This window comes from Camelus ferus, chromosome 5, assembly GCF_009834535.1.
Source record: "Camelus ferus isolate YT-003-E chromosome 5, BCGSAC_Cfer_1.0, whole genome shotgun sequence".
In the NCBI taxonomy this organism is placed as follows: Eukaryota; Metazoa; Chordata; class Mammalia; order Artiodactyla; family Camelidae; genus Camelus; species Camelus ferus.
Genome location: NC_045700.1, coordinates 79,296,877 through 79,368,965, shown reverse-complemented (window position 1 = coordinate 79,368,965; position 72,089 = coordinate 79,296,877). Strand labels below are relative to the sequence as shown.

Genomic DNA, 72,089 nt, shown 5'->3' with positions numbered 1-72,089 from the left:
ACCTGCAAGGGCACAGAATGGGTTTATGCCTCATCTGTTAAGCCATGGGCCCCTTTCAGTGGATGAAAGAACTTTAAGTGCCAAGAGGCCACTGTGTTCACTATTACAAAGTACCTATCACTGTAAGCACTGTGTTCCACTTGTGGTGAGGATTATCTCATTTAATCCTCAGACCAGCCTGATGAGGAGAGCTGCTTTTTATTCCCCAGCCCCTTCACAAGTGAGAAAATTGAGAATCCAGGTGGCTAAGAAATTCGCTGAAAGTGACAGAGCTAGAGTGATTGAAGTAGGATTTGGATCTAGATTAGGATTTGGATCTAGATTAGGATTTGGATCCAGGCAGTCCGACCCTCTTGACTGCTGCTCAGTGAGACCCATGATACTCCACAGCTCTCAGTAAGCACAGCTGGAAGTAGCTCCTCCCAGTTTGGAAAGGCAAAGCTGTGACTTGCACTTGCAATGTCTTTAAGAACAAGCTCCTCCAGGGAGACCGTGTCCTCCCAAGATCAGGCATCAAATCAGTTCAAGGGTCTGAGATATGGGGACCCATTTGCCACCTCACTTTCTAGGGTAGCACCATTAGGGAAGGGCTTTCTGCTGGGCAGCCAGCAGCTTTCTCCCCCAGCCCATGCTCTTCCCTTCAGGAGCCCCCAATTTTACTTGCCAGGCAGGGTGACAAGAGGGACAAAGGGTAAGGAGTTCCCCATTTGGAACTGGGAGTCCAGCCCCTCCATGTGTCCTCAGACTCTCTGCAAATCCAGTGCTTAGAGACTGTGATTTGAGAACCAGAAGGAAGGAGGAGGAACAGGCATCTGCAGACTTGGCTGTAAAGCTACATCTCTCAAATGGGACATCTGGATTGTACAATCTCTGAGGTGCCATTGGATGCACCCCTAGTGGCATCAGTGCAGAAGTTGTGAAGAGGGCAAACATGGAGAGTTGGACAAGGAGGCCCACTGAAATTAACTTACACATGCAGGTTTTTGAGCTGTCAGGAGCCTGAGGAATCACACAGTACAGCCCCTTCATGTTACACATGGGGGAAATGAATTCTAGAGAATTGCTTTTGAAACCGTCCATTGGGCTGACTCCAGTCCTGGTTAGCCTGCTCTGTGCGTGTCCACCAGGTCTCCTGCTACTTGCAGCCAGAAACTCCTCAGAACCTTCTGGAAAGCCTTGAGCTGGCAGTCCCAGTGGCAACTCCTTGATCTAGGAATATTTATATTTCAACAAGAGGCACTCTAGAAAGATGAAAAGATTCAAAGCAAAGAAACCATGTGATCTATTATCTAAACTGGTGGACTTTTCAAAGGGATAAGGATAAGGGAAAACCAGGAGAAATGGGGACATATGTCATATTAACCATAAAAGATCTTCGGGTCTTTCTTGGTGGAGAAGGAAGCATAGCCTTGGGTTGCAGACGGCCTGGGCTGGCTTATTCATTCAATCAATAGACACTTCCTGGACACCAAGACTGTGACAGATAAGGAACTTCACATACATAGCCTAGATTTTGGTAGTTCAGCTCCTACCACCAACTAGATGTGCCTTTCACAGGCCACTGCCTCTCTCTGGGCCTCACTTAAATCTTCAGAAAAGAAAGAGTTGAACCAGGTCACGTCTGAGACTCCTCCCTTCAAGCTGTAGTGTCTAGGAGTCTGTGGGACCTCTGGCTGAGAAAGGGGGTCCCAGCACAGCAACCTCCCCCCTTGCCAGCCCAATGCGCTAACCAGCAGAACACATGGTCTGGCCTCTCTCAGGACCCCAGGCTCCGCCTTTACCCAGCTTGCCCCAACCTCACCCCACATGTGTTGCTGCTCTTCCTGCCTAATGTGTAGGAATAAACTGGGAGACCTCGGGAAAAAACTGCAACACCACACACACACACACACACACACACACACACACACTTCAGAATCCTAACAAATGTTAAACGCCACGACATTCAAACAAGTGCAAGGGATATGCCAAGAATCCTCTGGCACTCCCTTCTGTGAAACACCTGGTCATGTTTAACCCAAGCCGAAAATATGATATCCGCGTGAGAGTCCTGGCAGCAATGGTCGGAGGCAGACTGGACACCCTCAGCAGGAGCTGGGCTAGCCTTAGTCACCCCCTCTTCTCCTAGGGGACAGGTTCCATCCCTGCTAGGCAGCAGGTGACAAAGAGGGAGAGCGCGAGGACTCCAGCTCTGGGCTATGTCCTTGCTTCAGATGCACTCTTAACCTAAGCCCTGTCACCACCTCCCTGGGAGCCAGCAGATGGGGAAACAGAAGGGAGATGGCTGGTAGGGCCCATTGGCTTCCCATGGAGGACCTCAGCCTAATAGAAGTTGTCATGTGTCAGCTTAGGGCATGAGCAGAGCCCGCCTGGGCAGCAGCTGCTCCCGCGGCCCTGGGCCAAAATGGTGCTCACGTGAGGAGGGGGTGTGCATGAGTTGGTTCCAGAGAGCATCCCCAGCTCAGAGGCTGGACAGAGGAAGGATCCCAGGACCCATAGCAGAAAACAATCAAGCAGCAGAGGAAGGCTGGGGACTCTAAATATAAATTCAACCTCTTCTTTAGCCAGTCCAGATCCTGGTTTTTAATGATGCTACCTCTCAGATGTGGCAAGTGAGAGAGAAGCAGGAAGGGCCAGGGGATACAGAACCCACTGCTAAGCTTGGTTCAACTCTTCTAAATACTCCCAGCTCTTGGAGTCTTTATGGATTGAAGGGACCTTGGTGTCTGACCCTCTCATTCTATGAATGAGTAACCTGACACCAGAGGTGTTTCAAGGACCTGTCCCATGGGGTTCAGCTGGTAGAGCCTCAGTCACCCAGCCCAGCACCTGACTTTGCATTCCATTCTCTTCTCTACTTCCTACCAACAAAATACATAATCGTCACAATAAAATCAACCATGAGCTTATTCATTTAATCTCTATTCAAAGTATCACACTTTTTTTTTTTTTTTTGGTTTGGAATCTTTACAAATCTCAAACATTATATTTTTGCAAATAATAATACTAAATTTTGTAATGTGGTGTATTACAACAAGTCTTCTTAAAATAGCTATAGAAGAGTAAAAGCCAATTTTTTAATGTTTAAATTATAAGGAAATTATAATATTTTACCAAATGCTGAATTTTCTTTATAACTGGCCAAACCATGTAAATATGTCTAAACCTCCAGTTCCCCTAATGAAGCATTTGAATATATGGTACATGGATCTTTTTACGATCTATGTGTTTCTCAGGCATGAGGTCTTAAGTTCCAGCAGTCATGAATTGTGAGTTTCTCCATCAGGGATAATCAGAAAAACTGTTTAGTTTTGTAAGAAATAAAGGAGGTGAAATTGTTACAGGTATGTTGAGGATTTTGCATTAAAATCTTACACCTACAGTCTGAGGGCAAATTTATTTTATTTTATTTTATTTTATTTATTTCAGTAAGAACGCAAAATAAGATACACCCTCTTAACAAATTTTTAAGCATAGAAGACAGCATTATTAAGTATAGGTATAATGGTGTACAGCAGACCTCTAGAAGGTATTCTCCTTGCTTAAGAGAAACTTTATGCCCATTGGTGACAAAGTTCTAAATCTCCTCCTAGAGCCCTCCTGAAGTGAATGTTAGAAGGAGGGGAGCTGATGGGTGAAGTGTGGATAGAGTTAAGCCTATGAAATCCCATGCATTGAGAAGACTTGGGAAAGACCTACCTAGCTCATCTGAGCAAATGCAATAAAAGTTAACTGAAGCACTCGAGCACTCCAACTAACCAGTCCTTCCCCAGCCCACTGTGCTTCCAAAGACTGCATTAGCCTCTCCAGTCATAAGAGCACATTGGCCATTTGTGTGGAGAGCAGATGCTGAAAACGTGCCTTTTAGCATGCTCATTACCGGCAGCAAACAACGTGATTGTCAAGCCTGTCATTAAAACAGCAGGGGAGCAAAATCCTGAAAAGTTCTAGCAAACAAGGGAGAGAAATGGAAATTAAATGGATATACTGTATCATGAAGATGCGTAAAAATGTCTTTGACAAAGACAGAGCACTACGAAAGGGCACCATGTTTTATTTCAGTGTGTTTATTTATTCATTACTGAGTCCTTTGTGGATTGTCTTGTAACCTCAGAGCCCCATATTTGATTTATTTTCATTCAAGTTCTTAAGTTCCTTAATAATGAATTAGTAAATTTTCTTACTCTGTTTTTCATATGTCTGTTTCTTTTATTTTTATTTTTGAGAAAACTTGTCTTCCTCTTAAGGGAAACAAGTACACACATACACACTCATTCAGATGCATGCACACACATATACATCCACAACATACACATAAGGAGTGTGACGGGTCAGTGACAAACTTTGATAATTCAAAAATGGCAAAGGCTTCATGCTGATGGCTCATGTGTTTCCACGATCTGAAGCAAGATGTGATCCAAGCAACACAGTGACCAGGTGGCCAGTTTAATGGGATAGTAAGAGTTTAAGCTACCTCTTTAGTTTGAAAGACATAGGAGTGTTATGCTGGTGTTAAGCCCCTCAGAGTCATGGACTCAAATGGGCTAGTTATCTCAGAGAGAAAAAAAAGGAAATTAGCTCATAAACTTAGAAAACCAGGCAGTGTGGTGGAATGGAAAACGCAGGACTCTGGAGTTACGGATCTGAAAACGATTTTCCTTTCTGCCCCTCCTTAGCTTTGGAACTTTGGATAAGTTATTTACACTCTCTGAGCTTTCATTCCTTCACTTACAAAGTTAAGAAAATAATGCTTATTTCACAGCTCTGTAATGAGGATTAAATGGAATGATGTTTATGGAAAGCAGCTTGTATGCTATAAATTGCTTGGCAGTTATTATTCGAAAGGCTAAAACTCCAAACCTCTGTCAGTTTGGACTCTGAAAAGTGATACCAACTTTCTACTTATATTAGAAAACAAACATAAATGAATGAGTTTCCACTGTAAGCAAAAGAGATTCACCCTGGACATCAAAAAGCTCATCCCAGTCCCTCCCAGTAAGGTCTGGTGAAAACTGTAACACTAGTTGGCAGAAAAACGTTTCCAAAACTCCTTCTCAGGAGAGCTGTCTTTGCATGAGATCACCCCACTTCCAAGGGAATAAAGAAGAGCTCTTCCTTCTCTTGGGAGAGAAGACGGGCAAAGTGAAAACGTACAGGTCAAAGGCACGTTCAGAAACACCACTGGTCTTACCCACTTTACACTGATAACTATGCTGACCGTAAGAGTAACTGAGAACTTACTACACTGAGCGTATCAGTAGCAAGCCTTCATGTATCTATCTGAATTCCTCACAATCCCTCTCCTACCAGTGCCGAGGCGTGAACTATTTGTTTCTGCTCTACCCATGAGAAAACTGAAGCTCGGTGACCCCACAGAATTCATCGGAAGGGACACAGCTAGTTTGCAGGGCTAGGATTTGGGCCCAAATGTGTCTAACTACAAAGTTTGTTCTCCATTATGCCAAACTACTTGTATTACCTTTCTATCCTTGTGTGATCAAATACCAAAAACTAGGCAGCTTAAAATCACACACATCTATTATCTCCCCATTTCTGTGAGTCAGGAGCCCTGACATAGTTTAGCTGGATCCTCTGTTCAGGGTCTTGACAAGTTGCAAACAAGGTATTAGATGGGCAGTGCTCTCACCCGTGAGGTTGACTAGGGAGCTCCATCCAAGCAGCAAGGAGCACCTCTCACTTTAGGCAGGGCCCAGTCCCTCTTTTAAGGGGTTTTGCCTAATTAAGCCATGCCCACCTAGTATAATCATCATTTTGATTAACTCAAAATCAACTGAATAGGACCTTAATAATGCCTGCTACATTCTCTTGGCTAGAAGCAACTCACAAGTCCACCTACACTAAGGAAGAAGATTATAATGGGCAGGAACACCAGGGGGCAAGGGTCCTGGGGCCATCTTAGAATTCTACCTACAACACTACCTCCCTTGATTTGTGGTTATAGGAGATGCAGTCACAAAAAGTGAAGCCTAGAGCAGAGAGAGAATCAGCTGGTTCTGCTCTGCCTTAACAGTTTCCTGTGGCATTGTAGGTAGCCCCATGCTAGAATACTAGGTAGCAGAAAGTTGACCTTGGTGAATAGTCTAGAATCTAGACATAGAAGAACAGAGGTTCTTATCCCTGGCTACATGTTAGAAGCATCTAGGGAGATTTTGAAAATGCTCTCCCAGAGATCCTGATTTAATTGGTCTGGGTGGGACCTGGGCATCTGTTTTTGTGTTTGCTTTTGCTTTTAATTTCTCAGGATGCCTTAGTGTGATGTCAAGTTAGAATACCTGATCATTAGCAGTCATCTACAAGGTATGCTGGGTTTACCCCAGAGCTGTGTGAAAGAATCTATTGGGATGTGAGAAGAGAATCTTCAAACATCTATTTAAAAATATATTTTTAAGTTTAAAATATAATAAAGAAAAGATGACTTGGACTTCTAGTTTCTGGTCTAACATGTAAAGAGCCTGGAAATTGTCATTACCATCCTCACAACAAGAAAAATCAGAACAAACAGAAAATCAACCACTTTTCTTAGATCTATCAGAGAATTGAGGTCACAGGGCAAACTATTGCCTCAATCTGGAAAGGCAGGTGGACACAGAGAATCACAGCTTAAGAGGAGCAGATGCTCAAGAACAGAAACCTACAGTTGGATCCATCAAGCAGGAAAAAAATCCAAATTATACACATAGGAACATCATATTCAAACTGTGGGAAATCAAAGACAAAGAGGAAATCTTGGAAAAAGTCAGAGAGAAAGACAAACTGAAAAAACAAAACAAAACACCTTGCCTACAGAGGAACAAGAATAAGACTCAGATTAGACTTCTCTTAAGAAACCAAGCAAGCAAGAAGAGAAAAGAGTGAAATACTTAAAATATTGAAAGAAAAAACACCAATCTCAAATTCTGTATGTAGCAAAATTATCTTTTAAAAGGAAGGAGAAATAAAGACTAGATTTTCTTAGACAAACAAAAATGGGGGAAATTTGTTGCCAATAGACCTGCCTCACAAGAAATGTTATAAGTTCTTCAGATAGAAAGAAAGCTATATAGACCATAAATTCAGATATATTTAAAGGAAGAGTGTTAGAGAAGAAATAAATGAAGACAAAATAAAATATTTTATTTTTCATATTATTAATTTATCTAACAAATAGCAATCTGTTCAAAATAATAATACCAACAGTATATTCAGTAATTGTAGCTATGGGTAAGTGAAATGAATGACAGCAGTGTTGTAAGTAGTGAGAGGAGGAATTAGAAGTATTCTGTAATTATAAGGACAAATTCTAGGACAACCACTTAAAAAAAATGTTTTAAAAGGTGTAATTGATATGCTGAGAGAAGAGAGAAAAATTGAATCACACAAAATGCTCAACTAAAACCAGAGAAGAAAGGAAAAAGTAGAAGACAAAAAATAAATAAATGAACAGAAAGCAAAGGTAGTGAATACAAAACAGTTGTAAACAAGGTAGATGTTAACCCAACTATATCAATAGTCACTTTAAATATAAGTAGTCTAAATACATCACTTAAAAGACTGAGACTGTCAGAGTGGATTAAAAAACAAGACCCAACAATACACTGTCTATAAGAAGCTTTACCTATGTTTACCATTGATAGAAAAGTATGTATACAATTCATACATACACATATTAAAGGTATATATACAAAATCTTTCTTTATAGGTGGGAGTGGACAATCCAAAATGTTTTGATGTTACTGATCTACAGTGCAAGCACTTTTGCAATTTTAATGTGCATAGGAATCACCTGTGGATTTATAACAATACAGATTCTGTAATTAGTGAGTCTAGGATGGGGATAATATTCTGCATAAAAAAAAAAAAGGCAAGGGTATCAATGCTGGCATTCCTCAGACCTCACTATGTTTAGCAAGGGTATAGAGGACATATCCTAAACCCCACTAATTGGTTGCATCTAGGAAAGGAACCAAATATCTGTATTATTGAGGGGTTACCCCTTCCCTGAAATGAAAATGTATTCATATATTACCAATGCATGTATTTTTAAAGCTCTTTTAGGGCAGAAAGACATATGAATGTATCTAAATGGTAAGACAGAAAGTAAAGGAGAGGCAGAAAGGAAAGACGTAAAAAGAAAAGGAAGGTGAGGAGCAAGGGAAGGAGAAGAGAACTAGAAATGAAGAGAGGCAGATAAAGGAGCTAAAACGTGAGAAAGCGCTTCATCTCTGGGATCATGCATCAAAGTTATGCAGAAATTGAAGAAATTCATGGAGATAAAAGATCAGGGTCTCACATTAGGACTTGTTCAGATGGCGTTGAAACTTATGATTACATGATGAGAAATATTTGAAATAAGAGTCTACAGGGCAGTCCTTAATTCTATACTCTCAGTTTTTATGGCTACTAAGGAAATCTTGTGATGGGACCTATACAAAGAAGCTGTGGTAGAGGACCAGGTCCTATCTAGCATCCTTAATTCTTGGTAGAGTGATTTGGAGAACAAAACTGAAAGGTCTAGTGATAACCTGAGCCCAGACCAGGTAGGTTGGTATAAGACCCACCTGTCAGGAGAGAAAGAAAGGGACACAGGTCATGATACTGCGACATCTTTTTGACAAAAGCAAATACTGAAGACTCTCAATAGGTAGGTTGAAAGGAGAAGTAAATTCTTGTGAGAACAGAGGATAAAGTTACAGATTTAGAAAAGACTGTAGTGTTTACTTAAACTACTTCCACCCTTCTTCTCATATATTTAATATGCACCCTGGCTTCTGCTCTCCCCAACCCATTCATCTCCTTTCTACTAGAAGTTCTAAGTTCACCTGTGACCTCCCAATTTCAAAAATCCAAAGAACATATCTCAGTACTTTCAACAGATTTTTTGGCAGTATGTGGCTCTGCTGTCACTAAAACAGTAAATCGATCAATAAAAATAAATAGACTTTGAGGAGGAAGGGGTGGTCTACAAACTCAGGGTCTCCTCCCACATCCCTGATAACATTTCGATCTCCTCCCCTTCGTCTGTTCTTTCAACCAACTTTTTGAATATCTAAATGCATCTCTGCCCAGGGCTCATTTATATATTCCATGTGAGGTCTGTCTAGCAGCAAGTACAATGGAAATACTGTTATCACTCTTGTTAACTTACTGAGAAAAGAGAAAATTCAAGTGCAAGGAAAACTAGAGAAAAGGGTGTTGTAGTTGCTGACCCCCTCTATACTGAAAATTCTTCATGAAACTTGATCTAAGCCCCCTTTCCACAAGCCAAGCCCATTTAAGTGCAGGATCTTAATAACATAATATGCCATAGAGATAAATGTATCTATTTTTTTAAACAAATAGTTCCCTTTTTTGAAAAGAAAACTAACTACATGGGAAAATAATATGTGAGTTATTGATTGTGAAAAATCTTATAATTTCTTGGCAACTTCTATTCATAAGTTACTGTACAAAAAAAGCAAAAACTAAAATTATTATAATTTACTCTATGTATCTTGTATGGTTTATTTAAGATGATTAAGCGGGTGGATTATGAACAAAGCTGGAGAGAGTCATGGGTGCAGGCAACAGTGAACAGTTGGCTCCTATGACATCCATCTCTGTATTGATTCAGATGTTTGGCCTTGAGCAAATCACATCCCTTCATGGTCTCCTCTCCTCTCCTCTCCTGTAAAATGATTCCGTGATCTCTAAGTTCTTTTTTACCTAGGTGGCCTGCCTGGCCGCATTCCAGCTTGTCTTCCCAAAACGCCCCATGGCCTTTATAACCACCTTTGTCTCGTCAGTCCTACCTTCTGAGATCCCATCACTCTCCTACCAGGACCCCCTCTCTTTGGATGTAGCTCTTTCATTTCACTTTCTTCCTGCCACCCATCCCGCAGCTTGCACATAACCCTTCTCACCTGCGATGCAGCAGTTTGCAAGGACAAAGAAAGCTCATTAACAAACTCTAACTGGGGTTTCTCACATAAAAGGATATGGAAAACACAGACCTGTAACTGGACATGAGACTAGTTCCTCTATTGCTGACTTCCATTGGATTCCTTGGTACAGTCATAAATGCAGTCTAGGAGAATGGTCTCTGAGGACGGTGACCTGTCATCAAGCCTCTCTTGGGGGCACAGGACCTATCGTGCTAACTTGGCTCCATCCCCATTTTAAACATAGACTCAGTCCCATTCGAGGGCTCCTTTCCTTCCAAGCTGCCTTGGCATCTTCAGCTTATCTTCCCCTTCCCTCCAGCTGCCTCAGAAAGTGGAAAAACTGGTTTTTCCTGAGGTTCTTTGGGGCCCCTTGACTTTGCCCTTCGTTCATTCCTGTCTCAGGACCCTTTCAGAAGAGAGGTCAGAATTATCTTGCTTCCCATGTAAGTGCTCTGTTTTCAGGTTTCTTCTCTATCGAGTGAAAGCCTGCAGGTCAGACATAAGGAGTGGTACGGAGAGAAACGCGGGCCTCCGCCCCTAAGGGCTGGCCCCTGTCCCATCCTGCTGAACCTCACAGAGAACCCCCAGACTGAACGATGCTTGCAGTTTATCCCATCCACCTGTCTCCGCTTCTATCAAGTCTAATCTTTTAAAAAAAACTCTCTGGAGAGGAGATTCTCACCACCTCCTTCGTCACCCACGTCTTGCCATCAACACAGGAAATTCGTATGCTTATTTGCCAGGATTTACCCAAGTATCCCTTTTCTGAGAACAAATAGAATTTAAATAGAACAATTTTATGGGGGGCAGATAAGAGGGGGGTACTTTTTATTCTCAAGCTGATAATAAAGAAAGCCAAAAGTAAAGGTCAGCTGTTTATCCAAAATTTTATCCCATTTATTCAAATCTTTCTGGCGTTTAGATTAGTATGAAAATCTGTCTTCTGAAAAGTTCAAGAACAATCTGCTTTAAGATAAACCCTTCCTGCTTTCTGAAAATGATTATGTTGTGGCTTTAAGAGGGCAGTCTCACCGTCCTTCCCACACCAAATTGCTCTCTTACATTCAGAGACCTTGAGCAGCTGAGCTGGTGCAGAAAAGCTGTGGGGGTTTGGTGCAGCAGGTACCCTCGGGAGTCCTGCCTGGCGAGGACAGCACTGCGCTCACAGGCTTTCCCACGCTCACATTAGCTGTTTGATGTGATGGCTGCACCCTTAGAGCAGGGGTTCTCAACTGAGGACAATTTTGGCCCCCAGGGGACATATGGCAACATCTGGAGACATTTTTGGTTCTCACAAGTGGTGTGGAGGGCGGTACTATTAGCATCTAGTGGATTGAGACTTGCTGATAAACAGCCTGCTATGCATGGGGCAGCCCACGCACAAAAATAATTGTCCAGCTCAAGATGTCAATTGTGCCAAGACTGAGAAATCCTGCCTTTAGTGACACCAGTTTGGGAAACGTGTCATTTTAGTGGTCATTTCAGATCACCCTCTCCCAAGCTCCAATTCTGAATTCATTCTTTCACTCATTTATTTATTTTATATACATATATATATATTATATATATATATATATATATATATATATTATATACTGAGCACATACTATAATATGCCAAATCCTGTGTAGATGTCAAATAAAATGGCAAGCAGAAGTAGCCTCAGTCCTTGTCCTAAAGGAGGATGCAATCTTGCAGAGAAGAATCAACACTGAGAGTATATACTGGAAGTATTTTACCATAAGGCAGCTCTAAGCACTTTGTGAATTCACTTAGTTCTCACAACAGTCCTATGACATAGATAACATTATTATTACTCTTTTATCAGTGAGATAACTAAGGCATTTATAGAGAGGTTAAATGACTTATACAAGGTCACACAGATAACAAGTGGAAGCAGGTTTCAAACCTAAGCTATTGGGCTCCAGGGTCCATCTGCGCTTTTAACCAGCACTCTGTGTTGCATCTCATATAAACACACACACATACTGGAATGGTACTAAATGATTAAAAAGAAGAGGAAGACAAAGCTTCGAGTGTCTATTATAAAAGAGGGCTGTCCTCATGCAACTCAATAACGAAAAAACAGACAACCCAATCAAAAAATGGGCAGAAGACCTAAGTAGACATTTCTCCAATGAAGACATACAGATGGGCAATAGGCAATGAAAAGCTGCTCAATGTCGCTAATTATCAGAGAAATGCAAATCAAAACTACAATGAGGAATCACCTCACACTGGTCAGAATGGCCATTATTAAAAAGCCCACAAGCAATAAATGCTGGAGAGGGTGTAGAGAAAAGGGAACCATCCTATACTGTTGGTAGGAATGTAATTTGGTGCAACCATTATAGAAAACAGTATGGAGATTCCTCAAAAAACTAAAAATAGACTTATCATATGATCCAGCAATCTCACTAATGGGCATATATCTAGAGAAAACAAAAACTCTTAATTGAAAAAGATACATACATCTCAATGTTCATAGCAGCACTATTCACGATAGCCAAGACATGGAAGCAATCTAAATGTCCATCAATAGATGACTGGATAAAGAAGTTGTGGTATGTATCTACAACAGAATACTACTCAGCCATTAAAAAAAAATGAGATAATGCCATTTGCAGCAGCATGGATATACCTAGAGATTTGCACACTAAATGAAGTAAGTCAGACAAAGACAAGTATCATATGATATCATCTTATACATGGAATCTAAAAAAAAAATGGCACAAATGAACTTATTTTACAAAATAGAAACAGACTCACACACACACAAAAAAACTTAAGGTTCCAGGAGGAAAGGGGGAGGGAATATATTAGGAGTTTTTGATGTGCAGATGCTAACTATATATATATAAAATAGATAAACAAGAAGGTCCTACTGTATAGCACAGGGGACTATATTCAATCTTGTAATAACTTATAATGATAAAGAATATGAAAAATAATATATATGTGTATAACTGAATCATTTTGCTGAACCACCAAAAACTAACACAATTATAAATCAACTATACTTCAGCTTTTTTTTAAAGAATAAATAGGTGCTGTCACCTAGTCAAGGGGATCTTGAGGAAACGGCACTTGGGCATTTCAGCCCATGAAGAAGAGTTCACTAGACAACAAAGGGAAAGAAATGCGTTTCAGGCAAAATGACAGCATGTGTGTTGCTTTCTTAGGACTACTGTAATAAATCATCACAACGTAGTGGCTTAAAACAGCACACATTTACTGTCATACACTTCTGTAAGTTAGAAGAGTAACATGGGTCTCACTGAGCTTAAATCAAAGTGTCGGTAGGGCTGTGTATCTTTCTGAAGGCTCTTTGAGTCTTCTAGCTTCTAGAAGATGCCTGCATTCTCTGGCTTCTGGCTCCCTTCATTCTTCAAAGTCTGTAAGGATGGGTTGAGTCCCTCTCCCAGCAAATCATTCCAATTTCCTTATCTCCCTCGTTCACCTTTAAGGATCCTTAAGATTATATTGGTCCCATGGAGATAATCCAGGATGATCTCCCTACAAGGTCATTAACAAACTCACCTCCATTACAGCCTTACTTCCCCTTTGCCATGGGGTGTGAAATAGTCACAGGTTCTGGGGATTAACACAGGGACGCCTTTGGGGAGTCATTAGTCTGCCTGTTACAGACAGCATGTGTAAAAGCCCTGCAGAAGAAGAAAGGCAGTGACAGGGCTGAAGAAAGTTCACGTGGTTGAAACAGAGAAAATGGAGAAGCATGGAGAAGTAAACAGGGGACGAGGCCAAGAATCAGACCCCATGTGTCTTGGAAGCTGTGTCAGACGTTTGTCCTCTTCCATCATCTTCCTGTAAGCAAAGAGAAACCACTGAAGCCTGTTACCCAGGCCACTGGTGAGACTGGATTGGCATTTTGAAAGGTCCCTCTGGCTGCTGTTTGATGGGGAGAGAAAGAGAGAAGGGGCCAGAGTGGGGGCAACAGACCAGTGAGAGGAGGGCCTGGAGCCAGATGGGAAGTGATGGAGGTCTAGACTGGGACTTAAAACAGAAAGAAGGAAGGTGAAGATTCAAGAGACATTTTGGAGATGAAATTGACCGCACTTGGGGTTGGGTGAGTGGAAAATGGAGGAGGGGGGACAGACAAGTCAAAGAGGCTCCCAGGCTTTGGGCTTGGTCCAAGGGCCGTGCTGTCCACAGAGAATGGAAGCATAGCGAAGGAACATGAGTGGGGGTGAAATCCGGCATTGGATGTGTTGAGTTCAAAATGTCCAAGAGGAAACATCAGCTGGGCAGTTGGATTTGTGTATCTAGAACCCAGAGGACAAGTCTTATTTATAGTTGGTAAAATGATGGCTGAAAACCTCCAATTCAATGTCCTTGTAGCCTCACAGGACCAATATATCTCAGTCCAAGCCCATTATCTTCCCCCAAATCAACTCCAATACCTGTGTCCTTTCCTGTTAAGCACCCCCATGCAGGGTCAGAAACCTTATCTGATTCATCTTGCCAGGCTTAGCAATGTGTCTGGCCCTTGTAAGAGGTTAATAAATGTGGTAGAATAAATAACTGAATGTATTAATCCATTACCTCAATGTCTGTCTGTCCATCTCTCTGTCTCTGTCTCTGTCTCTCTCTCTCTCAGTTCATCTCTCCTGCTCCCGCCACCACACTCCTTTGTCCTATTACTTTTGGACAAAAATGCAAGTCTGTTTAGCTTAGAAAGATCTGAAGTCAAATTCTGTGGTGACCCCAGCACCTGTAGACACAGGACCTTTGACCTCAAAGCTACAAAGGACTCTGCTTCCTCCAGCAGCTCAGCCAGGCACTCAGAGAGAGACTTGACAGAACTGACAACCATTGCTGGATTTTATTATGTGTTTGGGTGTCTAAAATCATAGTCATTTCCTGTAAGAGCTGTGCTTCACAACGCGCTGCCATAAATTGCCTTGTTTAAATACAAAGCTGTAGCTTTTTCAATCAGATAAATATATTCCCTTGTATATTTACTGTGTGAGCTCATGTTCTTTGTCCTTCAGGGCTTCCAGGAACTAAGCACTCATCTAGTACACAGGGTTGGTGTTTAGAACAATGCAGGGAGAGGGAGGAAGAACAACTCACAAAGGAATGTCCCAGTGTGTCAGAGCCTGTCTGCGCTTAAAACTTCAGTCAAGAAAGTATCTGTCAAGCCCTGCTGTATTTGTCACTGTAAAAAAAAGAATCACGCAGACATGGTCTTCACAAATCTCTCAGTCTGAGACCATTCCACCTTCTGTTTTTGCATAATGCTTGTTAGATTTTTAAATAAGAAACTGGACAAAACCACAGCAGACTGTTAAAAGGAGTTCTGGAATCCTCTTTAGGTCAAATGTTAGCTCACTGTATAGCAGCAAAAACCATGACCAAAGAATTTTCCTTTTCTTCATTCATTAAATAAACTTTATTAAATACCTGTTATTTGCCAGAAACTGGAAATACAACTGGGAACAGGAGGAGGAAACCTGCTAGAGACACTCACTGGGGCTTATATTCTAGAAGGGAAAGATATTCAGTGAGCAAATAAGGCAATAAATAGACAATAAAATACTAGATCTTGATGATGGCAAAAGGCCATGTGAAATGATGGAGGGGGTACACTAGGTTAGACTTGTAGGGAAGGTCTGTCATAGTAGCTGACACAAGCTGAAACTTGAATGACCAAAACAAAAAACAAAAACAAACAAACAAAAAACCTCTATGAAACTGTGAGTACAAAGATCTGGAGGAAGCATTCCAGTTGTTTCTTGACTAAAAGCTCCATAAAGCTGGGACTAAGCCCTATTTCACCTTAGAGTCCCCAGAGTTACTAGCACAGGGTGTGACCTCAGTTACTGTAGGCACTCACAGGTGTGGGCAACGCACATCTGCTGTGGTCCCACACCAGATGCTTGTGGTCTTCAGGATGTGGACAGTTATCTCCAGGAACTATCTAGCACATTCTTGCTTTACAGGGCTCCCTTCCCCAGCACTGTACTCACGACGGGGTCACGGGCTTTGAGGCTGCAAGCCACTAGATCTACTTGACTCTTTCCTAAGGGTGAAATCTTCTCGCCTTGACTCTCTTCCTGATGTTTTTCATTTCCCACTTACCTTTTATTGGGTGCAATGCTTTGCCCAGTTTCCATGTGAGATTTGCCTTGGCACCTTAGGAAGAACAGCAGGAAGACCCCTCCCTTCGTGTCTGAACCACAGCAGATGAAATGCACGTGCTAGGAGAGATTCGACCCAGCTGGAACCTCACCCCCTCCCCGCAGGAATGCCACACAAGCTGGGTTAGAGAGCAAATTCCCTCAGTCTTCCCTTCCAGGACTTCACATCCTCCCACCACAGAAGGTTCTTTCTTATGGTCAGGCCCTCACAGCTACAACCTCATCTGTTTCTGGACAGTTGGTTCTTGCTCCTGAAAGCCAGTGCCTGACTCATGCATAGACTCAGTATAGTAAAGGAAAGAATCTGTGAACTTGAAGATAGGACAGTGGAAATTAAACAAACTGAAACACAAAGGCAAATGGAGTGGAAAACATAGCAAAATGAAACAAAAACAGAAGAGAGCATCCAAGAGCAATTGGACAATAGAAGCCAATGACTGGAAATGGGCAGGTCCTAAGGTATTTTAGCTCAACACATCCCTGTCTATCCCCTAGTTAATTCCACAGAATTAACTTCAAATCTACCCAGAAACTCAACCTTTTTCTAAGACATCCTTCTCAGCTAGTGAATTATAATATTCTAATACAGAGCTGGTCTTAGCAGTAATGAAAATGATGTTCTCATGGTTTAAAGACTATTAAAATAGGCTTGCCAGATAAAATACAGAATACTTAGTTCAATCTGAATATCAGATTTTTGAGTATAAGTTGTGTCTTGTGCAATATTTGGGACATACTTAGACTAAAAAATAACCCGTTGTTTATCTGAAATCCAAATGAAACCGGACACCCATATTTTGACTTGCTAAATCTGATAATTCTACATTCAAAGCCACCGTGGAACCCACTCAAAAATGTCTCCTTTCTGATCATCCACATTGCCTGTATCTAATAAAGCCTTGTCGTGGATTGGCTTATCGGGTGTACCAGGTATTAACCTAAAGCAGTGGGCACTTGATGAAGCACAGGACACAAGGCAGAGAAGCAGGGGGAAGCAAACCTGCTACAGAGGAGAGAGCTCCAGATGAGGAATCAGAATAGTCTGTTCTGGACCCAGCTCTGCCTCTTACAAGCTGGGCTCATCATTGAACCTCTGTGTCTTAGATTCTTAGGGTATCAAAAGTGGAAGAGAATCCCCACCCAGCCCCCTCCTACATTCTCGGATGACCTCAGCACGGCTCTTTGTGGGCCCTTATCTGAAAACCATATAGGAATATACGCCCATCAGTCAGTGGATGTATTGCTACTTACAGGAAGAGACGAGAGGGAGCTGTCATGTGGGGAACGCTGGATTGGGGAAGAAAGGGCCTCCACTGGCCTCTGCATAGTTCCTGCCCCTCATTGGCCTTAGCAGTACCTGCTGCCATCAGACTTGCCCATTTTCCACCCTCTCAAGCTGCATTTCAAATCTTTATCGGTCAATAGCATTTATTTTTGGACTTTGCCGGCGCGGACACACCAGGCGCCATCAGGTCCCGTTATGTAAGTGCGGCAGAGCTGGCCTAGTCTGTCTTCAGAGAGGTAACTGCCAAGGGGAGCACAAGAGCTGACAGTGATTCGAGACCCTGTCCTCTGAGTCAGCCCCGATGCCAGCCGGGTGAGGTAAGCCTCCGTCAGGGGCACCATTCACCTGCTGGCTCCTGGCCTCTCTCTGGCGGCAATCAGCTCCCAGAAGACTGGTTAGGGTGTGAGAAACAAGACAGGTCTGTTTCATGTGGCTCCTGGCTAGAAAGTAGTGGCCTGGATTCCATACGTCAATAAGAAGACAGACAGCGGGCTGGCTCTGGCCTGGAATGCATGTTCCCAAGCTGGCTGTCCGGTGCTGCTCTAGCCATCTCTCTGGACTCAAGGACCCTGGACCCTGGGTCCTGCTTCTGGATCCAATGCTCAGCCGCCCCTTCTTAGATGCCCGTGAGCCTGAATGGCCCACCTCTCCCCGGCTGTCACTCCCCCACCAACACAAGTGGCAGTTTCCAGGTTGAGGAGAAATAAGGCTTAGCTTTGCTCTGAATCAGAGAAATAAAACTTGCATGAGCAGGGCCAAGCTGCCCCAGGTTTCAGGTCTCTTCAGTACATAAAATGAAGGAATGTGTTGTCGTCATAGTTACAGAGATCTGAAAGATAGACCACAGGAAGAACCTTACCCACTGCCCCCCTTGTGTGGGGACATGGACCAGAGATGCTGGGACATGTCACTGAAGGAATTTATAGAGAGCCCCTGTACTTGTGACCCAGGAGAAAAGGAAATGTGATGTCCCAGAAGGTAGGTTCCTGAGAAGAGAACATTTGTGATTCTCTGTGCCATGAAAATAAGCCAGTGTTTGTCTGAATGTCCGCTTGGAACACACAGCATCCACACGAACGTCACTGAACACAGCAAATCTTCTTACTGCCCAACTCTGGTGATTGGAAAACAGCAGGTTTCAAATTCCTCTGACCAGTCAACAGGTGAGCCACGCCCAGACCTGGTGCCCATCAGCCCTTTGGTGGCTGCCATACTGACTCAGAACACGGCAGGTCTGAGACCCTGGGCCGGCGCTGGCCAGCGGCATGCTCTCACACACCTAGCCCATCCGGATCACCGCTCAGAAGTCCAGCTGGGGGAGGAGAAGATGAGAGGGGTCCCGGGGGAAGGTGCAGAAAGATGTCTGTTGGGGAGCGGCATCCCTGGCTCCCATCAGAGCACCAGCACCCAGGTCTGGCCTGGAGCCTGCCCCTCCTGGCTCCTGCTGTCATGGCTTCTCCCCGTCCCTCCAGACTAGATCTGGTTTCACTAGACTTGGAACTCTCCAAGCCCTTTCCCACTGTGAACTGATTTATTTGGATGTGTCTGTCAGAGCGTGACTGAAGGATGTCTGGACGGCCCGGAGCACAGCTGCAGCAGATGTGCCTGAGAATGCCTCCAAGTGAGGCCCCTTCCCCTCCTTCCTCCAAGCTCGCCCGTCCTGGGAAAGGCTGGGGGAGGTTGAGGACATCTGCGCAGCCCATGAGAACCAGGAAAGAGAACAGAGTATCCCAGGAGCTAGGAGAGTATGGCAGAGTCTGGCAAGGGCCAGGAAATGGGGTCTAGACCTTATTTTGCACCAGTGAGGTCTTGATTATGGGCAGGCCTGTGGGCCTCTCCATACCCATTCTCTAAGTTCATGTAGTTTTCTGACCCCAGGGGACCAAGCAAATCCCTCTTCCCCTTGGTTACACAGCACCTGGCTCTCCTCTAATAAAGCACTTGAGCAGAAAGCAGTCCCGATGCGGAGTGCTGGTAAATGTTTAACAACAAGCTGTCTAGAAAAATAAAATGCATAAAATAAATTTTGCTGGTACAAAGCACACAATTTACAAGTAATAGTAAAGTAGACAATACTCCTTATTCTAAATTCCATCCAGCCAATTGATTCTCAAAGAATGCTTTGGTAGATCGTTGCCAAACTCTTGTTAACTGTGGCAAGCCTAGGCTGCAGTTCAACCATGACTTAGCAAAAGGCTGTGCTTGACCACCAGCTTGGGAAATCCCTGAAAATTTAACAAGTGACTATCAGGACCCATGCTGAACAGAGAGCCCCTTAGCGCAGGGCCTGTGATTGGCTGTATCATCCTTACCCCTCCCAGACTGGCCCGCAGTCAACACAGTTCAGCCTTCCGGCTGCTCCCTGAATTGAACCTGCTCTCCTTAATTTACCCAGAGAGGAAAGCCAAGTGAGCAGGGTCTGATAAAGTCAAACAGGTGTCCTGAGGGAGTGTGGCCAAGGAGGGATGGTGGCAGGTGGTGGGTAGACTCTATGGGAAGACTCCATAGATGGGGTGAGTCAGACACCAGAGAGAAGCGATTGGCATAGAATGGGGAGAGCAGAGGACGGGGGGATGTTCCCGGTGGGAGGCACAGCATAGCTAAGGGCATGGTACAGACAGCTGCCTTCCTGGCACCCAGATCACTCATGATGCTCCCATTCGACAAGTATCAATTGTCCACTGTGTGCTAAGCTCTGTTCTCTACTGAGCAAAGTCCCTGCTCTCATGCAGATTGAATTCCACCTTAGTGAGAGACCCAATACACAGCAGAGAAGACCCCCAGTGGTGGAGGATGCTTTGAGTAAACAGACTTGACTCCAGTATAAAGAAGGGCCTGACACAGAACCTCATCCCTAGGGCTGCTAAATGGGTGTTTCTCAAAGAAACATAGATATAGTTATGCAAAGAAGGACACATTTCTTTCAGGCAGGACTTCTCGGGACCCCAGCTGAGCTCTTGGGAGCTTTGAGTCACCAGCAGGGGGTTATAGGCTGCAGGGTTTGCAGACTTGCTTTATGGATGGAAGGGGAAAAATAGCCAGTCCTCAGGTCCATGGGTCTGACATTCCATGATGTGGCTGTGGGAGCACGACTTCAAAGTCTAGGTTATGGAGACCCAAGAAGGAAAAATCAGAGGAGGAGAAAGTCTGATCCAGAGAAGTAGCTGCTCTTCTTGGCTTAGCGTCTGCTTCCCTGCACTGTCCAGACCCACTCCCCTCAACCCTGGCTCCTAGGAGAAACAGATCCCCCAGCCACTGGTGGTGCCTGCCCTGGGTGGACACTCCCACCTCTGTCTTTCTAGTAGCAGCACGGAACCCTGGGCTGTGGAGCAGCAGGCCTGGGCTGGCAAATAACCAGACCTCTCCACCACTCTTTCCTGGCCAGACTCCTAAGGGAACAGCTGGAGCCACCCGAGAGCTCACATTGAGCCTCAGGACCCCAGTTTGCCTCATAACTTGTGGAATTAATTAGGCTTCCCCAGGGGTTCCTAAACTGGGTTCCGTGGAACCCCTGGGATCCTCCAGGACGGCTTAGAAGTCACTGAGAGAGGGGAAAGTGATGGAGAATCTGAGGGGATGGGGCCTCAGGCCTCTCGCTGCCTCAGCCGTGGAAGACCCCTGTCCTCTGTTAAGACTCTGCACCAGAAAACTCCGCCAATACCCAGAAAGAAAAACACATTTCCCACACCCCCCGGGCAGCGGGGTTTGCCTCTGGTCCCTGCAGATACCCAGACAGCCACTTCCTGAACTTTGCCATGCACTTGACAGTTGACCAGATATTCCTGCTCACACACTGGGGTCTACCTACCTTCCAGTCCTGGAGCAGAGAAGCAGACAGAGGGGATAGTCAGACCCAGAGTGAAGAAACTGCCATCGGCAGCAGAGTGAGGACCCCCTGGACAGGCACTCCGGCAGCCTCTACACAACCTGAGAGCCCCTGCCCTTCCTCGCTCCTGGCCACAACCCCACCTCACCCCAAAAGCTCCTGCCCAGAATTTCATGGAAACCCTTCTTTGCTTTTTTTTCTTTTTTTCCTGCCCTCCTTCTTGGTTTCGCTCACAGCCGAGTTTGCCCATTTCTGAGCCAGCCCTGAATGACAACTATTTTCCCCAGGGTTAAAAAAATCCCTTTAGTTAAGCTGTCATGCCACACAGGCTGAGCCTGGGAGGAACATCTGGGAGGCACATCTGGTCCATCTGCCGACCTCCCTGGCAGATGGGGCTTTATGGGCATTAGCCCTGGTTCCTGCCACAATACCAGGAATGGGACTCGGGGTCCCTGCTCCAGCCAAGGACTACTCATGCCTGGGGAAAGTCAGCAAATGAATCTGAGCCTGATTCCACTTCTTAGCAATGAGGGGAGATGTTGTCCTATCAATTTACTTAACTAGGCATTATAATAACAAGCAAAGACATGGCTTCAAATGTGGTCTAAATCCCCAATAAAGGCAGAGAATGAGCAGTCATTCAAAGTGTCAGTTTCCTTGCAATACTGTTAAGAGATACAAAGACACATTGTTTTGTTTTGTGGCCGGCTGAGACAGTTTCAGTCTAATTCTGCTTCTCTCCCCCAGCAGCCAGCCATAAGACAGCCTGCCCTTGAAAAAGAGGCTTTGGGCTTTGGCCACTGTGACTTTCACAGAAGCCCTAGATAGTCACCCCTTATCTTTCTTGGGAATAAAGTTGCTGGTTGCTGACTGGGAAGGAGGGAGGGTCCAACCACCAGGGACTGGTGTTTTCTGGAAGAGAGATGGTGGTGGCCAGGGGGGCCCATGGGGTGGAAGGAGGGAGTCAGCCACGTGAGCTGCTCCATTTCTGGCGGTGGCACCACAGGCAGACGTCCCTGGAGCCAGCCAGTCGAGTCAGACTGATTAGGCCAATTCACTCTTTATCTGGGACCTGCAGATAAGGCTGTGGGCCTGGAGGGGTGACTATGGGATGTGCCCAGGGGGAAGGAGACCTAAGGAACATTGTAGCTGATGGAAAGGGCAAAGAAGAACAGAGAGATTTCTCTCAATAGCTTCATTTCGGCTCTGCTGTGGGTCTCAAGTGATTTCCAGTCAGGGTAGGGATGCTGGACCTCACTCCATGCTCCACCTGAGTGCCCTGGCCAGTGGTTCTCCATCCCTTGGACATATCAGTCCCCTAGAGCCCCAAACCCCCAGACCTTCACATTCAGTAGGCCAGGGAGGGATGGAGAATTCACATGTTGACCAAGTTTTTAGGCAATGTTGATGCTGCTGCAGAGGACCACACTCGAGAATTGCTGCTATGGACTCTTCCTCTCCCCAGCCCCAAGCTTCAGGCATCCCCCAGATCCATCTCCTTCACTGCTCCTAGGAAGCAAAGATCACAGCACATCTTACACCCAAGAGAGCCTCTAACAGGGAGAGGGGTGGCCATCTCTCTCCTCACAGTCGAAGGTGACCTAGGCACAACGTTGTTATTAATGAGCTGTGGGACCTCCCTGGACCTCACCTTCCCCACCTGTGGAGTGAGGAGATTGGAGCTTTTAAGCAAGTCCCTTCTTGCACTAGAGCTCCCCAAGTCCCTGAAAGGAAGGAATGCCCAGTCTCATCTGCACGCTTCCTGGGGCAGCTCTGTCCTCTCCATTAACCTGAAATTGTAACAGGTGAGAACATCATCTTTAACAACCAGTTCCCACGCCACTAATGCACACACATCCGAACCCCTGAGTATCTGTCTGAAGAATTCACTTGTCAGTTTTTCCCCCGCTTTCCACCTCTCTGTGTCCTTCTCTTTGCCATTGTCTCTGGATTTAAGATCTGAGTAGAATATTGGTTCTGATGATGAAGATGTTTGATCCATTTTTTTAAACCCCAATTCATCACCTTTCTTCCACTTGAGGCTTCTCCCCCATTTTGTGCCCAATCAGACTAGAACCTCGTCCACATTCATCTGTAGTCTAGGGCTGACTGATGCTGCCCCAGCCACTATTAGTCACCTAGGCTTTGCCAGAAGCCACCTGCTGCCCAGGTCCCAACTTCAATCTGAATCACAGAGGGGAAACCAGGAAACCCAATTCCTGCCCTCTGATTTGCTAGCAAGATCTCTGGCTCTCACACCAAGACCTTGCACAACTCCATAAATTTCCCTCAGGAGCAATGGCCTTGCAGCCAGACATCCCACAGCCCATCTGTATCCATGCTCTCAAGTGACAGCCACAGGGCAGGGGACTTCCTGCCCCTCTTCGTGGACCCATATTCTCCTCTCTCTCTAATGCTGCTCCCACTGTATCTCCTCCAGAAAACCTGGAAGGGAGCTCAAAGAATGTGGGCTATAATTCCAAGCCTCAGCTCCCACAGACGCAAGATGGGCAGGGTGACCATGGACCCCCCTCCCTGGGCTCAGTTCTGTGGGTCCCCACACAGAGGTCGCTTGGTGCTAATCCCTTCTGCTCTGCAGGTGTCCTTTGGGACACATGCACTTTGTCTTGTTGGACTGCCGTCAAGTCCTGAAGCTGGCCCAAGGCACACTTTCCCAGTGCTTCAGGTGAGACAAGCTGAAATCCCCATAGGAAAAGAGACCTGCCTAGCACTGCACAGCTAATTCTTGGTCAAGTTCAGAACAGAGTCCGGGCCCCCAGACTTGAACATGCAGCTTCCCTCACAGCAAGCTGGCCCTTGGGGTGATTCCCTGACTCCCATCCAACTGTACATTTCACGTGAGTGGTGCTAGGATGGGAGAGGACCCCCTTCAGTGCTCCATGGGGGATAATGAGTGAGCTCTCCAAGACCTCTGGCTGGGGAATAAAAAACACCCTGTATTCTTCAACTCACATGGGGCCCGAGGCAATACTCCCTGCATGCTGCGCCATCCCAGGCTCTTGGGTCTGTCCCCACGTCCTACTCACAAGACCCAAACATCTTCCAACGGATACCATGCTACCCCTTCTTTCTGGCCAGAGGAGGCAGCTCAGTGTGACTTCCTGCTGGGGATGGGGTCCAAACTCCAGATAAAAATTAGGTTCTTCAAAGTCAAAAGCAGAACCTGGAGAAGATATTCATAAAAGTGTTTCTCCCAGGGTATTTCACAGGACACCAGCAATTCCTCTTAAAGGCAAGAGTTCTCTGGACAAATGCACTATAGGCTGGTAAAGTCTGATTCAGGAGAGATTGGGTGCCAGCCCAGAGTAAAGGCTCTGTGAAGTGCTGTAAGAAAGAATATGTTCTCCAGACTTACTGGATTCTGGCACCCTTGTCAACACTCTCAGGGTGATATTAGCTCAGTGGAAGAAGAGACCAGCACAGCTCTGTCTAGCTGGGCCCAGAACTCATTTTTAAGGCAGTTTAACAGGTAAACAGCCTGAGAGATCATCTAGTCCAGGGATTGACAAGCCAAGGTCAATTCTAGCCGGGGTCTCTGTATAGCCTTTGAACTAGGATTTTCTTTTTTTCCTTCACAGCTCTAAGATTTGGGGAGAGGGAGTGTGGCAAAGAAGGAAAGGAAAGAAATTCATCACAGAAACTGTCCATCCCCATCTCTTGTATAATAAGACGTGGTCAAAAGTATCCTCCACAGAGAGGAGCAAGGATCTAGACAATGAAGATGCAGAAAAAGGAAACTGCAGCCCTCAGCCGGGTTAGACACCAAAGACATCTCTGAGGATGGTGAAAACATGTCCCCTTATTGTCTATTCTGAAGCCCACAAACCTCCAGAAAAGGGTCAGTCTGGGGAGGCGGGCTGTGCCAGGACTCAGGACAAAGGAAGGGAAGTGGGGGAAGGGCAGACCAGGCGTGGGGAGCCGGACCCTGAGGAAAAGCAGCCCATCATTATCATCACGGGGGACATGGGCACGAGGCCTGGAGCTGCGGGCAGGCTGGCCCACCAGCACTGGGTAGGGAGGGCTCCCCAAGGCTCTGTGATCCCTGGAGAGTCCCTGGGCCAGCCTGGCCTGGTCAGTTGTTCTCTGTAACCAGACCCAGCCATGAATGACACCACAGAGGAACAGAGGAATGTAAATGGTATTCAAAAGGATTCAAGAGATTTGGTTACAAAGTTGCACCAGCCATTTCCTGGAATCCAATGGGAGTGAGTTCTGAGAATTAGGAGGAGAAGGGAACTAAGGTGGGGAGGTGCGGGGGTGGTGGGGAAGGCTAACAGCTGGCTTGCAAGTAGGTGAGTGGGAAGAAGAGATTGGTCAGCCTGCAGGGCAAGAAGAGCTGGTGGGTATGTCGTCCAAAGGTGGGAAGGGGCCCAGAACTTCTCTCTCCTCAGCCTGGAGGGATTCCAGGTCCCCAGAGGCAGCCCAGGCCTCATGTGTTTGTGCCTCTGTGGTAGCTGCGTGCATCGGATGCGAAAGCACCGAGTTATCAGACAAGGCAGCTTCACTCACTAAACCACAGGCTTCTTGAGGGGAAGACTGGTGCCTTTTGACAGTGTGGTTCAAGGCCACTGTGACCCCACTTCCCACACCGACATAGTTGCATTTGAGACCATCCTGGAAAATCTGTTATATATGGAGATTATATAGACTGTCCCCGGCCGGGTCTGGTAGAGATATGTAGTAGTTCTGACAAGGTGTGTCCAATTGCTTAGTTGTTTGGCTCAGGAAATCACGATGACATGAATTGGAAATCCGAAGTAGCCTATTCTGAAACTCACACATCAAAATTCCTCCTGCCACCCAACATCCTATCATAAAATGCCAGTTTAACTAAACCAAGTCAGATGTCCTTTCTAGGAGGTGCCTTCAGACCATGTGCCATCCCAGGATGATCCCAAGCTAGTCCAGGAAAAAGGGATCCTTTTCCTGAAAAGCAAATCTTTGTTTAAACACCAGTTTGTTCTTGGAATCTGCTGTGTGGTGTACACAGTGGCTGAGCCACATGTACATGACTTTTGAGGATGACATTGAGATATGATGCCAACACACAGAAGCAAAGCCCCCGGCAAGTTCCTTGGCTTTGTGTCTGAGATCTCCCTAAAGTAGGGTCTGTGCTCCTGGACTAGCCTTGTCCATTCTTGTCACCAGTTTTCCAGCCTGGAAAGTCCTGTCCACCTCCATGTGTCTATCTCTCTAAGAAACCTTCTGATTCTCCTTGTCTTGACTAATATTTCCCTTCCCTGAGCTCCCAGAACACCCATTGCCTGAATCGCCCATCTGACCCTTGAGCCTCTGTGTGTTGTAAGCTGGCTTTTTCTGTGTCCACCCAGTAAAAACCACTGGGACTCAGTGCAGATCTTCTCGGATCCCTTTTACTGGTTCTGTGGATGCTCCTCTAGCTTGGGAGTGCTTTTTCATTGCCAGGCTCCATACAAGTGACTGTCCTGTGGAGGGCTACCTTAGGCCACTGGAGCCACTGTGCCTGCACACAAGCAGGGAGCCTGGCTACACCTGGGAGTTCGTGACCTTGTGGGGTGACCTCTGGCTCCCTTGTTCTAGGGCAGGGATCTAGCCTCAGGAGACAGGAACTATACCAGTTATTTTAAAATAGAGAATGGAATATAAAGAATTATTAACACAGTACTAAGAAGAGAAAAAGCCAAAGGGAATACCTATTGAGAAGAGGTAGCAATTATAAGCCACATTTAACACTCTTAGTCTGGGAGAAGAAAAGGGAGCATTTGAATTATTAAAACTTAAAAACTCAAAGTGGAAATGCAGCCCTGCAAAAGGGGCTGCAGATCTGTTGGATGGGGGACCCCCATGGAGCTGGGACCCAGACCCTGAGAAGGGGTGCCAGCCAACTGGTGATGGCACTTCTGAGGAGGAACAATGGGCCTGCTTCTCCAAGGGTTGGAAAAAATTGCAACTGGAACACCAGCCACTACTGGAAAGACCTGCCAGGGTGAAAAAGCATTGCTAAGTGATGCCAAAGGGAGCAGGAACCACACAGAGGAACAGAAAGCAAACAGGAAGGAGCAGTGGCTGAGCCCAATAGGGACTGCCTTGCAGAGAGGCATTAAATTCATTCACCTACAGAAATGTTAGAATCACATTACCTGCAATGTATATGAGTTCCAGGGCAACCTGACGTGAGCAGAAGACAGAGTCAAAACTGGAAAACAGATCTTTTGTTTAGATTCAGCCTGCCCAAGGCACAGGACTGATTCTGCTTCATGTACAGGTTAGTTTTTTCTGGGGGACAATAAAGAAGATCTCTACTTAAGAAATTTAACCAACCAGGTCCCTGAAGGGGGAAACTGTAGAACATCCCAAATAGAGAGACCCCCAGTGATTAGCTAGTGCAGCCTCACTTTTCCACCCACCCACTAGCACCCACTAGCAGATGAGGAGACAATCCCAGAAGGACCAAGTGATCTGAAAGTGTCAGGACAAGCCCTGCAACTGGAGTGATTCCTTCATTCAACAAGCATTTATTGGGCACCTACTGTTTCAGCCCCAGGTCTGGGCCCATGGGAAATACCAATGAATGAAGCAATCCAGGAATTCAGAGACATGGGATGTAAGCTGTAATGAGGTGGAGATGTTTTTTGTCTGCATCTCTTCTCTGCAAGATGCACTCTCTTTATTACTTTGGGGTGTGTGGGGTCTTCACTTTTCACTTATTTTATCTGTAGATCATGAAATAAACACAGAGTGAGATTATTGTTAAAGGGGAGGCTTGGAGAGGCACCAGAAAAAATATGTGATAGAAACTAGTTTGCCTCATGGGCACTGACCACCATAGTTCAGGAAGCTCTAGGCTTATCCCAGTTTCAAACATCTTGCAGTCTGTGACTAGTGTATCCTAAGTAGCTGGTGTCTTGATGGTTTGGATATCCATGTCTATATCCACACTCCGTTTGGGACAGTTTTAGTGCTGGGACCAGGCAGCAAAACGGCTGTCCCTGGTGCTCTGGAGGGACGGCCTCTTAGATGCCGATGGGGCCCAACAAGGGTTGGAAATCAAAACTTTACCTAATTCTTCCATGAAAATAACAGAACTGTCTTCTCACTAGGTCTTTTGAAAGATCTGGTGGCAATTAGAAGAAATGAAGAAGTCAGTTTATTGGGGGATTGAGAATCCTTAAGTTCTCTTTTCCTTGTTGCCATTTTTTGTCAATGACAGATATGATTGTGCTCTGAGCCCATAAGACGAGAGAGGCAAAGGGGTCAGAAAGGAAGACAGAGGTGGCAAGGGGAAACAAGGATGTGGTTACAATTCATCTTCACCTGAGTTCTAATCAGGACATGGGGTTTGTCCTTCCCACCCTGGTCACCGTAAGTTTGTTTTCTATGTCTGTGAGTTTATTTCTGTTTTGTAAAGCAGTTCATTTGTGTCTTTTTTTTTTAAGATTCCACATAAATTGTATATGTATGGCTGAAACATTGCGCTGTACACCAGAAAAATTGACACAACACTGTAACTGATACTTCAATTAAAAAATTTTAAAAATTTAAAAATTTTTTAAAAATGTGGTTCATGCTCACTAATCCCAGGGGCTAAATTTGTATGATCTTGATCTTCACTTTTCCCTCTTTATATGGATCTCCATTTTTTTAATTCCTTTTTTTTTTTTTTATTACTAGTTTAATTCTTGGGAAACAGAATGGACAAAAGAACATTAAGTCCTTTCCAATTCTGTCACTCAATAGCTCAAGCCTTTTTTTGATCAGACGTTCTTCAAAGCGTTTGGTAATCATTGAAATTCCGAGAATCCTAACACTTATCCAGCCTACCCTTTTCCACATAGTCACAGAAACTTGAACACAGAATGCTTGGTAATTCATTAGCTACATGGATAAACAAAAATAAAACAAGTGATGATAAATTCAGAACCTTTGAAAATCCAGTTAAATATTGCTGGATTGGGACTCTTTTCTAAGAATCCATTCCATATGTTTTATGTGTGCACACGTGTACACACAGGTGTGGGTGTGTGCTCTTTTCAGCTACAGTCAGGCCTTGTTTTATTGTGCATCACTTTATTGTGCCTTCACAGACATTGCATTTTTTTACATGTTGAAGGCTTGCAGCAACCCTGCATCAAGCAAGTCTATCGGCCCCATTTTTCCAACTTGCTCACTTTGTGTCCTTATGTCACATTTTTAGACATAATGCTATGCACACTTAGTAGACTAAAGCATGGTGTAAACATAACTTTTATATGAACCAGGAAACCAAGAAATTCACGTGACTCGCTTTATTGTGACATCTGCTTTACTGTGGTAGTCTGGAACCAAACCTGCAGTATCTCCGAGGTGCATATGTATAAAGAAGCATTATCAGAATAAGGGAGACAAGGAATCCAAGATGAACATCATTCATCTCTCTTCTACTCAAGTGGAATATCCCAACCTGTCTGAAATAAACAGAGGTCTCCACTGCCCTAAACGTTCTCTAAGCAATAAGATTTTATGAACTCTCTTAGTCACCTGCTCCCAGGTCATTGTCAAAGTTCGCCCTGAATGCTCTTTAACACTGCTCATGAGGCTACAGGTCCATCAAACCTCTCTGAAAAACAATTTGAAAAAAATGTATTAAATCTTAAGGATGCCATCCTCTTTGACCCTATAATTTCACTTCTACAGTTGGACCCTGAGAAAATATGAAGTACTGATAATACTGAATAAGTAGGTAGATCTTTGTATACATTTTTAAATAAGAGCAAATCATAAATGCACTAAATATAGGTTGTTGGTTAACTAGATTATGTAAATCCAAATAATAGAATGTTATGCAGTCATTATATATATATATATATACACAAAATGTGAAATGTTAAAATGATACCTTTTCTGCCTCATTTTTGGCTGAGGCTCTAAAAGAGCAGAGAACAAAATAACAGGGAGTAAGTATTTCTACTTACCAGCCTGGGAAGGAGGCAGCTAACATTCCCAAGGGAAACCTTCAACTAGTAGGATGGGAGGTCAGTGGATGAAAGTTCCAGCCCTTGACAGTGATCAACTCAGTAACGCATTCCTTATTCTCTCCCTTCCCTGCCCCACACACCCTATCCTCACTCCTGCTCCCTCGAATCTACTTCCCAGTATAAAACCTGCACTCAGGTCCTTCTCTCCGGCTCTGTTGGAAGGTGAATAAAACTAAGTCACCCCCAAGACCTAGTACCCTCCTGAACTCAGGCTTTTGGATACCAAAAACTCAGGAAGGAGGTTATCTTCAAAGAGCTGGTGTTTCATCCCCAATCCTAAGCAAGGAAACAAAATGAAAATACGGCTCTCTGCTTTGCACAAGGGAAGGGACAAGCACACAAGATACATACCAACTAATGATTCAGGGACTTATGCCATCACAACATTATCATCATCACTGACATTATTGCTGTCAAACACCAAAGACACAGAAGTCAGACATGGTCCTTGCCAGTCTGTGATTCACAGCACTGGAAAAGGACTCAGGGCTAGAACCTGTTTAAGACAATCCTTCTGCTGGATGCAATTATGTGGTTACCTCAGCTATCTAGAGGGGACAATGTTTTAGAGGCTGCAGGGAGATACCCACCAAGAGATATCATGCTGAGTGCCAGGGGTGCTCTTATTCCTGATATGGAACCCAGTTCACAGCCAGACAGATAGCTGGCTCTCATCTCTCCTTCCTCATGCACTCTCAACTATGCTTCAGGAAAAAGGAGGGATTCTGAGGTTAGGAATGAAGTGGCCCTGATAATGTGTGGTCCCAGGGACCTGAATCAGATTCCAAAGAGAAGGAGGCTGCCCTGTACACAATCCTAGATTCTTACCCTTGGCTCCCCTGCCTAGAACATCAAACCAGCCTCTGGACTGTTTGATGAATGTGGGCAAGAGAGAAAAAGAATGAACAGGGTCAGTAGTGGTAGATCTCAAATGTTGACAGAGGTTAGTTACAAAGTCAATGTCTTCAGGTCCAGGCTGGTAATATAAGTGAAACAGGCAGAGATTTGTGGAGATGGCAGCAAATTGAAGAGGGCATGCCCCATCTAAAAGGTACTTCTGAACTCCAGTCAGCTGGGATCCAGTGCTGCTAAATAAAATTTTAAGTGCAACTACGAAGTCAAAATCTAGAATTTACATGAAAGCTGCTGATTCCACAGATGGCAACTAGTTCAAATGCTTTTTACCCACCCCATGTCGGTTTGCATAGCTGTCAAAGAAAACACATTTGTGGACTATGGTCGGCTCTGAGACCAACCATATGGACATACGTTATGGATACAATAATCCATTGTAATTGAAGAATTATTAAAAGCTGTAGTAGCAGGCAACTATAAGGGAAGAATGGAGAAAAGGAATGAGTTGTAAAAGGGAAAAAGGGACTGGCCTCAAATTCATAAGCTTATGAACTTTAATCTGGGGCTAATTTCACACCTGCCATTATGAGGCGTAAAGGGTAATGGTGAAGTATTATAACCACATTGCATCACTGACACTATGAATACTCAGTCAGCTGCTTTCCTCCTATCACTGGCTTAACTGCCTGATGAACACCTCATTCAGGACCAGTAGTCTCTGTGCCCCAGCCCCATTCCTCAACTCCCACAAAACGACCCTTTCTAAGAAATGTAAAACTATCACCAAAACAAGCAGAAAGATGCATAAAGACATCCGGAAAGAGGCAAAGACCTGGGAACAGAAGGGATAAGGTAGCACCAGGGCCAGCGAAAGTCTTTGGAAAAGGAAGAGTAAGGTTGACACTTAAGACCCAAAGAAGTAAGATCAGGGCAATTCCTGCCTCTGCACTCTCCCCACCCACCACCACCCCCCAAGAGCAGGGAGCATACTCTTTTGCCTCTGTCTTTCTGTGATTTTTGTTAATCATTCAGCCTGTTTCAATTGTAAAATTGAGATAATGGTTACCTCAGTAGTACCATTGAGAAAAATAATGGTTAGCATAAGCTCTAGACATTTTCGTAAAGTCCCACTGGAACACGGCCATGGGCATTCACTTACTATGACTGCTTTCACCCGCAGAAACTAAAACATACTCTCCCACCCTTGGCTTCCAAGTGGCCCTCTCAGGTAGTCTTATCACCTTACATGACTCACAAAAGCTACTGTGAGGTGTGACTTGTGATTTCTCACTCATGCAGGACTTTTATCAATAACTATTGAATGCCTTGGACACTGAACACACTTATTTCAAGGTTTGGGCTCCTGGTAGGCAGATCTCCCTGCACTGTTACTTTGACTCTAGACTGTAAGTTCTTGGAGGGCACATACATATCAACAGGGCCAGTTCTGTGTAAATCGGCCCAAATGGTGAGTGTGGTGTAGACGAGTGACACCTGAATGAAGCTGGGAAGGCTACTGACTTCCTATGCTTTTGCCTCCTCCCCAAAGTGATGCCAGTGTATGCAAAGCATACTACTACAACACACTATGGCTAGATTTACTATAACATATTACTGCAACACACCACCACAAGATAGTCAGAGATATAATCATAACGTATTACTATAAGGTACCAAATATACTCAAACATATTACTACAATTTAGTACCACAGGATATACTTACGATATAACATATTACTGCAACATAGCATTGCAAGGTATACTTATATCTAATAACATAACTATATCATATTATTGTAAAATGCCTCTGCTCCTGGACCCAGGGACACCTGCCATAATATCTTCAAACCACCATCTCTCCTCAGCTCCACAAAAGGTCCAAATGTGATCACACGAGAGCAAAGGCAACCATCAGAGAAACCCATGATCTATCAGCAACAAGAAACTCATTAATGTCAAGGAGACATGACAAAACCCTCGGGCCTATCTAAGTTAGCAGTTCCATCTCCTTTTCCAGTTTCTGCATCTTTCATGTTGCAAGGTTAGAGAGAAGAACTGAATTTTGAGGCCTCAGTCTTATAAAAGAGCTTTAGCCTTGCTGGACTGTGATTTTTAAAAATTGCATTTATGGTCCCTGGCAGGGATGATGGGGTGGGGAGTGGGCAGGCTGTGCTTCCCAGAACATTTGCAGTTTAACAGTAATGAGTAGAGGGAAGGAGATAACTTAGCACCTTTATGTGAATTCCACAAGGGATTCCACAGCTATCAGAATTACTTATCTCCAAAGAGCCCTGACATCACATTGTATCTAAAGCATATTGTTGGGAGAAGTTTGAGAATGTTGTCCTTTAAAAAGTTTCAAATACACATAAGCCAATCTAGGCTGATGTTTTATTTTTCCCTTCCTTGTGTTTACAGTTCCTAGGCTTCATGATGGCATGACCTGGGCTTGTTTCTAGAAAAAAAAAAAAAAAAATGGGCTTCTTCATGACAAAATTACCAACAAAGGAAACTAGAGGTGTGAGATGATGGTAATCCGGTTGCAGGTTTTCTGGGTGTTGTACCTGCCAGCCCAGCCAGCTTAGGTCCATCAAATAAATTAAGCTCTTTTCATATCCAGAAAGCATCACAACCTATCCCCAAACCACAACTCGAACATACATTTCGCCAGCAAATCTCTTAAATGGGAACAAAGGAGAAAACATATTTCCTCCTGGCTCTCTCGGTTTTCCCTCTATCTATCACACCCCACTTATCCTGTTACATGAAAAAGGGGGGCCGTTCTCCAGGCTGCCACAGGTCACTCTTCAGCTGTACAAAAACACCACTTGTTGGTGAAAGGAGAGAAATTTTATTCAGAGGCCCTGGGCAGGGAGGAAAAATCAAAGATGATTATGGTGGTCTTGGGCCTACACCTAAAGAGGCTTTTCTTTCGGCTGCCCATGAAAGGAAACGTGACACAGAAAGACATGGATTCAATCAGCTTCTTCAACCAGGGCATTGGCATATGCTGCTGACTAAAGAGACAAGAATGAGAAAATGTAAGATTTACACTCAAGAAACCCATTCGTTTCTCGTATAGGGGCCTACCCAGCTCAGTTTCCCAGAGACTCCATCAGACTTAAGGTTTCCAAGAGTTTGAGAAACCTACCTTCACAGGTAGATCCAGAGGTTATATCAACCTCTCTAGTGAATGGGCAAGATTAGAGGGAGGCTCTACAGTGTAGCGAAGACAAGCAATGAACACAGAAAGCCTGGTTCTCTGCAGGAGGAAGAAGGAGGGGTAGGTTTTCAGGGGGAGAAGGAGACAGTGCTAAGAAAGAGTGGGAGACAGTCTTTGGAAGGTGAATGGAGAGCTCTGCTTTGACAGAAGCATGGCATTTTGGAACACCTGCCAAGATAGGATGACAGTCCTCAGGTCTGAGAGTCCCCTTTCTTAATCAGAAAATCTCATCAATACCTTGGCTTCCAGGTTTTTTTCTGGCATAACTTCTTAACTTTCTGTCTCAGTGGTAAATCCTTCAGATGGCATGCTGAACGCTTACATCTACAAGATTTCACCATCCTCTGACATTTACCAACTCTGGCCAGCAGCAGGGTCCTTGTTGAATCAGCAGCCTCTGTCAGCTCCCCCTCCCCTACCCCAAGTCCATTTGTCCAAAGCAGCCCACTCATCACTCCCTTTATATATGGAGACAAGTGGCCATGATGTGGGCCCTCCTAGTAAAAGGACCTAATGATTGATGATTGTCATAATGGCTGAGAGTCAACATGAGAGTTTGTTTGGGTAGTTGGGGACTACTGAGACATTTGGATAAAATCAAGAAAGCACCTATTAGGACTGCTAAAATCAGCTGGTTGCCTATCAGTATAGCCCATGGGAACCACCTTGAATGATACAAACCAAGTAAAAGTCCCCCTGCCCTGCAGACACAAGTGCAGCACCATCAAAGCCTTCATCTGCTGGCATATTTAGGTATGCATTCTTGGTTCCATCTTCGTATTTCAAGAAAGAGCTCTTTAGCAAGGACTTGAACAACATGGAATTTTAAAATTAATTTATTGAACTATAATTGACATACAATAAGCTTCATGTATCTTAAGTGTTCAATTTGATAACTTGACATAGGTACGCACCCCTGAACCTACTACCACAAACCAAGATATAAGCATACTGTCTACTCACATAAGTTTCTCTGTGTCTCTTTGTAATCTCATCTTCCTGCTCCTTCCTAGCCCCCACTCAAATCCCCAATAATGTGGAATTCAAAGCTTTGGTCCAACTCATCTTTTTCATGTACTACCCCTGTCCCATCCCCCAGAACCTCACAGAAATACAGCTTCAGTCTCAAGAAACTCAATGTCTAGGAAGAGAAGACATGCATAGAAATTAAAAAAAAAAAAAATCTTGACAGAATCTGGTAAATGATATAAAATGTGTTTAAAAGATTAATAAAGGGAGTTCACTTAAGAAGTTATCATAGAATTTAGGGCCTATGTTTTGAGCTTTGAAAGTTACATAGGAATTTAATAAATTAAAATACTGGAAAAAATAGTGCAAATAAGAAACTGAATTTCCCGTGAGCACCTGTATTTTTTCTACTTTTTGAATAACTCAACTTGACTAGAACAGCAGAGGTTGCCTGAGGAAGCAAATAAAAGACCTGGCTAGGAATACATATATGAAATGGCAGAAAATATTTGCAAACAATGCAACTGATATGGGATTAACTTCCAAAATGTACAAACAACTCATACAGCTCAATAGCAAAACAAACAAACAAATGAACACCTAATCAAAATATGGGCAGAAGACCTAAATAGACATTTCTCCAAAGAAAGCACACAGATAGCCAATAGGCACATGAAAAGATGCTCAACACCACTAATTATTACAGAAATGCAAATCAAAACTACAGTGAGGTATCACTTCACACCAGTCAGAATGGCCATCATTAGAAAGTCTACAAATAACAGATACTGGAGAGGGTGTGGAGAAAAGGGATCCCTTCTACACTGTTGGTGAAAATGTAATTTGGTGCAGCCACTATGGAGAACAGTATGGAGGTTCCTTAAAAAACTAAAATTAGAGTTACCATATAATCCAGCAATCCTACTCCTGGGCATATATCCAGAAAAGACAAAAACCTTAATTCGAAAAGATACATACATCCCAATGCTCATAACAGTTTTATTCACACTAGTCAAGACATGGAGGCAACCTAAATGTCCATTGACAGGTAAATGGATAAAGAAGATGTAGTGTATATATACAACGGACTATTACTCAGCCATCAAAATGAATGAAATAATGTCATTTGTAGCAACATGGATGGACCTAGAGAATATCATACTAAGTAAATAAGTCAAAAAGAGAAAGACAAATAACATATATCATTTATATATGGAATCTAAAAAAATGGCACAAATGAGCTTATTTATAAAACAGAAACAGACTCACAAACATAGAAAACAAACTTGTGATTACCAAAGGAGAAAGGAAGTAGGGGAGAAATAAATTAGGAGTTAAGTTAGATAGACACTACTGTAAGTTAGACACACACTACTATATATAAAATATGTAAACAACAAGGTCCTACTGTATAGAACAAGGAACTATATTCAGTATCTTTTTTTCATTTTCATATATTCAATATCTTATAGTAACCCACAATAAAAAAGTATCTGAAAAAATATATATACACATATACATAAAAATATACGTGTGTGTGTGTATATATATATGTATGTATGTATATGTGTGTGTGTGTGTGTGTATATATATATATATATATATATAATATAAAACTGAATCACTTTGCTATACACCTGAAACAAACACAACATTGTAAATCAACTATATTTCAATAAAAAATAAACTTTTTAAAAAATATGTGGCTAAAAAGTGAAGTTGGAGTTCGGAGGGCTGATATGAAAACTGAAGATGAACTACACCTTGCAGACAGTAAGGAGTTTCCCAAACACGTCAAAAGAGTGACATGATTAGTCTTGCTTTAGGAAGTTTGGATAATCGTTTGCATGAATAAAGAGACTCAAGCAGCCTCCACAATAATGTAGTCCAAAGGTAATAAACAAGGTTTGATCAAGGGCTGCCAACCTGGAGCAAAAAAGAAAAGGGGGGGGCATCATAAAGGAAGACTCAACAAAGACTGGAAAGGAGAGCAAAAAGTCCAAGGACACCTGGATTTTAAGCCTAAGTAATATGACTTTTGGATGGTGCCACCCAGCAGGGAGAGGCTGGCAGGGAGGCCCCAAGAGATAAGCCATCTCCTCTCTTCCTTTAAAATCTGGTTTCAAGCACACTTCCTGGACAAAGGCCTGGTTCACCCTCTCCAAGAGGGTCACCTTCACATGGAGACAAAGGAGGTGATAATCCAAGCACCCCCTACAGTCCCTCTAATTTCCTGCCTCTTGCAAACTCTAAGAGGCCGGGAATTCTACAGTCTCCCCTCCTGCAGTTCTGTTAACTTAAGATCTACGGCTTGAATCCCAAGGAGGGCAACAAAGTTTGGGAAGAGAGAGGAAGAAAGAGGGGGAGGTAGTTATATTTTAACTATGTGTGCATATCTGCAAAGCTGAGTTTAATTTCTCCCATGTCCTCTTTTCCTTGTCAAAAGTTACTAACAATCAGACAGTTTCCATACTCAAAGCACTCAAATCTTCAAGGAAAAGGGATAGGAGTCTATGATTGTGATGCATGTCCTAGAGATGGCTTAATAGAGCAATTCATTTATTCATCCAAACTTGTACTGAGTATCTGGAGTTCTTTCCCTACCTCATTTCTGGCCCTTTGTGTTTCTGTATTCTTTCCTATGCACTCATGGAGGCATGGGTCAGTGTGAGAAATGGGCAAAAAAGAAGTGATGGAGATGTTTTCATGGGATTCCAAATCATGACTAAAATATGCTCAAGAACTCACCAGCCTAGGTACATACTTACATGGAATCCTCTCCCCCAACACGAACAACTTGAATAAATCTTTCCTTTTTGAACAAGATGTCCTTATTCAAGAACTTTATTTTGATAAACAATAAGGATCCACTCTCAATTAGCAAGGATCTACTGAAAACCTCTTGTGCTCTAGACTATCCTTTTGCTAAGTACTTTTTAAAAAAGAATATAAAATATATTAGAAACAATCTTATATGAGAAATTATTACAGTTTCTTACACGAGAAGACCCCAGCTCCTTCGTTTACTAGCTGTGAGACCTTGGGCAGGTTACCTAACCAACCTGATTCTGGAACATGGAATAGTTGTAGCCACCTCACAGGGCTGATATAAGGATGAAATGGGTTAATATCTACACAGTACTTACCATATTCCAAGCCCCATTCCAGGCACACGCTATTGTCTTGGCTCTGTACTCCCAGCGTGTAAGGTGCACACAAAGGAAGCACAGAGATGAAGTAACAAGGACCAGTCAGGACTGGATGTTCACCCCAAGTTGCAGACTTGTCTACACCGGAAAGAGGCAGTAGAGGTCAGGTAAGGGTGAAGGGCACATGAGTATAGTGAGGCTAGAAGAACAAAGAGAAGCCCTGTTATTTTTTATGGCAAAGCAATAGTGGTTGAATAAGTTCTCCACTTTTGAGAAGCTTGGAAAGGATGGTTGCTAGAGAGAGGCATACTATTCTCTTCTCAGAAACAACCTTCACCCTCCTCCACCTCATCTCCTGTCTCTCTCCTACTCACTGCACTCCTGACCACACCCCCCTACCCTGTCTCTGCAGTAACTTTTATGTGTCCAATGCTCTAAGGGGTCAAATAAGCTAAGAACTGAAGAAATGACATGAGTCTCCTCAAGTGCTCTGCACTGTGCCTGACACTCAGTAGGTCCAATGCGTGTTACGACTGCCCCAAGTTTGGCAGCTCCCATCTTTGAATGCCTTGCTGCCACTTGGCAACTCCACTCTTCCCTGAATTTTCTTCTGTTCTCTGAGTCTCCCTCCCCAGCTCTCTTCTCTGAAAAATGTAGAGGCTGATGAATTCCAGAATTTTGTCCTTAGATCATCTCATCTACTCCTATAGACTCAACTACACAAAAGTCTACTTTGCCAGTGCCAAAATCTACATCACCACTCCCAGTTGCTCTTCTGGGCTACAGTTACTTATATCCAACTTGTCCAGCTGGGAATCTAAGTGGATACTGGGTCTGTCCAGTAGACATTTCAACCTGTGCAAAACTAAAATCAGTACTTTCCATCCAAATATATGTTCTGCTTCTATAACCACCTAGCAGGCATTCACTTGGGGCAGAAGTCTGAGATTCAAACTTTCCCCTCATAGCCCCCATATATCTCATCAGTCACCTCAATATTTTATAATCTACCCCTTCTTCTCCATCTCCATCACTTATTTGAGTCAGTCTCCTCTGGGCTTTAATATTCAAGCCTTTTGTTCATATTTCTCATCATAGGAAACATTAAGTAAAAGATGTCACCCCTTAGGTGGTTAACCATCTCCCTCTCCCTTCCTACCATGGCAGCAAATGCGTCAGGAGATACTGTACAGAGGCACTAACATTAGGTAGATGTGGATGTAAACCCCAGCTCTACTGTTTGGAGGAATTTCCTGAAGCCTGTAGGGAAGTAATCTTCAAGTGGGCATTTAGTTTCCTCAAATAAATAGTAAAATAATAGGAAGTCCGTGTCCATCTGGCTTTAACTAAAAGAGGATTTTTAAGACCAGGAGATATTAAATAATCTGTCCTGGTCTTAGTAAGTTTAGCAGGTCCTACTGCTCAGCCCTTCTCCTGAAGATTTTGTTGCTGACCTCATGTGGACTTTGTGATATCCCAGAAGGGGGAAGTCCAAGTCACAGTGGCTAGTTTCTTTACAGGTGTCCCCTCCAGATGCCCACCTCAAGGCTCAATACCATCTTCTGTTAAATGACCAGAAAGCCCACATCAAGCTTCTAACATCTACCATAACATCTAAAATCTACCTGCATCCACCATGCAACCCCACTAGGCTCCAGCAATGCTGCACATCCCCTAGGACTTGGCAGACTTCCTGCAGGAGCAAAGAAAGAGTCACCAATGATAGCATGGAGGAGGAGGAGGGTGCAACTGGCAAAGCTCTTGAACGTGTGGTCCTGAGGAAGTGTAGGAGGAGTGGGGGGAGCAGTTGAAGAATGTGTGTGAGAAAAGGAGAGAGGAGGTGGTGATGGAGCCATTGCTGAAGAGGCTTCATTCATTCTCAGGCACATGGCACAGCCTAAGTGAGAAGCAGCCCACTTATAAGTATTCATCAAGCCTCCATTATGACTAAGACATTGACCGACTCTCCCAGATTACACAGATGAATGAGATAGGGATCTTTCAATGTGTTATATGGATGTTTACCATAAGAAGTAACTTCAGTCAGGAGGGACAAAGTGGGCTTCATGGGCAAGGGACCTGTGCAGTCACAAATGGCCCTGTGCCCAGGGGACTTTAAGCTTGGTTTACACTCTGTGGTCACCACCTTGAAAGCATTTTGTTTTAAACAATACCCCAGCATAGTCACCTTGTACTACACCCCACAGAAAATGCAGCTGGTTCTGGAAGACTTGGCTGACCTAGAGCAGGCTTCACAGGATGTCACAAGTAAGCCAGCCCGAACAGTAGCTAAAGGGGTAACAAAATCGTAAGGGAAAATCTAGAAAATGTCAAGTTGGCCAGTGTGCCCACCAGAAGAACTTTCTGAGACTCTCCCACCCAAACCAGGGAGCTTTATAACTTCAATTTTTCTTTGCTGCCTTGTAGCATGACGAGGTTTCCACTCTATTACAGGGCAGTGGTCTCCTGAGGAAACAAGCACTTCTGCATGGCGACACAGTCCTTACCAGAACGCCAGAGCATCTCAGTAGTATGACCTTCCACATTTCCTCCCAGAATAGAAATAAGGGTGCTCAGCATTGAGAATTCCTTGCACCACTCAACAAATCTGAGCCTTTCTCTGGGCCCTTACTGAAAAAGAAGGGTTTGTTTTGAAGGTTTCACTAGGCAAGTCATCCCTGCTGTCCTAGCATAGGGTGTGTGAAGGGCAAAGAATCGCCAAAACTTTGAATTCCAGGACTAGAAAGAACAGTGGAGGACTTCTTTTATTCCCTTTCTAGTATAAATACAACTAAAGCTACTTCTCCAAATATGAGAATTCTGCCCAGGAGAACAATGGGGAAACCAAACAGACGATGATACTGCCGGGCAAGACTTCTGTCAGTTCCATTTTTCAAGATCCTCAAGAGGCAGAGTGAAATTATGCTTCTGACCAATCTCTTCTTCTTCATCCTCAATTGATTCCCACTACAAGTAGGAAGTAGGGTTTCATCAAATCAGGGCAAAGAGATATGACTAGATTTTGACCCAACCTTGATCAGTAGTCATAACAGGTATTTATGTTACAAATAATCCTGAAATATTGAGTGCCTCCTCTGGTCATTGTACCCTACACCAGCCTGATGGTCATAATGCTTTGAAATTATCAATTATGAAGGCACTGACCCTCATATGTGACAACTTCAGCCTGTCTTTCAGGTCATTTTCCCCTTAGGGTGACAACTCTCTCACATTTCACAGGGACAAGTATCTGCAAATTCAATGACATGATGGCCCCTGGTGGGTGGGATGATTCAAGAGGGCAGGGCTCTTAGTACGTGGCTCTCAGAATGTGAAGGGAGAATTCAAAAGTAGAGGAAAAGCACAGGAGAAAAAAAAAGAGGCCTGAAGAGTCAACAATAGTGCCTTACAGTACAGAGGCAAGAATCCTGGACTGGAGATTAGGAGATCTGAGCTTGAGATCCAACTTTGCCTGTAATTAGTGACTTTGGCCAAGTTATCCTTTATCCCCAGACTTACTTATTATGGAATTGTTCTCTAGGAACCCTTGCAACTCATAGTTCCTTACTCCAGTTGTTAGGTGGATTAAAACGCATTCGCTCCTAAGGACTGTATGAGGCCAAATAATTTAACGTGTGTGACATTGTCACACATATCACACCCTTTCCAACACCCTGGGAGGCAGCTTTATTTTTGTCTTGTGGCTGAAGGGCACTGGACTCCCAGTGTGTTCTGGGAAGGGGCAACTTTTTCTTCACTGTTTTACAGACGGGGATTAAGGTCAGTGGGGGGGCGGAGAAGAACATTATTGGGAAACTTCTGAAGCATAAAGTTTGGATTTTCATTGTATTACTGTACCATGTGGCATTATTGCCAGTGGTGGCAAAAGGAATAGAAACAGTCAAATAATTTTTCATATGTCTGAAAATAACAACAACTAATGAAAGTTTGAATTCTCTCCAAATGAGAACTCCAAATTCACGCCTTGCCTCTGAGAAGAGTTCACTACTTCTTCCCAGTTCTCTTTCTCCCTTCAGTACCAGATTCCTTCTTTGTGATCCTAGCATTGCATATAGGAGAGAAAAGGCAAAGAAAGCCGAGAGTCGAGGTCAGATCTATTTTTAAGGCAAGTAGGGAAGACAGTGTGGAGCGGTGCACAGACTTTGCCTCGGGGGTCGGCCATCCTGAGTCCAGTCATGGCTCTCACATTTCCTGGGTGCAGCCCTTAGACAAGCCTGGTGGCTCCCAGGGCCACCATTATTGTGGAGTCTCCTGCCTTTTAGCAGCCCAGTCTCTCTATTCCTGGAAAACAGAAATTCCTTATGGAAAGACAGTTCAGAAACACAGGCAGAAAGGATGGGAGAGGAGTCTAAAGGAAAAATGGGAAAGAACCCCGACAAACCTTTAGGCAGAACCCAGACCATCCTCAGAGCCAAGATGCTCCTGTTTCCTAGAACTGGATGGGAAAAGGTGAATGGAGTTGAAGTCCCTCCTTCCTTTTTCTCTGAAAACCACCCCATGGCCTTGGGCTCTGGTTTCTCTTTACTTCCTCCTGGAGACTTCCAGTGAGTCCTGAGCTCAGAGAGTTTGGCTCCATGGTGAGGCCCCCACCCACCCCTGCTCCAGCTTACCCTGAGCCCCCTTAGCAAGAGCAGAGAAGACAGGGTGCACATGTGAACAGGGTAGAAGGTCCCCACTTCCCAGCTGAGGTCAACATCTGGAGAGACTTAGGTTTCAGAGAGGGATTCAAACTGAGTCATCAACATGGGTAAGGACTGTCAGCAACTTTTCCATGTTATCTCTTAATGAGCCCCAATTCCCACCCTGCTGGGAAGATCCAGCCGTGGGAAGTTGTCCATTGGACTCCCAGGAAAATTAATGGACTGAGCTTGAACCGGAGAGGTGAGATGGGACCCAACTAGAGGCCTGACTTCCAAAACAGTGATGCCCAAAGCCTGCCCCTTCCTAATCTAAGAAAGAGGCCAGTGGGAGCGCCGGCCTCCCAGCCCTTCCCTGCTGTGCTGCTCTGACCATCTTTCTACAAGATAAAGATACCACTTTGTCCATCCACCTGTTCCAGACAAGATAACACTCAGCCCTCAAAGAGAAGGAATTCAGTTCCCTCTCCATGTCCCAATAACTACTAGAAAATATCTATCTCCTTTCATCAAGAGAAACAAAAGCTAAGTCCCACTAGGAAACCAAAGTGTGGAAGAAGTGGATTTATTGGGGTGTCTCTGCTGCTGCTGTGCTGGGTTATTTGAAGCAGCTCATGTAGCCACTCTGGGCCTCAGTTTCTTCATCCAAAAGGATAAATTTAACAGAGAGGGCAGAAGAAACGGCGAGGAGACAACAGACTGAATCAACAGACCATGCTCAGTAAAGGCTATCTCCAGGTGCACTAAGGGGCAGGAGTGAATTCACTGTGCTCTAACTAACTTGCTCTTGGTTCAAACAACACTGGGGCAGAAATGGAAAAAAAGAGACAGAGATAGGCAGCAGTGCCAGTGCTCAACCCTGCTCCATCCTCACTCCAGGATGTCTGACACAGAAGCCAACACAAACAACCCCCACAGCCCGCCCCGGCCAGCCTGCAACCTGCCTCCTTCCACACTGGGCCTCCTGCTGCTGGAGTTTCTCAGCATGAGCATCTGAAACCAGAACCTCTCCTTAACCCTATGCAAAGGGGACGTTTTTGTTTGTTTATTTCTTCATCCGTTCTCAAGTCTGGCTGCCTTCCTCCCTGTAATCTCAGCTTCTCCTTGGCAGCATGGGTCTTTTGGAGATGGGAAGGATTGGGGGAGAGAAATATTATCCAGTCTCCAGGACCATCCAGAAAATGCTTCTCAAACTTAAGAGACCAGTCCCTCTGCAAACATGTTCACCAGCAGGGCCAGGTATGAGAGGCCGATGTGAAGCACCCAAGGGCCTGTTATGGAGACAAAGTCCTTTTTCCCTTTCCTCCCTAGAAATGCTCCCATTTGATTTACAAAGTCACTCTGTGTTCTACAGAGTTATGTCCTCATAACACCAAAGTCTCTAAAATGAACAAATGTTTATGACCACCTACTATGAACCAGGTGGGAAATACAGCAGAAATAAAAACACAGTCCCTAACTACAAGGAGCCCACCCCAAAAGTCAGATTAGCTCAGAGATCACTAAACCCAACCAGGTTATTTACAAACTAAAAGAGCCAAAGTCCAGAAAAATGATATTTGTGGCACAGTCGAGGCCTAGAACCAAGACACATGACCCCTGTTGAGATCAGACTCACACACGTGACATGACAATGTGGGCACAAAACAACATTTCAAACAATGAGGATTAGTTTTCCAGACTTTAGGGGACAACATTAGAGAATCATGGACTTTGAACAAATTTCAATAGATGATGAAAATTTGCGAAGTCAAGGAAGTCTTCCTTGGAGAAATTGGGACAAAATGGAGAGGAATCAGATAGAAAAATAGGACTTTTTATTTATTCAATTAAAGATTCCATAAACCCTTGTTGGGCTCCTACCCTGTGGCAGGACCGTTCAATGCCCCGGGAATATACAGCAGTAAAAGTGATTTTTAAATTACTGCTTTCATGGAGTTTACTTGTAGGAGGAACAATCAGGCTCGAGTAGATAGAAAAGTTTCCAAGATACAAAGAGGCAAGGCAGCAGGCTGTGTCATGGAGCATCTCCTTCTTTGGGTGAATAAAAGTGTCCCACAGAAGTTCTCCAGAGAGAACTGCCTAGAAACATGAAAGTGGAAGCTGTCACATGATGGTTGTTCAAGGAATCTGCATTTTAAAAACATGATTTGCCATCTTATCTATAGATATTAGAAATACAGGGAGCAGGACTTGAACTACATTCTCTCTTCTATTCAATCAACTTTTGTTAAGAACCTCCAACATGCAAGGGAGGCTGATTTTTGAAAGAAGATGATGGCAGGGGAAAGAGGAGAGACAGACCAGTTATCAAGCTCTATTAAAATTTTTTTTTCCAAAAGGGCTCAATACAAGGTATAAAAGATGAAGAAGAAAAAATTGGATGAGGAGTCCATTATCAGGGAAGCTGGGAATGTGAATATCTCCAGCTCAGACTTCTACTCTGACCTCCAGACCCATATTCCCAGTAACCATTCAGTATCTCTATTTGGAAGTCTCAAGGTACCTCAAACCCAAAATGTCTTAGACCAAAATCATGATGATCACTGCCTCCATGCCTGGCCTTTATCCCAGTAAGTGGCACCAGCATCTCGGTGGCTGCATTAAGCAGAAACAAAATCCATACCATTGATGCCCTCTGCTCTCATCAACCAAACCCAATTCATAACCAAGCCTTTGTTTCCTGTCCACATCTCTACATCCTAATCAACATGCTCCCTGTCCCAGGCCTCAGCCATTTTCAAATATTTCTCTCCTGAACCACTACCATTCTCAATATCCTCTCCCTTTGTTCACTTTGCTTCCTCATCAGTCCATCCCCTCCCATTCCAGCAGCCTGTAATCTTATCACGTCATCCTCTTAAACATTTTCCCATGGCTTGAGCCTGGTCTGGTATCTGCCTCTCCCTCCAACCTCACCTTGCACCATGTTGAGAAGTGATTACTCACTGATTGGTGTAGATGTCTGATAATAGCTTTCTCCCCCCTAAGCTGAAAGCTCTATGTCTGTTTTCACCCACTGCTATTTTCCTAGCACCTAAGTTTATGGCACATACTATGTGATCAATAAATACGTGCTAACCAAATTTTTTTAAATGGCTAAGTCAAAGGTTCTCAACCAGGGGTGATTTTTGCCCCTACCCACAGGCAGTGTTTGGAAACATTTTTGGTTTCCACAGCTATAGGGGCTCTCCTGGCATCTAATGGGTGCAGGCCAAAAATGCCGCCAAACATCCTACAATGCACAAGGCAATGTGAAAATTAGTAAAAGGAAACCTCAACTAAAATTGGAGTTGGAAGTACCCATAGAGGGCACTCTCACACCCTACCACAGTCAGTTACTCACCCCAAAAGGAAGACATCAGGTACTGACCCCAACAGGAAGTGCAACTACTTTACTCCCCCAGCAGGAGGAAGGAAGATTTCCATCGCCCAGCAACAAGCACAGCCAATGGAAACGGCCGCAGCTCAGCCAATGAGAAGCCATCATCACCTGAACTTTTACTTTCCTCCATGAATTCTCATTGTCTCCTTACTGATGACTTCCTTTCCTTGTCCAGCTCCCCTTACTATAAAAGGCACCCATGTTGTGTAACCCCTTGGAGTATCTCTCTGTTTGCCAGATGAGATGCTGCCTGATTCATGAATCATTTAATAAAGCCAATGAGATCTTCAAATTTGCTCAGTTAAATGCTTTTTAACAACAGTCCCACATAGTCAGCCCATAGCCTCAGCAGTGCTCAGGTTGAGAAAACTTTAGGAGAAAGAGAAGAAACATTTATGTTTTGGTCTTATTGATTGAGTTCCCCAGAGTCAAATCCTTACTCGTTATCTCCCAATGCTGTAAGAGGCTTAGATGTGATGCATATATACACACTCAACAACCATTAAATTTCCTACAAGCAGGCAATACCTATTTTAATGGTTCGTGTACTCTCCAGATGCCCGGCACAGGGCTGGAATTTAGGTGCTCAGTAACACCTGTCTGGAAAGCCTCATTTAACATTAAAAAAAAACCCTCAAAGTTGAGGGTAGCCTTGAGCTGCAGTAGGGGGGCCACCTTATTTCTCATATATTAGCAAAGTGTAACAAAGGCTGGTGACATCACAGTGGAGACCTGCCCACCTGCTCAGCCACGCCCCTTTCACAGTCACAATGGCTAAGGCTTTAAATACCCAGACTCAGAGCCTCAGGGCCCTGCAAAGCCCCTCATTTTGGCAGAAAGTACAATGTCGACCAGCCGCAAATTTAAAAGTCATGGCATGAGGAGGGGCAAGAACCGAGCTCCTCACAAGGGAGTCAAGCGAGGTGGTAGCAAAAGAAAATATCGGAAGGGCAGCCTGAAGAGTAGAAAACGGTGTGATGATGGTGAGTGAGGGATGAGCTGGGGAGCCATCAAACAGGGGTGAGGGGGGTATTGTTAGCCAGTGGGCCCTCCCTCTTGGAGTTAGCTCTCATAGGACCCTGAAACCTCAGGCTGAGAATTTCATTTTGAATTAGGCTCACATTTGGGCAGGAAGGGGATGAATGGGTATGTTCTACAGGCGTCCCTATTGCAAATCTGTCCTTTCCCTACAGCCAATCGCAATTACCGCTCCCACTTGTGACTACGCCAGGGGGCTCTGCCCTGGTGGACTTCAAACAACACCAGGCAGCAACAGAGAACAGAAGGGGGACTGCCAAGGAGACCTGAAGTTAGAGCAAAGACAGAGAAGAGCTTATCGTGTGGGTAAAATGCCAATCGCGATGAAATGAGGAATGTATATGTTGGCTGTTTCTCTTCAACATCTCAATAAAATTTTGAAAACTGAAAAGCATGTTTCCTTTGCTCTTTGGCTTGGGAAATGGGCAGAGTTGAGCCCACTTTCCTGAGCTGGGCAGACTTGGGGAAGAATTAGCAGGTATGAAACCATAGAACATGACTTGGAGAATATCAAAGCAATTTGTCCTTGCAACTCTCTCTCCCTGTGCCCCAACTCTAGCCATGTACCATCACCATATTTAGGTCTTGATCTCAATGTACTCTCTCCCTCCCCGACTTAGAAAGGAGGAGAGGGGATAAAAGAAATGAGAGAAACACATCAGAGTGCCAATTTGTCAAGAGGCTTATAGCATGGAGACACCAAACCATGATCCCCAAACCAAGAGCTAAACTAAAGCTAAAGACATGTCCCAGAGGTGGAAAGTGTTTTTAATTCATCTGATTTTATGGGCATGATTAGTAGGCAGAGGCCAACATGGTGTTTATAAGAGCTATGCTGGGTTTGAGATGGACAAGACTGGTGGCAGGGATCCTGCCTGGGAGATTTCACACCAGATGGTGTGACTCTGATGTCATAAATGAACCTTAGTCAGGTGTGTCTGGAAGTAGGAATGACCTCAGTCTGGGTGGACCGTATTGGCAGGGAAAAACAGTCCTTTGCTGTAGCCCTCACTTCACCTTGACCTTGAGTTCTGATATGGTTTATGTAGTCTCCAAGGATCTGACACCTCCTCTCAGCACCCAGCAATATTTTTAATGAGTGCTTCCTGTTGCCTCAGAGGCAGTTCCAGGGTGGCACAGGGAGGAATTGAGACATTGAAACCAAGCCACCCGCAGAACCAAGCCACCCACTTGGATTCTGGGGAAGCAACCAGGAAAGGATATAAGCCGGAAGGAATGAGAGGAGCGTGAGGCCAGACATGAAGTTTCCAACAGTGGGGGGAGTGAGACGTGGGGCCAGTGACGAAGCAAGGAAAGGGAGCCTTTCTGTGCAGAGCTCCACGTATTCTCAATGAGACCATTGACTCTGAGTCCCCTGGAGGTGTGTCAGCACTGGGATGTTGGGAGGGGAACAAAGGCTGTCCCTGTGGGTTAGATTCTAGTAGTGTAACAGAAAATGATGAGAAAAGCCCAGCTCATGAAGTGAGTTGCTTTGTCCTGTCTCCTAGCCCTAGAGGAGGCACGTACTGCTTGAGAGCTAAATCAGCATCAGGTGCCCAGACACTTCAAAAACATCAGACTTGTATTTCCCACCTAATTTTTTCAGTTCCCACTTTTGTAAAGAAATATCCCTTCATAATCCTCATCTTCCACAGTTTTATCTCCTAAATATTCCTTTTGTCCTTGATTTTCCAAATCAAACTCAGACTAGAAGTTTCTTAAATATATGTCCACAGTGTGACTGCACAAAGCTTTTTAACAGATTCAACTGGAACCCCTAATAAGAAACAACCAGCTCTCACATTCTCTTGTGCCTTTTGGGAGTTCCTTTAGTCTCCATATAAAGAAAGCCTGAAAGCTCCTTGCAACACACAAAGTCCATTTATTGTAATGCCAAGCTTTTGCTGCTCTGGCTGTACATTCTTCCAATTCATCAGCTACTGGGGAGTACAGTCAGAACTCCCCCATGGGGCCAAAAGAGCAAGCCTGCCTGGGATAGAGAAATGCCTCAGGCCGGGCATTTCTCCGTGCTGAGGCAAAGCCTGAAGTCAAGCTGAAGTTAGGAGTTTGTTTGCTGGACCACATGCCCCACAATCTGGGCCACACGCCTGTGTCTCTTCCTCTTGCCTTCTGGTACCCTGCATCCCTTCCCACCTGCTTGTTCCCACTTTTGCTCTCGCCACTCCCAGCTGTGGCTGTGTGCCAGGAGCCTTCAAGTGCTTTCGCTCACAGCTCGCCCCTTCGCACCACGTTCTCCACTTCATCTTTTCCCTGCCACCTTTCAGATTGCTAAGATGGGCAAAGACAAGCTGTCCTGTAGGGAAGAGTCAGCAGAACAGCGAAATAGTGCGAAATGTTCTTTCCCCGAGAAACTTATCATAACCATGAAGTCATCCTGTATTCATCAGGATCCCCCAGGAAAGCAGATCCTGGTGGGGACCCAAAGACCTCTAGAGCCTGGCAACAATGGTTGTGAAGAGGCAAAGGATGAAATAGTCACAGGAGCCCCATGGGAGCCAAAACTGTGTGTTGGGTGAAGGAGGGTGGCAGATGGCCCTCTTGGTAAAAGCTGTAGTAGGGAGGAGCACAGCCACTGCCAGTCTCAGAAACGCCCTACCATCCCTCTCCTCCAGCCCTCCAGTCTCCTCCTGATGCTTCCAGTGGCCAGACTCAACCAGAAGGCAGCAGGGAACAAATTGCAGGTGATGCAGACATCAAGGGGCAGAGAATGTTGGAGAAGAGCTCTGAGAAACTAATGGTGGTAGGTAGCACAACCTGGTAGGCAAAATTTCCTCTTTCCTTGGACTTCTAGAAGTCTGCCACTTTAGCATCCTATTTGTCTTCTCTCACTTGTTGTCACAGGACCAAGTCCCTTGGGAAGTGACTAGCAGAAAAACCCCGAACCAAGTTACTCAGGGCTCCTGAACTCTCAACTCAAAAGCATGTGTTCATGTCATTTGCAGGATGTTAAGATTCCCAGACCTAATGTTCTAAGACAGTGTTGATCAATATTTAGGATGAGGTGGTGAACAGCTCAAGGCGGTCAGGGCAGCCAGATCCTTGCCTGGTGACTTCAGTCTTTGCCCTCTTAGACAGGTGTGGAAGGATTGGGAGCAGCCAAGAAAACTCTGTTTTGCAGTAGGAACATTTTCCAGGCCCACAGGCTGGACGTTTTCCAGCCCTGGTGTTGACTTGGTCCCTGCCCTCCAGGAACGTTCATTCCGTCTCCCTGTTGACAGCTCCTGCAGGCCCAGCCCCCACCAGGCAGGCCCCTGTAGGGAAAGAAAACAGGGGGCTTTTGACCTTGGTGCCACTAGAAGACCTCACCCTCTGTGTGATTTTTCTCCATCTCCCTCACCAAGGGGACTCTGTTCCTGTCTCCAGTTTTCTCTGGAACACCATGTCCTTAAGTCATCACTTACTTGGCCTTTTTGGAAAGTCAAAAATAAGAAAAAAATTTTTTTTAAGTTAAGGATTTTGACCATAAGCCTTTCTGGGTCACCTTGACCTTCTTGTGAGCTGACTTGGGCACAGGACCTCTGCCCCACTGGCCTCGAGGTCTGACGAGAGTGGTCCCAGAGGACCCACATGTGGGTGGAGAGAGCCCAGAGGAGCTAAAGGGAGGACACAGCTGACTCCCACCTCTCGCCCTGGGCTTTGTCAGATCACCCCAGGTGGGACCGACTGTGCGTGTGCAGCCACAGGCAAACAGGAAGTTCTGGAGAAGTGCTCACGGCTGTGTGAGGAAGTGAGGGCACAGAAGCAGCAACCGGGTTGGGGGCCGCTCTGACGCCCTGGGGGTGGGCGGTACAAGTCAGACATGGCCAGGGGCTCAGCTCTCAGGGTCACCCCAAGGTCTGTCCTTTGAGACCAGAGGACAGCCCAGCCTGGCTCTGCAGTCTGAGCCATCACTCACTCCTCCCCACCCTCCCCACCCCCTAGAGGAAGAACCACACGTCCAGGAGCACCAGGTCCCCCTAGTCACCAGGCCGGTCCACCTCACCAGGTTAACAAGTGAGGAAGCTGGTTGCTTGGCTCCAAGAGAGTCTCTCCTCTCTTCTGCATCCCCCAAAAAATCCTCCCTCACCAGCCTTTTATCAGTCCAATGTGAGACCTCTCCCCAGTCAGAGCCCTACAGCCACTCCTGCCCTTCAGCTCAGTGTCCCAAAAGTGGTGTAGATGACAGTCTTCTCCATGGAGCACAGTAGCCAGGAAAGGGGTCCAGAAGTGAAACCCCAGTGCCTGGGTTCCAACAGCCAACTCCTCTCACCTTGTGACCTTCATCCATCTCTCATGCTTTATTTCCAGCCTTTTCACACCTCCCCTCTGCAGCTGGGGTCATTTCATCTCTTCCTAAGGCCCAGGTTTACCATCTCCATAACCATGCCTGACCTCAGGGAGTGAAGCATCTCTGGACAGCCAGCAGGGTAGGCTAACGCAGATAGGCAATGGTTCTAATATTGGGCCATATAATCTTAGGTAAATTTTCCAACCTCCCTAAGCCTCATCTTCCTTATCTATAAAATGTCAGCCATAACATCTACCACACAGTGGGCTTGTAAGAATATAAAATACTGTAAATTATAGGCCTTGAGTGGAGTTGGCTGCCCTCACCTTTCTCCCTTTGAACTGGCCTTGCAGGTGTCATTGTTTCTGTCTGGCCCTGACTCATGACCCTGCTTCCTGTGGTAGTCTCTGGGTGTCACACATATGGACAGATTCCCCAGTGGGGCCCTGTGCTCTGCAGAGAGCTCAGATTCCCACTGTGACCTAGAGCCTCTCTCTCTCCTGATCCTTTGCCTAGGACAGATCCTGAGATCAGGAAGCATCTACATCTCCCTGTGGCTTATTTTGCCCTCCCATAAAATTAAGGAGTTGAGGAAGATCTTATATCTCCAACTAGACTATAAACTCCTGGGACCAGGAGCCAAGCCATCCCCAAGTGAAGGGCAGAAGGATCACATCAGGGCACACCAATAGCCATTGTTTCTTGGGAAACAAATCAATGAATCCATCAAAAAAATCAATTAATCAATCTTCTCACTTGTGAAAAGTAAAATCTGAGCATGATGAAAAGGACTGAGGATGGATGAATAAACTCACTGATTAGGAGTGTTTATTTCTCCCATCAGCAGCAGACAAGTGTCTCTGCAATTAATTATCTATGAAGTCCTAGGTCTAATGCGTGAGTGGTTTTCATTGAAAAGACATAAAGAGCTTGAATTTTCCAAGTTGCAGGGACCAGCCACCAAAGTGCCTCAGAATGGAAGCTCTGAAGAAGGGAGTGCTTCTCAACAGGACTGAAAACAGGACCTTGATTTATGACTTACTTTTTCCTTCGGGAACCCAGAAGAACAATATCACACGAGGTATACAAGATGCTTTGGAAATATTCACCTGCATAGTATCACCTGGAATCAATCTGATGAAATGCAGGTTCTAATTCTGTAGGTTCAGGGTGGCCCTGAGATTCTGCATGTCCGAGGAGCTCCCAGGTGGCTCTTACTCTGATGGTCCAGGGACCACATTATGGGTAGTGAAGAGACTTGGCTGGAAGGCTCAAAGAGCAGGTCTAGCTCAGCTCTGCCCGAACTTCCACAGCAATTCATTGCTCTTCTCTGGGGCTTTCTCTAACATCTATCCCAATTCTTTAAAAAAAAAAAAATCCTACGATTCTAAAGGATTGGATTAAATAAATGTAGCCCAGAAGCACCCAACCCTCTGATGACTTCTCAGGACTAGAAAGCAGTGGCATCATAGAACATGGATAGAGGGTTTCTCTGCCCCTCAGAACCATGAGCACGGCCAAATCATTTCAGAACATGGGGGTGGTACTTCCTAGGGATATCAAAAGAAAGAAGTGAGAGAAGGGGTGAGAAATCGCTCTGCCAACAGTGATGCCTCTCCCACCACTGCCCCCACTAGAGGCTAGAAAGAGAACCTCTGGTTTGACGACTCAATCTTTCCCCTTTTCTTTTTCTCTCTGCTCCCCTTGGCTGCAGATCCTGGGTCAGACCACAGCCCACCTGTGGCTCAAGGTGTGCATTTGGAGGAGAACAGTAGAAACAGATTCCAACTAACTTAAAAGAGGGGGAAATGGAATCTCCTGGAAGGGTGTGGCATTGCTTAGAGAATAGAAGGAAAAGCTGGACAAGTAGGCTCCATGATGGGAGAAAGGCAGGAAGCAGGCAGGAACTCAAGGGCGCCCTCCCTGCATTGAAATGGCTCCAATTGTTTTCCATTCTTACATCACTCCCCTGAAAATTCAGGGTGCCAGAGAGAGAAAATGATGGTCAAGCTTGTGTTACAGGGGTGCAGGGTTGATCCCAGAAAGAAAATTGAGGAACTGTTACCAAAAAGGGAAGCTGCATGCCAACCAGCCAGGCACAGGGGGCAAGGAATTATGTCCCTGTGATGCAACCAATTCCAGGGGACTTGCTCACAGAGTAAAAACTCAGCATCCTGCACACACAACAGACACTTTCTTGAATCACTAAATGTGCGAACACCCTTATGTCTTGCAGATTTTCCTGTAAGACTGCCATCTTAGCACAAAGAACTTGCTTAGAACCTATAACATACATTTCACTTTCACTGCCAGAACCATAAATTGGCTTCATTCTCCACTCCATTTTTTCCCCATATTGAAAGAATTAACAGCAAATGGGAGAGCAAGGAGAGAGCCAGTCCCAGAGCCACACGCAGGGCTGCTGCTGGGGTGGGGGGTGGGGTGCATAAGTTCTATTCCCCGGAGTGCACATTTTATATTCATGGCTCAGAAAAAGTAAACACGTCTAGGATCTCCATGAAAATCAAGAGCACAGTCATGTAAATTTGAGGTGTGTGAAGGAAGCCCTGGGCTCAGGGGGGACTCCATCTTCTCCTGTTTGGCTCCTAAGAAGAACGATTTCCTTCTTTCCCTCCTTCCACTCCAGACACCCAAGAAGCAAGACATGTTCTGGTTGGTTTAGCATAGAAGCTCCCAAGGGTTTGGGTCTAGGCTGTCCAGTACAGGAGCCACTGGCCACATGCAGCTGCCATGCACCTGAGATGTGGGTGGCTCGAACTGAGATCTGTTCTCACCGTAACACATATACTTGCTTCAAAGACTTAGTATAAAACAAAAAAAGACATCTCATTAATAATTTTTCACATTGACTGTATATTGAAATAATATTTTAGTCTTGCTAGATTAAATAAAAACACTAAAATTGATTTTATATGTTTCTTTTTTTTTCTTTAGCATTTTAAAATGTGGCTATGAGAAAACTGAAAAACACAAATGTTACTCATGTTGTATTTCTGTTGGACAGAACTGGCCAAGGGTCCTCTGGATTTGCACAGCTCAGTAGCTCCTCATGCCCTGTGCTTCCTGCTCTCTTCCTTTAGAGCAGCGCCTACCAAGCCAGGCCCTGTGTTCAGCCAGCACCGCAGAGAGATGAATAAAGCCCACCACCTAGCCTCAGCTTTCCAACCCTCAACCACACGCTGATACACATGTGCCTACTGTCTTAACTGGATCCTTTAGGTCCAGAGGTTTGGGAGGTGGTTGCCGTGCTCTGTTGTGTTATTCTTGTTTTTCTCCTGGTCTTTATGGACCTTGATGTGCATAAATCATCGCTTCCCTGGATGTCTGGGGCCAGAACTGCCCACCACTCTATAGCTGTGTTATCTTCTACCCAGACAATTTTGGCTCCTACTGAATGGGCTCAAAGCTGGTTGGCTTATAAACGTATAATATACAAATTAAAAATGCTTGTTCTGTTTGTCATATCAAGAAGATCTATATGTCACACACAGGAGGGGGGATAACTTGATATCTGATTATCACCATGATCTACTCACATCTCTACCTGCTAACTCACACACACACACACACACACACACACACACATACACACAGTCAAAAAGGAGAGAAGAATTCAAAGTGGTGGTACTCAGCTTTAAATTCTAACTATGTTGTTTTAGAAATGTTACATCTAGGAATAGTTATAGTAATAGCACTTGTAAAATTCTTACGCCAAATGGTCTCCTAAGAGCTTCATACATATTAACTTCTTTCACCCTCAGCACGACCCCATAAAGTAGATATGATTATGACCTCTGTTTTAGAGGTGAGTGAGACCAAGCGATTTGTCCAAGGCCACACGGCTGGTGAGCAGCAGAGCTGGGATTCGAACCAGGCTGTCTGTTCCATGTCTGTGTGCGTAACCACTAGGCTGTGGCCTTTTACAGGTGGAGGAATTGAGGCCTAGAGAATGGAAAGGACACGCTTAAGATGGCAGTTAGTGGTAAAGGCTGGACTAGGACCCTGTCCTCCAATGTGCCCCACAATGCCCCAGTCTCCCCAAAACCAGACCATGCCAGTGTCCAAAGTGAAGGGGAATTTTGATATAAGCACATTAGGATGCTTGGGGAATGAGAGACAGGAAGAAGCAGAAGCCAACAATATTTCTCTTCTCAACCTAGTAAAGGCAGGGCCAATTGATTCAAACCCCACACAATGAATTATAACAGAAAAACCAAAGACTTTGGCAACAGCCAGTTCTAGACCCAAATCTTGCCACAACCACCGGAAAATAACATGATTTGGCAAGTTTCCCAACTTCTCTGAATCTTTGTCACTTATACATGGCTGGGTTAAAAACACCTTCTTCAAGGACCACCATGAGGATCTGTATAAGATCTGTATGCCAAACAGCTCGCACCACACCTGGTGCAAGTACGTCGCAAGTGCTTTATAAACATTAGTTCCTCTCCAGAACAGCCCTGCCCTCACCCGCCTTAACTTCACCTGGGACCAAACAGGGACCCCTGAAACTCCTGCAGAAGGGTCTGCTCTGGAGTGAAACAAAAGTGTAGGTCTAGAGGGGTGGCCCCGAAGACTGGGGAGCAGAAAGCTTCACACTACTTGCAACACAGTGAGCGAGGCAGAGTGACCACCACAGGATGCGCCCCATGGCCTCAGTCTGTGTTGCTAGAAAGAAAGAGGAGAATTGTGAGCTCCAGCCTGAGTCACAGAAGCCCTTTGTGTCTCCTAGGAGAGGGCGGGGTGGGGCCTTGGGCTGGGGGGACAGTGGTGGGCGGGGTGACCTGGCAGCCTGGATTTCATCTAAGAAAGGCTGGCCTGGTGCCCAGCCTGGGTGTTGCAAGGGCCAGTGGAGGTGCCCTGTGATGGGAGACAGGTGTGGACAAAGAGCAGCGACTTGGGAAAAGAGAGATGTCTCTTTCCTATTTCTGTTAGCTCAGAGTTTAACTAAAATTCATTTTTAAAGCCATTTGGGCTTAAAGAGGTTCCACTTTCCATGCCTTGGGTTCCTAACTAAAAGACTCAAAATGTCAAAGGCCCCTCAGAGATCCCTCCTGGGGCCACCTTCTCCATGTCCCTGCCCACAGCACAGACAGCCCTCACCCCTGCTGAACAGGTGGGAAACAAATGGGAGAGACCCCCCCAAGGCCCCCAGAGATGAGGGAGCTCCTTCTTTTTCTGGGTCAGTTTGACTTTCCCTGGTTTCAACTGCAGGGAAGTTAGGCCAGAGACCCAGAGGAGGCTCCTCTCTGGGAAGAGACCTCTTTTGTTTCTATCACCTCTCTAACATTCCTCCCATATTTTAACACATGCTTCCAAGAGTCTTTCCTAATCCACCAGCCAGAAATGAAAGGGCTTTTTCACTGAGTTTCCATCTCAGTGTGTTTGCCCTTTTAGAAGTCCTCCCTGGATGCAACAATTTTGTAACTACTTGGGTATGGTCTCATGGCTCTAAAGGAACATAATTTCCCTGAAGACAGAACCATCATCAGGTTGGTTGATGGTTATTGTCTCACCCACATTGCTTATTATAGGGCCTCTCAGGTTGAGACAATATTCTCCCCACTAACTCACTGGGGGATTATTGAATGTATACCAAGAGTTCTTAATTTTACTCAGTTCCTAATACCTAAGTCCTAAATGTACTGATTTGGTCAAAAAGGCTAAAGGAGGTCTCCATGAACCCGAACTGGTACTCCAGGCTGGGACACTCCCATGAGAGCAGGCAGCAGGATGTTTGTACTCCTTTGTATGTCCAGCCCCTAGTACGGTGCCTGGCACATAACAGTTGCTCAACAAGCACGTATTGAATGGATGGCAGTTGGATGTAGGTGATGCTGCTGGCACGTGACCACATATGTCTCCATAAGGAGGAGGAAGATAAATAATATTTCAGACAGAAGGGACTTCAGAGTTCTAGACCGATCTCATGCTTAAATAAGAAAATGAGGGCCAAGTCCAAGTCTGCGTGGTGGAGTAGAAAAGGGCACTGAACAGGAGTTTGAAAAACCCGGACTCGCCAGTTCTGACCAAACTCAGGAAAAAGAACTGTTAGTAAGGGGTTGCTGTTAGGGCAGCTGTTTTTACCACTTTTCCCCACCACTGGCTAGGTCAGGTCCACTCCATGACCGCAACACACATGCATGCTCTTTAACATCACTATTCACATTCATGATTCTCTTCTTCTGTAATCCTTTGACTGCAAGTTTCATAAAGCTGGAGGTCATGGTTTGGGTTTGTTTATTTCTTTCTCGCCAAACATTGTATTCCCCACGTTCACCTGAATTACCCAGTAAGTGTTTGTTAAATACAAGTATTTATTAATAATACTTTCTCAATCACATGCTGAATTTTTCATGAAGGTTAGAGTGGCTCTTATTGCAAATGCAGCCACCTTGCAACTGTAAAGTTGTATCTGAGAAAGCTTCCGGTTGACCAGACCGGAAGAGAGTTGAATTCTGGGGAGCTGGTGAGGCCCAGAAAGATGCATGTCTGTTAACACAAAATAAGGAGATTCTGCCTTAGGAAAGGATGGAGTTGTGGGGAAGCGTGTCTTTCAAAACTTGGACTCACGCTAATCTGGCCAGAGAGCATACTGAAGGACTCCAAGGTGTAGGTTGGGGGAAGACAGGAATGTAGAAGAGTCTACTGGTGGAACTGAGAGAGTGAGCAACCAGCCTCAGTGGCCAAGTGGCAGCAGGGAGAAAAGCTTGGATCCACATTTGGGAAGGTTCATAACTATATCACCACTGGAAAGAACTCAGCAACCTCTAGGCTCAGGACTGACAGAGGTGGCAGAGCTAGCCAAAGAGTGAAACATAAACCTGACATTTCATTCTGATCGGTATTAATCTGTACCAAGCTATGTGCCTATAAGTCACCCTCCAGTATATAGCGTACTGAGATTTGACTCTAATCAGAAAAAGGAGGGCAGTATCATGAGGCTAATGCATCATAAAGGGAGACTTTACATTTAGAATATGAATGAGGAGCCAGGTCCTGGTTCTAAGGTCTAGTCTGAGGAAGAAAATCGTGACAAACTAAACAATGTCATGTGGGCACACATTCACTGTGAGAAGAGCCAAGGGCTGTGTCTGAGCTGGCCATGCAGAAACTCGGGTCCTAAGATTTTTGAAACCTTGAAGGGTAGAAGCTGAAACCAAAAATAAACAAAAGCTTAAAAGCTGATCTATTAAAAATGCAAATGGGCAAATTCTTGGACCCAGAAATTTCCACTCTGGGCATCTATTCTAGAGAAATCTTTACATCTCTACACAAGAAGTGTTCCAAAACAGTCATAGCAGTTAGCAAGTTAACAGGACTCACACACAGTGACTGGACTCATAAAAGTGGGCCTACTGCGAAAACTAACATGGGTCTCTCCTCTTATAGTACACCCACGGGGACCAGAGAAGTAAGGCAAATTACATCTATACCATGATATAGTCCATAACAGTTAAGAAGTGAATACATATGCATATGTGCATAGATCCACATGTACATATATGCACTGATATGGAGAGATCAGAAAAAAAGGAAGTAGCAAGGCAATACATACAGTATGATACCCCCTCTTCCCCAGGGAAGAGGATAGAATTTTATATGTGAAAATAAGGTATGTGTATATGAACGTTTATATATACATGGAGACAAATACACATATGTGTATCCACACACAGACATAATTTTGTACATTTTTAAAATACTTGCACCAAGCTGTTGACAGTGATCATCTCTGGGGAGAAGAATGAAATTAAGTGGTGAACAAAGAAGACTTTTGATTTATCTATATTGTTTGAATTTTATTACACATTACTTCTGTAATTAACTTTTTTTTTTTAATTTCTTCAAGCTGCAAGCAAATTCTATCTGGCACGAAATGGAAACATCAACAGTCCTTTAGTATAGAGAGTCTCTTTGTTCTGAGGAAATTGCCCGAATAAGAGTTTTAATTATATAAATGGAAAGTAAAGACTGGCTTCTGATCTTGAGATGTGGTTGCCAGGAGGAAAAGGGTTTGGGGTTTTTTTTTTTTTTTTCCATGTAAGGGTAATATTTCCTGTGTTAACATGTCTCCATGTTAGAGCAGAGATGATTGGACTAGGAGATTTTTGAGAACATGTGGCCTCACTGACAAAGGAATGAGGACCCAGCGGAATGGTGAGGCTTTTATGTCTCACCCAGCAGTAGCATACTCTGGGTTTGAGCTCCTGTGGTTAGAAGTCTGAGGGCAAGAGGCTTGGAATATTTTTATAAGATCTTTCCTGAGACTCTGGTTGCAAGCTGTGCTCTTTCTATGCTCAGGTGACCAAATGAAGCCCTGACCCATGAGATGGCCTTCCTCTCTGCCCTGCGTGGAAGCATCCTTGGACTGAAGATGCGTGACTGTTAAGAATGGTGTCTTTTTTCCATTGTAATTTTCAATAAGTTAATACTCCTATGCTATAAAGCTCTAGACTTTCACATACTTATTATGCATCCGACTACCTTACTGACCTCTAATTAGTCCTCATAGATTCATTCCCTCAGTTGTTTTAGGCATTCCATCTGTTATGGGTTGAATTGTGCCCCTGCTGGCAATTCATATGTTGAAGCCCTAACCTCCAGTACCTCAGAATATGACTATATTTGGAGATAGGGCCTTTAAAGACATAATTAAGCAAAAATGAGGACTTTAGGGTGGGCTTTAATCCAATCTGACTGGTGAACTTTTAAGAAGAGGGAATTTGGACACACAGGATGTGCACGCACATGTCATGTCAAGAGGCAGCAAGAGGGTGGCCATCTGCAAACCAACAAGAGAAGCCTCCAAAGAAACCAACCAAGCCAGCTGACATCTTAATTTTGGACTTCTAGCCTCTAGAACTGTGAGAAAATAATTTTCTTGTTGTTCAAGCTACACAACCTGTGGCATTTTGCTATGTCAGCCCCAGTAAACTAATGCATCATCACACAGTCAGAAAATTATAAGAATCTGGCTGTTCTTCCCCCATAGATCCACCACATATTTCAGTTTCCTGTCTTATCACATTGGCTACCTATGTACCTTCTTTCAAAGTTTAAGGTGTGCCAGGAGAAGAGATCCACATTCTACTTTCTAATAAGCCCATTTTATTAGTTAAGTCACCCTATTTAAAAAAGCATCTTTTTGACTTTGAAGATTATTATATTTCATTCAATTAATCCTGTAAAATTGGCACTCTTACCCTGCTGATTAGATGAGCAGATTGAGGCTCCATGCATATAAGTGACTTGTCTGGGGTTAAAAGTTATAATCAGACTCAAGTTTTCAGATTCTAAATCAGATTCCTTGTTTTTCCTATCATATCCACAATTGACTAATAGTGAAGAAAGAGCATTTTTTATAAGGTGAAAGTAAGTGAGACTTTCATAACTATTACCATGATTTCTCCTTTCTGGGGTTTAAAGTATCCTTTCTGCCTCTAGCTCTTATCTCCCCTTCCTTGAGAAGAAGGATGTTTTCTCCAATTCAAAAACAAAATAGCTATCTAAAAGAACACCTGTCTCCTCAATTTCTGCCTTTCCAGACCATTCTGCCAGATAGCTGAAAGAAGCAGTAAATAATGGTGAAAAGTGCTCATTATGGTAGGTAGCTTCTAAGTTGGCTCCTAAGGATCCCTGCCCCTGATATTCAGGAGTGGGGACCATACATAGGGACTCATTTCAATAACTGGGTACAGCAAGAGTGTTGATGTCACTTCCAAGATTAGGTTAGAAAGAGACTGGCTGCTGACTTGCTCAACCTCTCTTGCTCTCTCACTCATTCACACTGATGAAAGACAGCAGATTTGTTGTGTGTTGCCATTCAGAGAACGATACATGACAAGGAACTTGGGGAGGCCTCTGGCCAATAGTTGGTGGAGAACTGAAGTTCTTGGTCCAAAGCATGTGAGGAACAGCATCCTGACAAGTAAGCTTGTTCAGTGAGCTTGGAAGCAGGTCCTCCCAACTGAGCCTTGAGATGAGAATGCAACCTTCCTCACACCCTGATTGAAGCATCATGAGAGACTCTAGGCCAGAGGACTTAGTTAACACACATCCATTTCCTTGACCCACAGTAACTATGAAATAATGTGTTCCTGATTTTAAGCCACTAAATTTGGGGGTAATTTCTTACACAGCAATAGCTAACTAGTACATGCAGTCTGGAAGTAAATAGGCCCTAGTCTCAGCTTTGCAAGCAGCTTACAGGGAACCCTTAGGCAAGTATTCTTCTCTCTGGGAAACAATCAACTTCCTCTCCCATGAAATGAGGAATGTGGGAAAGAAGATCTCTATAAATCCTTTCCAGCTTTCCAAACTTACCAGTCTATGACTAATCCTGGTGCAATCTCCCAAACCTTTCCCTGTGCCCCCATCACCATCCTACACCCCTGTCATTCCCCACCTTCTTCCAGGCCCCCAGCTCTGCCTTAGGGCTCTGTCCTTCCTGCTCTTTTCAATCCTGCTGTGAAAGAAAAAAGACATTACTGGGGCACAGAGGCTCAGTCCCTGTAGTGAAGCCAAGACTTTTACTGGAATTCCAGGAGCTGAATACAAGAGGGGACAATGCCACTACACACTGTGGACTGCTGTCACTTTTTAGACTCTTACTGACTGCTGCTCATTGCCATGCCTCAGCCCTCAGTCCCTTCTCCGGCTTTTATGAGACCCCCGCCACATATGCTTCATGTTCTTCTGAAAGGAGATCCAAGAGACCCTAAAAGTCTGTCATCTGACTTTGGAGAACACCTGGGCTCAGAGTCAGTTCAGCGCAGTGAATGTAGCAAATGGCATCTCAGGGGACCTGGCCCTTCCACCTAGAGTGTTGACACAGTGCTTTCTCCAGCACAACTGGTTTGGTTCCAGGGGAAGCAATTCACAGGACTTAGGAGGAAGCAAAGAGGTCCTCTGGAGGGAGAGGCTGGTTGGGAAGTTCAGACTCTGGAGTTCAAATTTCTGTAATGCTGCTGGATTGTCTGTGTGATGTAGAACAGGATGTGACTCGAAGCCTTAGTTTATCTTCCTAAAAAAATAGAAAGAAATCCCTGAGAGATTTCTACCTCTCCTGACATGTCCGTTGTCTTTACTAAAGTCCTTCCTCCTGCCCATACACTACAAGCCTCTCTTTACATCCTCTTCTTCAAACCTCCCCCCAAAACCAAGAGGGCTCTCCATCTCCAAGGGAAAGTATGAGGGAGCAAGAGTCTGCCTGCTGAAAGACAGCAAGCCTGAAAAGGAAAGCTGCTAGTGCAATTCAAATGCACAGTCTCCCCCTCTGCTGCCTTCTGTTCTGCTCTTTGGCAGCACTTGCCCGTGCAATCCAATATAATAACCAACAGGCTCTGGCAACTATGGTGGTGGCATTTGTGCTCCCTAGAAGAGGAAAATGAGATACAGGAAAGAAAGAATTAACTTTTTTAGATGTATTTTAATTCTCTTTCTACTCCACCTGAATCCAGCAAAAAAAATCAAAGAGGCTAAGTGATTCATTCATGTTCGGAAGAGTGCGTGCCAGAGGAGGTGATGCAGCTACCTGCTGTCTCTTTTGACTGCATGTAAAGAAACTCTGACTCAAATTGCTTAACTCTCAGGAGTAATTTATTGGCTCATTTAGTTTAAAAGATGAAAGGTATACTGGCTTCAATAATTTCACTTAGAACCTAAGCTCTTTCTATCTCTCTATCCTAACTTCAACTTCATCTTAACACTCATTAGCCTATTATTGGATGGCTTCCGGCAGCCGCCAAGGTCATGAACTTCCTCATTCACATCCAGAAGGAATGCAGGAAGGTCTTTGTCCCAGCGTTGACAACAGAAGTCCTGATACTCACTCAGACTTGTCTAGCTTGAGCCACTTGCCACTCCACAGGTGATCGTTATTGGCAGAAGCTGGGAAACCCTAGTTGACTAAATTCCCACTGAGCCAACAGCAAAGGTAGCTCCCACTGAATCACTTGAATTCCTAAATGAAATTGGAGGCCTTTGGGAAAAAGGAAGGGAAAATAGAAGCTGGAAGATAACCAACTTATATCTCCTGTAGATATAAAGTGGTTCTTCAAGTGAAGAACCCTAGAATTTGTCCTCTTGTTTGTTTGCTTTTAAGGCCTTATTTTTATAGAAGCTTTAGGTTCACAGCAAAACTAAGAAGGTACAGAGATTTCCTATATAACGTCTGCCCCCACATGCATCTTCATTATCAACATCCTCCACCAGAGTGGTACATTTGTTATGATTGATGAACTTACATTGACACGTAGTAATCACCCAAAGTCCATGGTTTACATTACCATGCACTCTTGGTGCTGTGCATTTTATGGCTTTAGACAAATGTATCATACAGAGTATTTTCACTGCCCTTAAGGTCCTCTGTTCTCTGCCTATTCATCCATTTCCCAATCCCTCAACCCCCGGCAACCACTAATCTTTTTATTGTCTCCATAATTTTGCCTTTTCCAGAATGTCATATAATTGGAGACATATAGTGTGTAGGCTTTTCAGATTGGCTTCTTGCTCTTAGTAATATACATTTAAAATTCCTCCACTCTTTTTCATGGTTTCATAGCTCATTTCTTTTTAGTGCTGAATAATATTTCACTGCCTGGATGTACCACAGTCTATTTACCCACCTACCTACTGAAGGACATCTTGGTTGCTTTCAAGTTTTGCCATTATGAATAAATCTGTAACAAACTTCCATGTGCAAGTTTTCGTGTGGAAGTAAGTTTTCAATTTCTTTGGGTAAATATTAAGCAGCACAGCTGCTGCATCGTATGGTGAGAGTATGTTAAGTTTTGTAAGAAACTAACAATTGTCTTCCAAAGTCTCCGTACTATTTTGCATTCTTACCAGCAAGGAATGAGAGTTCCTGTTGCTCCACATCCTCACCAGCATTTGGTGTTGTCAGTGTTTTTGATTTAGGCCATTCTAATTGGCGTGGATTTGTATCTCACTGTTGTTTTATTTTGCGTTTCCCTTGTAACATATAATGTGGAGTATTTTTTCATATACTTATTTGCTATCTGCATATCTTCTTTGATGGGGTGTCTGTTAAGGTCTTTGGCTGACTTTTTAATCAGATTGTCTCCTTATTGTTGAGCTTTAAGCAGTTCTTTTCATTTTGGGATAATAGCCCTTTTATGTAAGAAAATGTTAAGAAAACCAGAAGACAAGCTGTAGACTAAGAGAAAATTTTGCAAAAGACACATCTGATACAAGGACTAAGCATTCTAAATCCCAAGGGCTTAGTAGCCTCACTACCCACCCTTCTTAAGATTTTGGATGATGGCAGAAAACCATATCTCACCCAGGAAAGTGTGCCCATACACACATGCAGACACTTAGCCTCTATGGAATCCAATTCCTCATCTATAAAATTCAAAGTTAGAGTAGATAATCTCTAAGCGCTAGCCCACTTCCAAGATTCCGTGACTCTGTATGCATCAGATGCACCGATAGTCTTTCTTAATCCATGTATAGATTTGTGCTGATTAGTTGTTACTGCAGACCCATCTCTGCTCTTCTTGGCCCAGGGAGTACTCCTAGAACACTATACACAGACACCCTTGTTAACTGGCTCTGGTTGGGTTTGGCCAGATGGAGTCTTTACAGATATAATTAAGGGTCTCAGAATGAAATCATCTTAGATCTAGTGTACACTCTAAAGCCAGTGATGGTGTACTTATAATTGAGCCACAGAGATAAGGTGGTCATGTGAAGATGAGGCAGAGACTGGAGTGATGCATCTACAAGCCAAGGAACACCAAGGATTGCCGGCAACCACCAGAGGCTAGGAGAGAGCCATAGAACAGATTCCCCGTCAGAGCCTTCAGAAGGAACTCATGCTGCTGACATCTTGCTTTCAGACTATTGGCCTAGAGAACTGTAAGAGAATAAATTCCTTTTGTCTAAAACCACCAAGTTTGTGGTAATTTGTATGGCATCCTTAGGAAACTACTAACACAGTCCGAATTCTAACTCACCTGAATAGTGTCATGCACATGCTGGCCAGGAATCTACCATCACAATGCTATGCAGTTTGGATCATTTGGAGATCCATTGGCCTCTAAGAGCATCAGTGGGTTTCCTTATAAAAACCTTTTTATACAAAGCAGTTTAGACTCCAGGGAATCAGTGAAATAAACCACATTTAGCTCTTTATAGAGTACTAAATGACCCAAAAAAGTATGTAGACAGATACAGTTGGATTCTTAGGTTTACCTGTAGGTGTATACATGTGCGACAAGCCCACAGATAGAAGGCAGAGACTAAGTCTATTTCAGTTAGTTTTCCTTTTTCCCACTCACCTTTCTCATGCCTGTATGATATCTTACACACACAAGACATAGGGTCAAAGTTTGTTGTATGAGTGAAGGAAAGAAGAAATGAATTAATCAGTTATTTAGTGAATTCCCAGGCCATGAGTTTCAGCCAAGAGAAGCAGGTTGCTCTTGGATACATCAGAAAATCCCTTTGATAATCTACCCTTCCAAAAAGGCACAAAACACTAGACTAAGAATCATAAATCTGTGGGAAACTCAGAATTTAATCCAAATTGAATTACCTGTGTTGAGAACAGGTTCATACCTGTCCAGGCTCTTGCCTACAGCCCTCAGATACAGTGTTGTTTCCAGTGCACTTGGGTATGTAAGAAAGACAAAGTGACCCCACTTGGTTATTTAAGCATCTTAATTTGTTGAGCAATTAAAGCAGTATTGTTAGTGGCTAAAGACACAGAATCTGGAGTCTGCCTTCCTAGATTCAGATCCCAGCTGTTATGCACCATCAGTGTATGACCTTAGGTTAACTGACTTAACCCCTCTCTGACTCTGTTCCCTCATCTGTAAAATGGGGGTAATAATGGTACTACTTCACAGGGTTACTGAGAGGTTTACGTGAACTACTATTCAAAAAACTGCTTAAAAGAGTAGCTGGCCTAGAGGAAGCATTACATAAATGTGTGTTATTATTGTCCCTCCTTTTTGCATACAGGCGCAGCTTGACTGATGGGCAAACCCAGAACACACAGAGTTTGACTCTTGGCCACAGAATACTTTGTTATGCCGAAGACTGGCTCAAAGACTATGAAAACTTGGACCCAAGCCCATGCCCATTTTCTTGTCTGAAAAACAAGGGTCTTTGCCCCATTTACTGCTCATGCCTTGGCCTTCCTTTTACCCACCAATAAAGTTTGGGGAGCTAAAGGTGTAGGTTGAGGCACAGGTGAGAGAGCAGTGGAGATAGGAAGAATGTCTTCCATTCTCCAGTATGAACAGAAATATTACAGGGAGCCCTGGAGACTCGGTATCAAATGCTTTTCTTTGCTTTGCATGGCCCTCGACTCTTTTTCTCTCCTTTTCTAAACTGAGAACACTGTCATTTTGTGAAAAGAATAACAAAGATGCATATATTCCTATAAATGGAAGATGAAGTTGTGACTGCGGGCTTCCTCCTGCCAAGGAAAACAAGTATAAGGCAGCTGGAAGAGACGAGCTGGGGGCCCTGCAGAACCAGAAGCTCTCCATCTCCTTGGGAGCTGGCTCTGGCCTGTGCAGGCCTGGCTGTCTGGGAACGGCAGCTCCATGGTCCTATAAGAAAGGACTGCCAGGAAGCGAGGCCATAGACCAGGGGTTTCTGGGAGCTGAATGCTGAATTTGCCATGGAAAAGAAAGAGAATTGGAGGTTGGTGTCCTAGAGAAACCACTATTCAACTTGACAAGCATCACCCAAATAATTGCTGTGCCCGAGGCCTGGTGCTATGAGGCAGAAGACGCAAAGGAGTCCTGTTTTCTGTCCTTGAAGACCTAGAGTCAATGGAGGTGGGCCCAAGAGGGTGAGGGTTAGACAAATATAGATGTCAGTGCCCTTTCCAATTAACAAGAACTAGGAGGTCTCCAAGAGTGAGGAGTCACACACAGCTTGAATAAGTGACACTGAAGATAGAATAAGGGTAGGATTTGGGAAGATGGAGATGGGATCACAGAAGGGCACTATGAGCCAAGTGACTGATATGACCAGGGGAAACAAGGGATCCAATAGGAGAGGCTGGGCAAAAAAGTGAGAAAAATGCGTGAGTGCTCAACTTGGCAGAGCATCCTGAAAGCCAGGTTGGAAGATGGATACCTGGTTCAGGAGGCAATGGGGACTCCCTGAAAGTCCGGGATACACAGGAGCATGTGACAAGTACTATGACTTAGGATAACCTACCGGCAGAAAGTGGGAATGGGTTGGATGGAGGAAGAAAGGAGATGCCTAGTGATTATCAGCCCTTGGAAAGCAGAATACCTAAGGATTTCATGACTCTTTAAAAGAAATCTAAATTCCCTACCACAGCTTAGCTACAAAGACCCTACTCTGTCTATCACTCCTGCCTCATCTTGTGCCAGGTTCACTACACTACACTCTAGCAACATTGGCTGTCTTTCTGGTCCACTAACACCCCAAGCCTTTTATATCTCAAAGCCATTGCTTGTCTTCAAGATGGCCACCATCAACCCATTCCCTCCTGAATGCACCAGCTATTCTCCCTCTGAGTGATGGAGTCTCATTCTCCAAGTCCTAGAATCCAGGCTGGCCAAAGACGGTTCGAATCAACAGAATACTGCAGAAGTGACATTAGACCAGATTCAGGCTTAGTCTTTAATAGCAAGTTGGTCAGATTCCTCCTTCTTGCTCACTCTGGAGAAAGCCAGCCTCCATATAAGAAGTCCAACAATCCTGAGTCCTCCGTGCTATAAGGAAGCTCAGGCTGACCAAGCAGGGAAGCCATATGAAGAGAGAGCACAGACAGTCAACCTCCAGCTATTCCAGCCAGCCCAGCCCACCCACCAGACGTATCAGTGAGGAAACCATCTTGAACATTCAGCCTAGTCAAGCCTTCAGAAATCCAGTCCCAACTGCTGTCTGACTACAACTGCAAGACCCCCTCCCGAGTGAGAACCAGCACCCAGCAAAGCCCAATTAACCCACAGAGCTGGGAGAGACAAAAATACATTTTTGTTTTAAACCAGTAGGTTTTGGGGTAGTTTGTTATGTGGCAATAGATAACTGCAGGGCTCGTTGTCTTTCTTTGAATCTGTTCGTTCTCATCCACGTTTATCTCATGTCTACCTCATGTCCCTCACTGTTGTCAAACTTCAGGCCCTAGCCCACATCAAGGTCTTCCTTTCTCACCCCATCTAAATATCCTGGGTTCCACCCCACCCTGAACATTATTACTTTATCTCATACCCTCTTTGCTCCCTTCCCAGCATTTCTCATGATTGAGTTATTCTCTTCTTGGCTGTTACTTCTCTCTTTTCAGTAAACACAGGCTCTCTGAAGTCAGAACCATGACTACTTTGATCACTATTTCATCTCCCTATTTAGCAGATAGTATACACCCAAAAAATATTTGTTAAAGGGACAGAAAATTCATAATCTCTCTACACAACACAGAGCCACTGACAGGGTAATGATGGATGGGGGATAAACTGCCAGAGCCCCAGAAATCTGCCAAGCAAATAGGTGAATAATTACATATAGTCTTGACATTAGTCTTGATCCAAGGTGCTCATAAGCTAACTGAAAAGTCCTGGAGTTACATTCTTTTCATATCCCCCAAAGCAGGCAATCAAAGAATGGCTGCACAGAAGTTGCTCATTACATATTCACTGATTCGTTGATAGAAATTTGAATTTAAAAACTGATGACTTAATGTATAGGTTACTGGTAAAGTCAGTCCTGGTACATTCAATGCCACTAAGATCCCCAAAAGCCTGAGGAAAGTCATTTAAAAGACAATGGGAGAATCTGGGGGTTTGTCTCTCTCTTTGACCAACTCTCCTCAATGTAGAACTTCCCCTGCCCTAACCGAATTCTAGGAGCATGTCACACGTCTACTGTTTCTAGTTCCCAATGGGAGAGGGGTTGGTAAGAAGAGATCTGATCAGAAGTCAGGAGCTCAAGGGTGAAGTTAGGGAGCCCAACACTCTGGTTCACCAGACCTCAGGTAATCAAATCACAGACAGGGTTCATACCTCCCATGATTATCAGTGGTCCAAACCTCCTTGTGTGTGCCATTAACTCCCTTATCATGACAACTGTTTTGATCTGCACAAGGTATGTCAATTTTTATGTTGGGGGGGGGGGTGTCAAAATTATTGACAAGGTCCATTCTCCCTGATCTGGCCTGTTTCAGGACTCTTTCTTCTCTAATCTCACCAGTACCCCTCACCTCTCTCTGTGCTCCAGTCTTTTCTAAATTGTCTTTGCCTCATCCTTAATGGTCTCTGAGTTCTCGTCTCTTTCCTGCATTCCAACAGTACTGCAGCATACTTCTGAGATGGCTGAGGGCTTCTTCTCACTCCTCTTGGACCAGAGGTGGCCAGGGAGTCACAGAGGAGGTGGAGAGTGCAGGTGGGAATATTTGTGCTGTGGGTGATCAGAAGATCTAAGTTCTTGCATCTCTGCCTCCTCTGACCACGTGACCTTTATTCTAATACTTAACTTCCTGATCCTCAGTTCATTTATCTGAAAAGTGAATAACCATGTGGAGGCTATTTATAACTATATGAATAATAATTATTATACCTGGCCCCTTACCCAACAGAGATGGAGACCAGACATACTCTGTACATTTCTAATGTTAAGCAAAGGTATAGAAACACAATTTCTGTTGTCCAGTTGTGAGGAAGCCTGATTTTAGGTTAAGAGGTCCTGTGTTCTTGTCCTGGCTCTGTCCTTAATTCATTGTATCATCTATATAAGTCGCTCTCCCACTTTGAATCTCAAAATCCTCAACCACAAAATGAGAGTGAACGGCACCATCTAGGAAGATTCTGGGTCTGCTTCACCCACTCTTCTATCCCCACCATGGTGTTTGGTGTGTAGTCCACACTTAACAAATAATTTCTGAGTGAATGAATATGTACCATGTAATATATATGATCAAGCCATGAAAAATAACTACCTATCTATATTCAGAATTGCTGAAAGAAATCCAGCTGGGGACAAGATGGTAGATAGAGAAGGATCCTAATGAAAACCCAGCAAGCCAGGAGCCACGTCCCTCCTCCTCTGCCTCCTTTCCACATCCTCTGCCTAGTTTCCTGGGAGACTGGCCTGGGATGGCACTCCCAGGTGAGCTTTGGGCAAATACTGAAAGTCTCTGAGCTCGATCAGAATAGAAGAGGCAGAGGGAGTCCACGAGAGATGGAGTGGGTGCAGAAAAGATGGGGGAGCCCAGAAAAGGAGAAGGCAGGATGCTTCAAACTGGAGACCTTGACAACAGGAAAAAACCTTCTGCAATCATGTGATCGTGTAATGAAGTCACTCGTGGTCCACATGAGGAACTTGGGGGACATCAAGATCATGTGGCTCACGGATGATTAGGCCACTTCGGGTTTTAGGAGAGAACAAAGGCATTGCTGCCTGGGATTCCCTAACTGGTTTATCTAAGTTCCCACCTACCAAGATTATACAGAACTTGGAAGCAGGTACCATACCACATCCCTAATCTTCCTGCTGTCTTTTCTCCAGGTTCAACTCCCCACTCCCAGCCCACAGCATGCAGTAAAGGGGCAGATGAGGAGCAGATGTCTTATAAATTATGGGGCCCCTGGGCTGGGAGCAACTTCTTGCTCACTGCTCTTCTCTCTTCACACAGCCATATCTCTTCCCCCACATCATGGGGGAGACTTCTTGGTCTCAGAGAAGAAATTCACAGAGTTTCTCAATCACCTGCCAGGGAATGGGTGGGCGCTGGGGGCCTTAGAGCCATTGCCAGAGCCCCTGTGAGCACTGACCTCTCAGCCCTGGCAGCAGTGGTGGCCGCTGCTTCAATGGGCCTTCGCTGTGACCCAGTCCTGGGGGAACATCTGCAGAGCAGTGGTTGTCTTGGAAGAGGCCATGGGAAAGTCCAAGAGAAGCCACGACTCTTGAAAACCATCCCAGAATCCCACTGGAATGCTTTGCCAGAGTACACTGAGCCCAAAAGGTCTTGGATTTTATGCTATTTTATCCCTTTTTATTTTCTGGCTGGACTTTTTTAGTTGGAAATTCAGAACACTAAAGCTATCCCGGGCCATTCGTTCCAAGCATGCCAAGCGGCTCCCCTGTGGCTGATCACTAGAGGACCTGGGCTCAGGGTCCTCAGCCCAGTGCTGCAAATGTGCATCACCCTCAAGACGGTGGCCGAAAGAGATTTAAGGCCAGGGAAGTGAGGGCTGAGACCAAACCCCAAATCCTTGCCTCCAGACCCTGAACCTTCCCGCTATGACCAGGGAATGTAAACTACCTAGGGACAAGCATCTTGCT

General features: G+C 44.5%; 1 protein-coding gene across 1 annotated transcript; it reads left to right on the top strand.

Annotated features, from left to right (window-relative positions):
• The first annotated feature begins 47,261 nt into the window (after positions 1 to 47,261).
• TNP1 (transition protein 1) lies at positions 47,262 to 47,876 on the top strand. Its single transcript, XM_006186824.3, has 2 exons — positions 47,262 to 47,430; positions 47,641 to 47,876. The coding sequence occupies exons 1-2, from the start codon at positions 47,292 to 47,294 to the stop codon at positions 47,667 to 47,669; spliced, it is 168 nt and encodes a 55-aa protein (XP_006186886.1). The 5' UTR covers positions 47,262 to 47,291; the 3' UTR covers positions 47,670 to 47,876.
• The last annotated feature ends 24,213 nt before the right edge of the window (positions 47,877 to 72,089 follow it).

Excerpts from the sequence above, each read along its gene's own strand:
- TNP1 (XM_006186824.3), top strand. The coding sequence starts at position 47,292 with ATGTCGACCAGCCGCAAATTTAAAAGTCATGGCATGAGGAGGGGCAAG. Across the intron at positions 47,431-47,640 it reads TAGAAAACGGTGTGATGATG|CCAATCGCAATTACCGCTCC; the intron begins GTGAGTGAGGGA and ends CTTTCCCTACAG.